The 72,089-nt window shown below is 40.1% G+C and overlaps 1 protein-coding gene across 4 annotated transcripts; it reads left to right on the plus strand.

Annotated features, from left to right (window-relative positions):
- Positions 1 to 6,292: 6,292 nt before the first annotated feature.
- On the plus strand, positions 6,293 to 33,828 carry LOC148027651 (uncharacterized). Of its 4 annotated transcripts, XM_087689346.1 has the most exons (5): positions 6,293 to 6,391; positions 6,648 to 6,763; positions 27,422 to 27,497; positions 27,634 to 28,087; positions 33,608 to 33,828. In XM_087689346.1, exons 3-5 carry the CDS (start codon positions 27,425 to 27,427, stop codon positions 33,627 to 33,629), a joined length of 549 nt encoding a protein of 182 aa, XP_087545472.1. In that variant the 5' UTR covers positions 6,293 to 6,391; positions 6,648 to 6,763; positions 27,422 to 27,424; the 3' UTR covers positions 33,630 to 33,828. The 4 variants fall into 4 exon arrangements, with proteins under 4 accessions (XP_087545472.1, XP_087545473.1, XP_087545471.1 ...); XM_087689347.1 differs by lacking the exon at positions 6,648 to 6,763 and having other exon boundaries at positions 6,307 to 6,391; positions 27,424 to 27,497; XM_087689345.1 differs by lacking the exons at positions 6,293 to 6,391; positions 6,648 to 6,763 and adding an exon at positions 6,984 to 7,314 and having other exon boundaries at positions 27,424 to 27,497.
- Positions 33,829 to 72,089: the final 38,261 nt, after the last annotated feature.

Below are 72,089 nucleotides of genomic sequence, written 5' to 3' on the forward strand. Positions count from 1 at the left end.
AACCTTGCCCCTTGTCCATTGTTGCATTCTAGAGGTGTAGCTAACTTTATATGCATTGAATCAGCACCACAAATCAAAATTATGTCATCATGGTTGTTGCGTTGTCGGAATCCAATCAGGTCGTCATTAGAGTCTAATCCCCAGAATCGGACTCAGACATCCAATTCTAGATAATCGAATGGTCCAATTTTGACAATCGGACGCTTGGACACTACTCAAATTGTCCAAAACTATGAATCATATTTGGACCCCTTGTGACCCGCCGTCTAATCAGACCCATAGCCCATACGATTCAAACTATCAGCCATTGGACACTTGGAGTCATGAAAATCGAACGCCTGAAATCAAACCCCTAGAAATCAGACTAAAATCGGACCACCCACACTCGGGACGTCCAATTCTAGGAATCAGACACTAAGAATCAAACCTTATCAAACCGGACCAAATGTTGATGGTGAAAATGGACTTATCTAGTGCATCTCAGGCAAAGAAAAGCACCTTCTGTAATAGGGAAACCTTCCAGTAGCCTTCCAGACACGTCGAACGGCTCGTGGAGCCTTCTGAGACTGTGTAGAGTGATGAGACCTACAGACCTAGAACCAATCTAAGCTGACTCGCTACCTGCTGAGAGCCACAAATCGACTTGTAGACACTGATTATGATTTGACCAAGCTGAAAGATGTAGTAAAGACCCTAGAGACCCCTAAGAATGGCCACCAACTGAGCCTGGAGGATACCTGGCTGAGAATGTACAAGGGAGTGAGAGAGCTACATCTGTCATCCTACATTCGCACCCCACGCTATTTTTGACACTTGAGGTGTAATGTTTTAAAAAAAGTGGAAAGCATGAATCCACACAATGCACAAAAAGAACACCACACACACTCGGAGTGTACATAAGTTGAGGGTTGTTTGTAATAAAGAAAGGAACACACCTAGATATAATAAGTAGAACAAACCCGCCAATAGGAGGTGACCCTCAAACTTAGACGGGCTACAAGAATCCCAATCTATAGGACCAAGAGAGAGACTGGACACAGAGAACCAAATGCATAGAAGGATTAACACCATTGGAGGTGCAACACTACCCACCTCAACCAACTATAGCAACAACTCGGTGGAGCAAGAGGCCGCAGACATGGCAGGAACCAGTGCAACTCACGAAAGCAAATGGTGAAATCCAGCAAATGGTGAGTAAATATGATCTCCAGACCCGGATGAACCACCATGGTAAGCCATCAAAGGATATCATCGCAAACCTCGAGGAGGAGAGGAAATTAGCACGCAAGGCGCTATAGGGCATCATAGCCTACAACGAGCAGCAAGGTAGAACATTGCGACAGGACATAGAAATGTGAGAAGTCCAGTGTGTGTTAGCTCCACCAAATAGGAATTGAATAGGACCTAACATAGAGAGTGCGTGTGTGTGTGATAGAGGCAGACTTAACGCTAGGCGAAGAGCTTCTTGTGAAGTGGCTCATTGACAATACGTTAGTAGAGCAGAGCACGGGAGCCTTAGCAACCTCATTGCTTGTAGGATTAGGAGTCACCTAGGGCTCCAAGAGCTAATCGAAGATCCCTATAGTTGCAAAGCAGCTACACAAATATCAACTAGGCAATGACTTGTATAGTTTCATAGAGCAATTCGAGTAGTTCTACTAGGCTAATAGCCTCACTGCAATCTTGCTCAGCACTCGCAAGATTTTGGCCTATGCCTACGCGATAAGGGTAGAACACGGTACACGAGCTTGGACGTCGCAGAACGCAACAACTTCAACAACCTCAAGAATCTCTTCATTAAGAGATTCTCTGAGGCTAGGTAGTTCGGCTTATGAATGTCAAGTAGAAGGACAAAGAGGACATTAGGGACTACATTACCCTCGTGCGAAGTCTCTACAAGAGAATCCCAACTAACAAACAACCCACTGAGAGAGTGGTCTCCAAGCCTTTATCACCGAAATATGCAGTGAGAACTCTACAAAGCCTTGGTAGGAAACTCGAGCTTGTAGAGAGACACACTAGCGAGGGTCTTTGAAGAGGCTATATGAGTGGACGGCCAACTCAAGGAGAGAAGCTCCTGGAGCTCTCATCAAGACGAAACTAATTCTAGATCCTCAAAATATGAAGATGGAGCTAGCTAGACTATAAGAGATGGTAAGGAGACCTACATGCCCACATGTCCAATGTGTGCATTGTGGCGGAATCCACCTCCTAGTAGAGTGTCAAGTCCCTCGGTCTCAACCTTGCGCCAATTGCGGTAGGTTCGGTCACGATGCCATGCATTGTAGACTTCCAAGGAGATTTTCGACCTTACAACCAACCGTACCTAGGGAGTAGGTCATCAAACTTCCTTGGGAGGGGAGCCCCATTAGCTCTTCCAACACCTACTAATGACGTGAAACCATCCGTCCCCAGGATGGAAATTAATCCCACATGCATACCTAGGTCGCTCGAACCTTTTGTAACCCACCCACTGAGTGATGCTCTGGTCCACTACATGGAAGAGCTACATGACGAAGAGGCATATGTGAAACCTCACGTTTTATATGATGATGAGAGAAATTAGATCCTTATGGACTATTGACCAGTTCCCGGTGATGGCGTTAGGTAGAGGTAGAGGTAGAGGTAGAGGCCTAGGAGGGCAAACCTAAGAGCTGATTACTTGTTGGACTTGTGGTCACCTAGGACACATTTCCTCGCGCTTCCCCGAGAGGGAGCAAGCCAACTGAGAAAAGGCTGACCTCAGATGCACAGAGTGTGGAATCACTCATCTATTTTTCGATTGGCCTAGTCGAAAACCATCCTCTAGTTTGGCAATCGTGCCATCAGTGCCATTGGGGTTGTTATCCAAATATGCAATAAAATTGACTAATTTCCATTGTGTAACAAACACTAGAAGTTTTTTATTTTGCCAAAGAGTCACCTCATGTCTAAGTCTTTAAGAACATTTGCCATCATATACATGCAAAACATAACCTTATGCACTCTTAATTTACCATAGCAAGAATGTGCACCCTCTTTCCAAAATCCCAAGATAGCTTGCATAAGTTTTGTCAATTGGACATAACACATCCTCTCGCTAACCACCTAATATCAAGGATTTGTAACGCTCTAGAACTTGTATATTCGTCTCACTTAAGAGGCTTTGAAAGTCCTCGTTCTTTAAACTTGAGGAAGAATTCCAGAAGTAGATGTTGTTTGCAATCTTATTAATGTATGATAGACATGGAAAACATTTTGACTCATCAAGTATCGTGAGTGCTCCCCAATGCGTAACACAATGAACACTTACAAGATAGGGAATCACTTATTTTAGCTTTGCAACTAAACCATCATCGCAACGTCCAAGTATTGAACTATCCCCATCCATACCAATACCAAAAAGATGGCCAAAAAAGAGATGTATAGAATGAGGTGTTTTTTGAGAGCTCTTTCTGTAGTTTCATTGACCATAATTGCATAGTAAGAACTCACTAAGAGTTCTTGTAACAACTAGTTTTCTTTTAAGTATACAAAGGTTGAAAATATAAACTCTTTATGAGACGTGGAATTTTTGTAAAAAGAATACATTCTCTCACTTGGCATGTTACTCCCTTCCCTATTAGAGCTTTCTATCCTCATAGGCATATCAACAAGCTCAAGTATGTATGCAATGTTTCACAAGCTCTCATAGTTTTGAATGGCTAAGTCATATTTGATTGTGAAATACATCAATTTCATGCATGTAAATACCCAATTTTTTCCCTTATCCTTTGTAACTATAGAATGTGCATTTTATGCTCATTTGAGTGTATATGTTTTTATATAGCACCAAGTTGTATGGTTGCACATCAGTTTTCCTTTTTCCATGGGCCTTTCATTTTAAATGTTTCACAACATTAACAGTTCATGCTTTGCGTCTCTACTTGAACAATTATATAGCACCATGTTGTATGGTTGCACATCCGTTTTCCTTTTTCCATGGGCCTTTCATTTTAAATGTTTCACAACATTTAGATTTCATGCTTTGCATCTCTGCTTGAACAATTGACTTGAGAAATGGAAATTTTATTTCCTAAGCAGTATCGTATTTTTGAACTATTGCCTTACTAGACTCTCATTATTACCAAATTAAGAAACTTGCTTGTTCTCCATGCATTTTCATATAATCATTCGATTCATTTTCAATAGCCTCTAATTTAGGATCTATGATTGGATCATCAAGCCCCAATGATTGCTCATGTATAGCACGCCTTTCTAATTCATCATGCATAACATATTTCATAGGTGCAATATTTGTTTGTGCTATATCAAACATTTGGAACAATGTGGGTTGTGCCATTTTCCTCTATAAAATCACAATAAAATCATTTAGATAATTAATATCCATGTAGAAATAACATTATAAAGCATTTTAAAAATTCAATAAGAAACCTACTTGATCGTGATTTTGATGTTGAGATGCCATTGGTTTTGTCCTTCTTGTATATTACTAGCAAGACTTATCTACTTAAGCAATCACCTTGATTTGTACAAAATAGAAAAAGAAACAAAATAAATGTTAATTGAGATGAGAAGCATATATATCTTATTTAAAACTTAATGACGATATATACTTTGAGAATATTCCCTTACCAAAATCAATAATTACAAGCTTTGAAAAGATACTTGGTAAGTTGTTGATGCTATCTTGAGAAGAATTTAATAGAATAGCAGCTTAGTATTTTGTAATTCAATGCATTGTAGAAAGAAGCATTAGTGTCTTGAAGAAAGTAGCATAAACACAAAGAAACATTATTACTTTGAGATAAATAAGAATCTCTAAATTGGTTTAAATAGAAATTAGGCTACTCTTTCTGAAGGATATGAGATAATGCTTCACACTCATACTCAAAAAGTCTGTGAATGTGGGACTGTGTTAATTAAGGTTAATCACGGCTGCCCCTAAGGCTTAACAACCTACTAAGTTAGGATTATGTAGACCTTAGCCTGATGCTGGATGGTTATGTCAATAGGGACAAGACCCCAACCTTTGGGTTGCTAATCACCAACGATTGGAACCCATTGAGCAGTGGTTTATAGCATGGTACAGATTGCAGTCCCTCGCTTGCTGCATGGGTTGCAGACAGTAGTCTCACGTGGTGTCGATTGGTGGATAGGTTGCACTCTGTGATCTCATTTGGTGGCATGGCATAGATCCATCACAGGTCCGTAAATCAAGCTACGATTAAGTCCCACAGAGGCAGATAAGCCTTCGTTGACGTGCTCTTATTAACGAGTCATTAGTACTATTATTAACGGGTCACGACTCATGAGCCCACATATTATTGCTAACTCCAAGACTCGAGGCTCGTTAGGATGCAAAGCATAGATGGATGGACTTGACTCTCCATAACAATATGAGCAATACCATAGCTACACAACCTACAACCATAACAATATTAGCAATATGGAGGTTGGTCTAGTTTGATCTGATGTGGTTATATCTTCCACTCGTTGCCACACACTCCAGAGTTGAGACTTGAGACTCGACTTAGCTAAGAACACATGCTTTGATGGCATTGATAGTTGGAGGCTGGTGTGTATCGTATTTGCTTGGAACTTCATAGCATATGCAAATGACTATTTGGTTGGGAAGTATGCCTTAGCTGCTATGGATGGAGTTTGGACTTTGGAGACGAACAAATGAGAGTAGTTTCACACACACACACACACACATGCATTGCGGCTAGAATCTAGATATGATTTGAATATTTAAAATAATATTTTAAATGTTTTGAGGAAGTTTTAATGTTGCTTGGATAAATCTAAACTAGCACAGCAACACTCACAAGCATGGTCCATGCATGTACAGAGACATACATAGGTATTGTGTACACAAATTTGTGTGTATAAATATGTTATACACATGTACACCTAGTGCTCAAATTAGAAGTCCATTTCGGGTTTTAGAGGCCACTTTGGGTGTCAAGTGATGCCCACGAATTTAGCATAAGTTGCAATAGTGAATTTACCCACGAGGTTGCAAAATGAAACCCTCCCACAAGGCCAGGGCTAAGATGGGAGGTTGAAATGCCATCAGCTTGCCTCCCTTTCCAACTACCAAGTTCCTTTTGTTCGCACCAGTGGACCACTGGGGCCCACAAACCCCACGCGTGACTGGGCCCATTGCCTGCGGGTGGCGGTGACGGCCCACGGCCCCTTGAATCATCAAAGAATCAAGATTTCAAGGGGAAGGGACGTCATCTCGTACGTCACCGGACAGTTCTTGTGACGTGGCAAGCACTCATCGTACAATAATGTGGCCGGGAACTTGAAAGGTACATCCTAGATATTCTTCTTTTGGAAACGTTTCATAGTCGAGGTGAGTGATCAGCTTCACCGCGAGAGCTAACGTAGAAGAGGAAGCCAGGCAAGCATCTCTCTCTCTCTCTCTGTCTCTCTCTCCATTCCCACTGTTTCATTATTCGAGATGTCTTCTCGTTGTACGCCTTCACTCGATCGCTGCATTAACTTACTGGCCACAGTTCTGTTGATCAAAACAGAAGTGAATGCATGCTTGAAACGCCATGTTCTTTTTAAATGTCTAATACATTCTAAGCATCGTGCTCCCTGTCTATCTGACTGATGCAAAGTTTGCTTTGGTATGAACTGGAAAACCTGCACAGTGTTTGACTGTAGTATAATGGTTTCGACGGAGACTGTGCTTTTGCTATTAAAAGTTGCCGGCATCTACATCGAGGGTGTGCTCCTGTGATCAAGTGTCTCAGTCACATAAATCTTAAGATACAGTACTTACTGCGCATTTGAAGTCATAGAGGGAATGAAGCATGACGCTTCAGAGGACATTTCTGACTCTTTATTGTAGTGCTTCTGTTCCAAATTCCTCTTTTTCGAGGAGGAGGAGGAGGAGGAGGAGGAGGGGTGCTAAAATGTAAAATGTTTTGTGATTAGAATGTCCGCTATTTAGGAAATGTCTTAATGCTACGTGCAAACGAATTGGGGGAGACAACCTTTTAGAGATCATTAAGTTGCAAAGTATTATTGGCATTCCAGATTTTACATTAGTTTAGAGGCCAGAAGTTCTCAGATAAGGGTGCAAGTTTTCTTGATGTTGGAGATAACCTTGACTACTAACACCCCATCTTGGATCTTGGGGTGCCAGAACTCCCACGGATCTCTAAGGAGGAAAAGCAAAGGTGATGGAAAAGTCTATGTGAAGTTGTCTGCCACATTGTCTATTGTAGGAGAATTCGGAAGTTGCAAGATATTCTCTCGACTGGACACATATCCGTTTTGTGGGAACATGGACCATGGGTTCCTTGTAATGGCTAGGTAACTTTGACTTTCACACAAATTAATTTTCATCTGTCTTTGTGGAGAGGTGATCTCAGCTAACGTCCATCTTTAACCAAACAAGATCCTAGGCTACTAAAACAAGCGATTCTGTACTCAGCCTCTAGAGTAGAAAGAGCAATGGTAGGCTGTTGCTTATTGCTCCAAACAACTTCCCAATCTGGATCTGTCCAACCTGTTTGATATACCCCTCTATCACATGATTGGGTTGAGAGAGCCTGGGCTAGAGGAATTTCAATGATCGGAGGGCATTTTCATCTCATAAGAATGTGACCTTCGAAAGCCATGGTGGAATGGACACTTGTGAGGGTTCTCACTTCCTACACTAGATCAGATTGAGGTTCCAACTTAAAGTGTGGATATCCTCCAATCTCAACTTTGCCTATTCTACCCTCCCTAATTGTGCTTTTATTTCCCCTGACCTTCGTTACGTAAAATAAAGTGGAGAGTGCTTCCCTATCACTTCAGCTTCCTTGGGTACTGAACAATGCTAGGTCAATTTAAAAACTTATGGGACTTTGAGGCCTTGTGATTAGGAATGGGAGAAAGGTAACCAAAATGCTTCTCAATCTAGTCTACCAATCCATTCTAGCCTACCTAGTACCTACAAGCATTAGATGGAAGATAGGGTGGGAGGGGTGGATTTGCAATGGTTTGTGCCTTCTCAGAAGCACCACTTGTAGATGACGAACCACCTAGTGGAGTAGTGTGCTGAATAACATACTCAAAGAAGACAAGGCTGCCTTCTATTAACAGCCTCAAAAAGGCTTTATTTTTAAGAAAGGCTTAATTTGTAATATTGGCATTTATTGCACATGGTAGGACAAATGGTCCAAAATGTTTGGACAAATGGTCCGAAATCCCGTTTAAACAGGTTATGTGTGTGCATTCTTGCAACCCTCAATTCATTCACCACGTTCAGTCAGTCTCCTTCACCAGTCGTTCTTCCAACGGCGATGCCTGGAGCTGTCTGGAGCCACCCACATCAACTAGAGCTGCAACCCAATCAGCTGGCTGTTACCCAGTCTGGAGGTCGTTGCCCATGTGTGTTTTCTGTACTAGCAGCTGACATCATTGTGTTTGCTGCCTATACTAGGTGCCCCACACTCTAATACCATCAGGAGACTGTTGCCACCATTCTCAGCTCTTGCATTTACTGCTAGTAGGTCGTCACAACCTGTCAACACTGCATTTTTCAGCTCAGCAAGCTGCGGTATCATTCATCAGTAATGAGGAGCATTCTCGAGCTGCTGGTCATCATTGCCTCTCAGCTAGATCTTCATTTAGCTGATTCTGGCCAGTAGCCATCTTCATTCAGAGCAGCTCTCATCTTCTTCATCAGTTACAACTCCTGAGGACTGCGGTTTTGCTCCCTCTACTGCTGTCCATTATCATTGGTCTCTTTTACACATACCCCTGCTCGGAGGACTGTGTTTTGCTTCCTCCATAGAGCATTTTTATCCATAGGTGCCTACCACCTCATTAGCCAAGTTCATGCAGGCATCTATGGGCTTTGATCTATGTCATCGACTTGACTCTGCTCACCTTAGTATTGGCTCTCGGGACATGGAATCCTAAGACTTTTCTCCATTGTATCAGCATTGAGCATGACTCATCATTTCATATGTTTTTTGCGTTTTGAGTTTTGTGTCATAGTGTTTGCTGTATACTTTGTATTTCTCCCTAGAAACCCTACCATTTCTTCATATGGTGTCAAAGCAAAGGTGCTCCAAGAGCTAAAGATCTTCATACTCTGTGAAGGCGAATAAAGGTTGTGAGGGGTGGCAACATGCTCTCAGACTCCAGATTCTTCTTCATTCTAGTGTATCATTTAGGAACATCATTATCTTCTTTTTGCTCCCTCACTCCCATTTCAGGCTGTGTAGATGAAAAACCATACCATATGCATACCAACTGTAGTGACTAGTACATTGAATAGTAATCCTATGGCAAACATATTGTCAGCAAACAGTACCTTGGATGCATGCTGAAGACATCTGAGATCCACTATATGTTAGAGCTATCCATCATTGGAGGAGTGGAAGTGCTACCACCCCCTTGAGCAATCCTTGCTTGGCGACAGTTTTTGATTGTAGGTGACATCATTTGGGTGCAGCGGACAACATTTATTGTGCAGGCCACACATTTGCACCTTGACAATAGCTGACTTTCTCCTATTATTATGTTGTTGCAGCAAAATGTAGCTTTTTTGGCTGCTTGTAGGATTCGAAGATGTCTCATCACCAGTTTATTGGCTTTGATGACTATAGGATGAGGTCTCTCATCATTTCTCTGGGAGATAGAGAGATTATTGTGCTAGTCTGTGTGAAGATCGAGAAGAAAGGATGTCACCAAGCTGGTTTGTATGGGAGCCTTCTCCTATTCCCTCCCTCCATGTTTCTCATAAGACCTGACATCATGGTCTTAAGTCTTGATTGTCATGTAAGGGGGAGTGTATCCTTGATACCTTTGATCTTTGGGAGTTTGTTTCTCATCTCCTACCTTGTCCTGTGGAGGATCCCGCTGTCCGATCAATGATGGATGGTACTACCTTGTGGGATAATCTCAACTCTCGTGCTAGATCCTTTCTGTTTATGAGCTTATCAAATTCTGTACTAGTGCATGTTCACAGATTGAAGCCTGCTACGAAGGTTTGGAAGAAGCTTACATCCCTCTACCATTAGAAGACGTCTTACTTCATATCCCTTGAGAAGAAACTTCAGATGCCCAGTGTTGATGATTCTCCTTCCATGAAGGACCACATCAACAAATTGGAGGACATGAGAGATGAGTTTGTATCTCTCAGATGAACTATATCTTCTGAGAACATGGCTATGATTCTACTAACTTAGCTGCCATCTCCAAAGTTCGATGTATTCTACATCAGTCTTCTTATTTCGAGGACCCGAGATATGCTTCTTTGGGAGGATCTTGCCCTGCTAGTATTGGAGCATGATGAGTGGCTTAGAGATAAATGTATCCATGGATCTAGCTCCATGAAGGCTTTGTTAAGAAGATTGCTAGGGTTTGCACTGAGGACACAGAGTGTACGTCCACGACAGAAACACAAAGACACAAACACAGACACAGAGGGCAAAACTCAAAACTTAAACCCTAAACGCAAAACTCAAAACTCAAACACAAACAGAAGAAGGGAGAGAGAGAACACAACTTTGAAGTGAATGAATGCTGTAAATGAATGTAAGAGTGTACTGTACAATGTGCTCAAGGGCAGAGCAATGTTAGAGTGTGACGCCCACCGAAGATGGATCCCAAGTCTGTGACCACCAGTCGGAGTGTAGGAGTGCTGAATAGTGAATGACAGCAGGCTGGTCACCAAAACGCAGGAGTTTGGAGGCCAAAAACGGGTAAACGCAGCAGTGTACCACCGATCGGGGGCTGGAAACTGTGCACAGTCTGCTGTAAACAACAGGCTGGAACAGTGTCTGAGAGTGTCAGGGCCTGCAATGCTGAAAATGCAGGCTGGCTAACCCTGGAGATGATGGACAACAGACTGAACAGCAGTCTGGGACAGTTTGGAGCAGTCGCTAGCAGTTGAGAGTTGTCGCCTACAGCAATGGACAGGCTGAAGATGATGTGGCTGCAGTCGATGATGGCTGGACAGCAGATGGAGGCGGGCTGCAAGCTGGAAACTGGGCACCAACAGCAGCAGAGGGTGTATGGGCTGGTGTAACCTGCAAAACAAGGATGATTGCTGAATGGGGGCAGCCTGTCTATTTATAGATGTGGAAGGGCGTCCCAAAAACTAGGGTTTCCACTAAACTTTCTCGAACCGCGTTCCGTTTTAGGGTTTCCACTGAACTCTCTCGAACCGCTCCCCGTTTTAGGGTTTTAATCTAAAAGAGCATTTTTAGTGTGTTTTGGGGTTGTTTAAGAGACTAATCAGCAAGTAATGCATATTTTAGCTCAACACTCCCTCTTAGGCCCAAAACTAAGTCGAAAGGTTAGGCCAGCCATTGTGATGGTGATGTATCCCAAGGCGTCCCATCCCAAAGCAGCCAAGGCATCGGACAAAGGGTGCATATCGGCTGCCGAGTGGCCTACCAAGACTACAGAGGCGATGGTTATCTTACCAAGGGAATCCAAGTAGTCACCCCAGAGAGGACAGGGCATCGGACAAAGGGTGCACGTCGGCTGCCCAGTGGCCTACTAAGCCCTACAAAGGCGGGTGGAACCACATGGAACTTTTGTGTGTGTGTGTTTTTTTTTTGAATAAGTGCGGTAAATATTATGGGATGCGGCCGATTGAGGAATAGTGACCCAGAAGACTGGAGTAGGGAGGGTACACCCAACACATCACAAAACAGTACAAGCTAACCCATCCACTCAAGGTGTCGATGACGAGGAAAAGTAGGTGATGAGGTATCCATGTGATGAAAAAGGATGGTGGTGTAGTAACAACAGTCGCCGGTGGAAACAGCTTGCCTTCGCATCTAGCGAGTTCTTGCCACTGGTGGTTTTCCCTCCCGAAGAAGAAGCAACCAACCCCCTCTGCTCGGAATAAGCATGTGATGAGGATTTCTTGTGGACTTGATCATGCAGCCTTGCATAACGCAATAACTGGCACTCAAACTCGTAGAAGGTTGGCAATCGAGATTGGGAGATGATGTGTTGAATGAAATTGAAGTATTTTGCGGGCAACTTATTCAAGAAGAATGTAACTTGATCGTCATCTGACTTTGGAGAGCCAGTAGTGGAGATTGATGCGCCAAGTACGATCACGAGCCGCATAACGGTCGAGAAGGTGACTCCAATGCTCTGACGCGAGCGGGAAGTGTTGCAACTGAGAGTGAAACTCAGGAAGCAATCCTTGCATCAACTCAACATTGGCTGTAGCATTGCGAACTCTTCATTGACGAATGTAGTCAGGGTGAGCTAGTTGAGGGTCCGGCATAGGCTCTAGACCAATGACGAGGTCCCAAAGACCCTGAGACTCAAGCACTTGTTGCATGAAATTCGACCAAGTAGTGAAATTTGACCCGTTAAAATGTGTCTTATCCGTGAAGGTATTCTTGGCCGTTGCAACAAGAGTGGTAGTGCTCGGAGATGGGATAGTGTGAAAAAGTGTAGTGGGGGTAGGATGGGGGAGTGGAGTACACTTGGGAATGGGCCCCAGAGTGCCCACTAGGCATGTGGGTAGTGTGCAAGGTGGATCCATAGGTAGGGATGGGCTGACTAGGCATGGGCATGGTAGCCACATGAGGAATCCAAGGAGGCGGGATAGGAATACGGGTAGCAAAAGATGGGAATTCCTGCGTAGATGTAACCCAAGGAGAGTGTGAAGACGCACCATAAGCTGAGGATTGAAACCCCTGTGTATGAGTGGTCATGGGAGATGTGAAGTTGGGGATAGTGAGGGGGATGCCCATCACAGTCGACCTAGGAGTGATGAGTGTGCTCATTTGCTGAAAGGTGAGAGGCACTGTGTTAAAGGGTGGCATTCCCCCTAACGAAGTACGATGGTGCAAAGAGGTAGAGAATGGGGTGGAGAAGGAAAAGGTGCTAGGAGCGGAGATGGTAGATCCAACCCCTACGGTGTGTGATGTAGATGTGGAGTATAATCCAAGATTTTGGAAAGATGATGAGAGATGATCAAGGTGTGATATAGAAGAGGGTGGGATGGGAGGGAAGTGAGAAGTGTGTGTAATATGCTCAAATGAAACAGAAGCTGTAGATGTACCTGAATTTCGTCTGCTTCGTGAGCCCCCTCTATTGAAGTTCACATACGCAAAGCCATCCGGATCCTATACCTCAAAAGAAGAAACAGGAAGGGTTTTGATTCATGCAACACAAAAGAATTGTACAAACCTGACATTGGACTTGGCGGAGATGATGAAGATGGATTGCCAGATGTTTCGAATGCCGTATGTCCTCCATGATCGGAGAGGTGGCCAGTCTCACCAACCGGTCCGGATGCGGTAGCAAAACTGGTAGGAGGGGTGTAAACATCACCGTACTTGTTGTGATAGTACTCCTCGAAGTCCTTCTCTGTCATGTTAGTGAAATTTGGTGAAGGTGGAGTGTTGTCCTCCTCACTGAGTCCATAATGCCGTCTCAGGGGCCTCCAATGATGGAGTAGCCTGATAAGACATCAAAGGAACTGGAGAAGAAGGTGTCTGGGACATTGTGATTCGGTTACGAGTCGTATTGTGTGCCTTGCACAAAGACTAGCTCTCAACAATATCCGCAAGATACTCTTTACAAGAGCACCGGCTCTGATACCATGCTAAGAAGACTGCTAGGGTTTGCATTGAGGACCCGCAGAGTGTACGATCACGACAGAAACACAAAGACACGGATAGAGACACAGAGGGCAAAACTCAAACCCTAAATGCAAAGCTCAAAACTCAAACCCTAAACACAAAACTCAAAACTCAAACACAAAAACTCAAACACAAACAGAAGAAGGGAGAGAGAGAACACAACTTGGAAGTGAATGAATGCTGTAAATGAATGTAAGAGTGTACAGTGTGCTCAAGGGCAGAGCAATGTCGGAGTGTGACGTCCACCGAAGACGGATCCCAAGTCTGTGACCACCAGTTGGAGTGTAGGAGTGCTGAATAGTGAATGGCAGCAGGCTGGTCACCAAAACGCAGGAGTTTGGAGGCCAAAAACTGGTAAACGCAGCAGTGTACCACCGATTGGGGGCTAGAAACTGTGCACAATCTGCTGTAAACAGAAGTCTGAAACAGTGTTTGAGAGTGTCAAGGCCTGCAATGCTGAAACGCAGGCTGGCTGACCCTGGAGATGATGGACAGCAGGCTGAACAGCAGTCTGGGACAGTTTGGAGCAGTCGCCAGCAGCTGAGAGCTGTCGCCTACAGCAATGGATAGGCTGAAGATGATGTAGCTGCAGTCGATGATGGCTGGACAGCAAATGGAGGCGGGCTGCAGGCTGGAAACTGGGCGCCAGCAGCAGCAGAGGGTGTGTAGGTTGGTGTAACCTGCAAAGCAAGGATGATTGCTGAATGGGGGCAGCCTGTCTATTTATAGATGTGGAAGGGCGCCCCAAAAATTAGGGTTTTCACTAAACTTTCTCGAACCGCTCCTTGTTTTAGGGTTTCTACTGAACTCTCTCGAACTGCTTCCCATTTTAGGGTTTTACTCTAAAAGAGTATTTTTAGCGTGTTTTGGGGCTGTATAAGAGGCTAATCAGCAAGTAATGCATATTTTAGCTCAACAAGCTTTTACTCAGCTACATACCGGAGTCTTCTTTATCTAGGATGCAGTCACAATGGAGGATGCATCTTTTTGAGCTGCTCTATTGATAGATACATAGGAGGGTGGAATTTACACACTCTCAGTCCTTGTTGTGCGGTCTTTCCATGAGCTTGGATTGTTTTGGCATGCTTGTTATAGGCATTTGAACCTTGATGCTATTCGGTGGGCTTCTTAGAAGAAAATGGTGGAGGGACTACTAAATTTTCCTCCCATTCACACCCTAGGCCCTAATTGCTTGAGGGGCAAGCAACATAGGCATTCTCATCCACAAGTTGCTACTTGGAGGGCTTCTACCCCGCTTGAGTTGGTTCACATCGATCTTTGCAGACATATAGGCACAACCTCCCTTGACGGCCTCCCTTGGGAAGGCTAAGTATCTTATGCTGATTGTTGATAACTTCAATGATTATGTGTGACCCTATTTCTTGGAGTAGAAGAGCAAGGCGTACTCTCACTTCTGTGATGAGTGGAAGGTGTTTGTGGAGAAGTAAACCTCCTTTAGAATTCAAGGTGTTCAAGCAGATCATGGTAGTGAGTTTTGTTTTGACCTATTTTTTGAGTTGTGCAGGAACCACGGTATTTAGATGGAGTATTCCCATCCAAACACATCATCAAAAAATGGTAAGATGGAGCATGCCAATCGGACCATGCTTGAAATGACTCAATTGATTTTGGAGCACGTGAGTCTTCCCCATTCCTTATGGGGTGAGGGAGTGGCTACTGCAAAATGTATTGATAGTAGGTCACCTACTTCGGCATTGAAGGATACGACTCCCTACAAGGCTTTCTTTAGGAAGAAGTCTTCAATTTTCCACTTTCACATCTTTGGGTGCGAGGCATATGTCCATATGGACAAAAAGAAAAGCAAGAGAAAACTTGACCCCAAGTTAAAGAAGCTTATCTTCATTGGTTATATTATGACCACGAAGGGCTATCGGCTCTATGACCCGAAGACTCGAAAGATCGAGTTGAGGAGGGATGTGATCTCCGATGAGGCTGTGGCCTACGAAGATCTGATTGATGGTTTTTTTGTTACAGGTGGTTCTTCGTCATCGACCGACCCCCCACACTCCACACCCCAAAATCATGAGCCTCTCCCCTTCCTTCCAGGTTACCTCTTGACACCCCTTCTTCGTTTGTGACTCCTCCCCCTCCACCTTCTCCCTCACCTTCTCCCCTTCCACCCTTGATGGCTCCTTCATCTACTACCTCTTCATTGAGTATTTCTACCTCTTCACCATCTCCTTAGGTTTCCTCTAGGGGGGATTGAGCCATTGGAGAGGGATCCTTGTTCATTGGAGGAGGAGGATCTACCTTCCGTTAGTAAGGGGGAGTCCCTTACTCAGACAAGTGCTTAACAGATACCGGAGGTCTCTTAGTCTCCCTCGCAACAGGCTGAGCCTGTTACCATTCCTTGGTGGTATGAGAGGCTCATGAAGGATTCAAGGATTACTCAGTTCCTTGAGATGTCCCTTAGACCCCGTCCATCAGCCAGGCTATGGGCCTAGCAAGATAGTTCACCTGCGTGAACTATACCCTTATTTCACAGATTCTTCAGGACCATGAGCCTACTATAGTTGTTGAGGTTCTTGCATAGGATGTTTGGCGTAGTGCTATGTAGGCCGAGCTTGATTTTATTGAGCGGAAGCAAACTTGGGAGTTGGTTCCTTGTTTGAAGAAGCAGAAGGTGATTGGTGTGAAGTGGGTCTATAAGACCAAATATCTTGTAGATGGCACCTTGGACAAGCATAAGGTATGGTTTGTTGCCAAGGGATTCTCTCAATGGGCACGTTTGGACTACTTTGACTTTTGCATTGACAGCTTCAATATCCACTATTCAAGCTATCATTGGTTGGTTTATTAGATGGATGTGAAGTTGGCCTTTTTGAATGGCATCTTGGAGGAGGAGATTTGTCTCATAGCTTCCTTGTTTTCTTGTGCAGGGGAAGGAGAACCATGTCTACAGGTTGCAGAAGGCCCTTATGGCCTGAAGCAAGGCTCCTAGGGCTTAGAATTGATAGATTTATCGATTTTTCTTGGATAGTGGTTTCCATCGATCAGCTCATGGCCCCAACCTTTATTACAAGGTTGAGGAGGACTAGTGTGTCTTGATCATCTTGTATGTTAATGACCTCATCATCAAGGGAGCAACACACAGGAGGTTGATCAGACTTGGGAGATATTGGGCTAGGAGTTCGACATGATAGATCTCAGGATCCTACACTTCTTCCTTGGTTTGGAGATTTACTAGATGGCATAGGACATTTTCATTTTCTAGCACAAGTACATTTTGAGTTACTCTTGGAGTTTGATATGGTTGAGTTTTGGCCTATTTCTTGCCCCATGGACCTAGAGTTTAAGCTTATGACAACAAGAGATCCCCTTAGTGATGCCACTTGTTACATGTGTCTTGTTGGCTCACTAATTTGCCTCATTCACAAAAGGCTAGATATTTCTTTTCTAGTGGCTCTGTTGTCTTCTTTCATGAAGACTCCTACTCAAGTGCACTAGAGAGCCGCCTTGCGTATTCTGTGCTATCTATAGGGGACTCGATCCTATAGGTTCATGTATGGAGAGGGGGCCACTCTTTTTGGATGACTCTGAGTGGGCAGGTGATGTGGATTTGAGACGGTCCACTACAGGATATGCCTCTCCCTTGGATTGCGAGCTATCTCTTGGAGTAGTAAGATGCAGCCTACTATGGGCCTTTCTTCTACAGAGGCTGTGTTCTGTGTCCTTTGTTCTATAGCTATGGAGGCAATTTCGTTCCGTCATTTGTTGGCAGAAATTGGTTTTCCCTAGAGAGGACCTATGGAGTTGCCTGTGGACAACTCGAGTGCCCTCGCTCTGGCGACGAACGCAGTGTTTCGTGCTCACGCGAAACACATCAAGGTTTAGTACTACTATGTTCAAGAGCGGAGAGTGGATTCTGAGTTGGCAGTGGCCTATTGTCCCACAGAGCAAAATGCTGCAGATCTCTTCACGAAGCCTTTGCCCAAGGCTTCTATGCTTCTTCACATGAGGTTGTTGGGTCTCTAGACACTCCCAGGATCTAAGAGGGGGTGTTAGCCCACCTATTTTAGTCATGTCAGTTTGCTATCTCCTGGTTGTGAGCTCCTATCAAAGTCTAACAGAGGCATGGGAACTCTGGCAATTTTACTGTGCATTTCTCCTGTTTTAGGCCCTTTTCATATGTTTGTCAGTCGTTTTACACCTCCCGACAATGCCTACTTGCTTTGGACTGTCTAGGAGGCCACTTTGTTATTTGTCGGATTTTACTATGCAGTTGGACTGCATTTATTGCAGCCCTCTGGTTATTTGCAGCTGGTTGGCCAGATTTAAGGCCTTTTTTGCAGGTCGGCCAGATTTGGTGGTCCTCAGCTGTTTATAGCTGGCCACTCTTAACTTTGGCTATCATCTTTTGTAGGTTGCTCCTCCGACTTTGGCATCCTCCTCCATCTTAGGTGGTGGTGGTGCTGCCATCATCATTTCCAGCCTGATCTGGTGCCCTCATTGGTGCCTTGGTTGCATGCAGGGACTGATTAGTCCTCCCTTTGTATCGAGCATTCATTTTCAGTCAGTACAGATTTCTTCTCTCTTATTCTTGATCTCTCTCTCTTTTCCTTCTCACTATGTTTGCGTTCCTTCTTCCGTTGTGCACTTTCACAGAAAATACATATCCAGGCCCAAGCTTTGGCCATGCCAAGCCCCAATTTTAAATTCTTAGCCTCTTTGAACTTGAAAGTGTTGAAACTTTCTAGAGACATTGAATCATTTGAATCCCTAGCCCCCATGACACCAAAGGTCTCTTCCAAGGGGCTCTTCAATGTCCCTTACCAAGATCTGTCCTAGGTACCCCATTAGCACCTATCCACAAAATTGTCAATGCCCCCTATTGCCCAAGCTAGGATTGTTTGTCACCACGACACACATTCAACTTAAATCTCACATGTGCATCTCATAAATGCACAACTTAAGTGTCAACCTTTAAAAAAAAAAGCGTCCAAAGAGAATTAAGTTACAAATTCGCGTCCTCATGATAGATTCTCTATATTGTCACTCATCTTGCAATGAGGGCACTAGATGTATGCAAAGGCTTGATTATTGTCCTAGATCCAATAGAGATCTTAGTATGCTTAGCTTCTTGCTCCAGCATCATAGGAACCAAGCCCTTCCATGTTAAATTCTCATTGACTGTGAGATGAGCAAATTGCAATAGAAGTCCTCCTTGGGGGAGGGAAGCAGCGTGACTACCTTATCCTAAGATGCAACCACCTTTCTATAGGTCATTGACTCACTCCAAAGGTGCTCCATCTTGTTGAGTGATCTCTTATGGTAGGAGACTTGGACCCTCTATTGAGAAACACTTCACCCTTCACCCGCAGTTTGCGTTTTTGCGTTTAGGGTTTGCAGTCCCAAAAAGGGGCGCCATCCTAGACTGATTGTGCCTATTTATAGGCCACTCTCTCACTCATTGGTATGCCATCTCTTGACATGGTATCAGAGTTGGATCTGTTGGGAATAAAGGCCCTCGTGCCTTTTAATGTGCTCGGGTGTGAACACACCCTTAGCACTTGTACTTACACATATATATCTATCTAAAAACCTAAAGGTACACTCTCGTCATTGTACTTATAAACGTGCTCACTCTCTACTCTGCTCTATCTCACTCTCTCTGTCTCTCACTGTGCGTAACGACTTTGACTGTCTCGATCTCCATGCCTAACCCGTCACTACAAACTGGTATTAGAGCTGCGGTTGAGGCGTTCGTACCTCTCAGAGTTGGAGTAGGACAGGTGAGCAAGTCGTGAGTTGCAGAAGGCTCCAACGTGGACCACAACAGGTCTAGGCAAGACCACGGTGATAGCAGGCATGAGGTAGGCGACTAGCGCAGAAGAGTGATGGGCGACCAGTAGCTGACGGCGACTGCAATTGACGAACGGCTTCAACGGGTGACCAGCAGACGAGACGACTTCAGCGGGTGGCAATTTGGCAGGCGCGATAGGTCATGGACCTGAACGGCCCGTGACCCGCAAATTTTCTCCTTTTTTTTTTTCAAAAATATTTGACATTACTTTTGCCTCCTCTCCTCTAAGTGTTCGCACGCGCAAGCACAGTGTGCAAATCTGTGCAGGTTTAGGCCCAGAGGGGCTTGTCACATTTTAGTGAAATTCTTTCAATTTCACTGAAATTAGTGCATGCAGGACTTGGAAAATTTGGGGATTTGTCCAGATTTGGTGCGAGCAAGATGTGATAGTGATATCTGTCTCAAAAATTACAGGAATTTGTGACATTTTGTCTCCGACATTTGGGTCTTTTCATGTACATGCACAAATTGGGCTGAAATTTATCCAATTTCTTGACATTGATGCACATTAGACCTCATGCAATTTGGGGCTTTTGTAGTTTGGGCAAAATATGTGAAGCATTTGGTCAGTTTATGTACATGCATGTTGAATTCCATGCAATTTGGACATCAGCACTTGGTAAAAAGTTGGGGGTTTTGTTGAAATTGCTCTATTTTGGCAAAATTGGCCCGTTCTATGCATGATATGTGTGGTTGATGCTTTGAGCACAAAAATTTTGGGGCTTTTGACTGTTTGAGTCAAATTTTATGCCTGTGGGTACATGCACAACAGAAATTGCAGCCAAAATTTGGGATTTCTCATGTAATGTCATGCACATGCCCTTGGAACAGCTGTAATCAGTTGGATAATGCTGTAGCACATGGTTTGGTGCTTCTGAAAATTTATTTACAGATCCGAAATCTGTGCTTCTATGTGGTCATTTATTGCTGGTTGGTACTTGTTTGTACCTTGGTCACTTGGGTGACAGTTTGGGCCTGCATTTGCTGGTTTTTTGGTCACATTTGGGCTGAAAATCATGGCTGGCAGCAATGATAGCAGTAATCTGATGCACATAAAGAAGCTTGAAGGCGCACATAACTTTGCAGTGTTTGGCAAAAGCAGTGCTACAATATCCTGTTGCAAAAGAAGCAGGCAAAGCCGATCAAAACCAAAAGGGCAAAGCCCGCGGATATAGAATAGGACGATTGGGATAAGTTAAATGAGCTTGCACGCTCAACCGTAGAGATATCGATTTCTGATGCTTTGCTGTTCAACATTAAGGTTTGGATTTTGCATATGCTATATGGACTAGACTGGAAGAATTGTATGCAGAGAAGAGTGCTGCAAGCAAAGTGTATTGACTGAAAAAGCTTATGGATTTGCGTATGAAAGAGGGTACAACAATGTGTACTCACTTGAGTGAGTTTAACTCCATTTTCAGCCAGCTGGTTGCCTTGAAGTTATTGATTGATGAGGAATTTAAGGCTACTTTATTGCTTTGCACTCTACCAGAGAGTTGGGATACATTCAGGACTGCTATGAGCAATTTTAATGTAATCCTTTTGTATGCTGATGTAGAGAGTGCTCTACTTATGGAAGAGATGAATCAACAGAACAATGCATCAGTAAGTCTTCTAGTACTTTGCATACTAGGGGCAGATCACAGCAAAAGTGCAAATATGATAGCAAGGGGCGCAGTAAATCACGTGGCAAAGATGTTGAATGTCATCATTGTGGCAAGAAGGGTCACTTTAAACGTGATTGCTACAAATGGAAGAAAGAGAAAGGAAAAGGCAAGAAGATAGATGATAGCAAGGAAGAGAAGAAAGGGCAGTCAACCTAAGAAGAGCAGTGTAAAAATTGAAGAGGTGAATGTAGTCACTCATGATAGTGACAGTGGGAGTGACGTACTCTTTGTCTCTTCACACTTTGGTGCACATGCTTTACTTGCAGATACAAATGATGACATGCATATCTGGATTCTCGATTCAGGTGCTTCCTTTCATGTCACCTCTCATCGTGAGTGGTTCTCCGCCTATACAGGGGGTCGACATGGTGTTGTCCATCTTGGGGACAACTATGCATGTGAGATTGCAGGTATTGGCAATGTGCAATTATAGTTCCAGTATGGCTTTGTCTTTACACTTCAGCATGTATGGCATGTACCTCAGCTCAAGAAGAGCTTGATTAGCACAGGGCAGCTAGATGATGATGGTTTTCATGCCACCTTTGGTGATGGAAAATGAAAGGTCTGTAAGGAATCTAGGGTTATTGCCAGAGGTTGCAAGAGTGATACTTTATATCCACTTCATGTATCCAGTGTGCGTAACTATGTTGTTGCCGTGACCGAGCAGCCAAGCGTTTCTTTGTGGCATGGCCGGTTGGGACACATGAGTTAAACATGAATGAAAGTGCTTTCTCGTTTGGGTTACTTGCCTTGTCTTCGTTAAGTTGATTTTGAGCATTGTGATCATTGTATTTATGGCAAACATGCACAGACATCTCATAAAAAGTCTCTTTCTTTGAAATCTTCTCCTCTAGAGTCAGTACATTCGGATGTATGTCAAATGCCAGGATTATCTTTAGAGGGAAAGAAATATTTTGTTACCTTTGTCGATGATGCTACACGGAAAGTATGGGTTTACCGTATTCGTAGCAAGAATGAAGTGCTTGACAAGTTTAAAAAATTCTTGGCATTGGCTGAAAATCAGACAGATAAGACACTTAAGTGTCTTCGTTCTGATAATGGTGGGAAATATGTGTTCAAGGCCTTTCAAGCATTTTGTGATAGCAAAGGGATAAAGAGGGAGCTCACTGCCTCTCATAATCCGCCCCAAAATGGAGTTGCAGAGCATATGAATCGGACCATATAGGATAAGGTCCGTACGATACTGTCTCATGCTGCATTACCCCATGGTTTTTAGGCAGAGGCTGTTATGACAGCCGTTCACTTAATTAATCAGTTACTAAACAGGTCTTTGGGAGGGGAGTTTTCCAAGAAGCGTGATCGGGCAATCCACCTTCATATGCTCATTTAAAAGTGTTTGGGTGCAATGTTTTTGTACACATTCATAAAAGAAAAACACAACAAACTTGAGTCAAAGTCCTGTAAATGCATTTTCCTAGGATATGGCGACAAGGGTGAAATGGGGTATAAATTGTGGGATCCCGAGAAAAGGAAAGTAGTACGTAGCAATGATGTTATCTTCCGAGAAGATCGCATGCATAAACAACCCGAAAAGACTGAGGAGGTCTATAGGGTTGTATTTCGAGAAGAAATGCCTTTTGGACAGCAAAATGTGCACGTTGTACAGCTGTAAATACCTGTTGTAAATGGACCTGTAAATGCAGGAAATGATGCTAGAAATGATCAGCCAGCTATTGCCCATGATAATGAGCCACTACATGTGTAGGAACAACCGGGACAACAAGCTGTTAATGCTGATTTGCAGGCTGAAATGCTAGGACAGCATGCTGAAAATGGAAATTTGCAAGAACAGCCAGCAAACAATGACCATTGGGTTAGGAGATCGTCTAGGGCTACTAGACAACCTATCAGATTTGTTCCTGGTGCAAACAATGTGGCTGATTATGTCATGTTGACAGACTGTGGTGAACTGTCTTGCTTCAAGGAAGCAATGGATAGATAGGGCAACAAGATATAGTATAAAGCCATGTTGTCAGAGATGGAATCTCTTGAGAAAAATGGCACTTGGGACTTGGTGCAGTTGCCTAAGTGGTAGAAAACACTTCCATGCAAATGGGTTTACAAGATGAAGGTCACTTCTGGTTCCTCACCAAAGTACAGAGCAAGATTGGTTGCAAAGGGGTACAAGCAAGAGCATGGAATCAACTTTGATGAGATTTTCTCTCTTGTAATCAAGATGACTACATTGAGAACCATTTTGGGCTTGGTTGCAGTCGAGGATATGGAGCTTATACAGATGGATGTAAAGACTGCATTTTTACATGGTGATTTGCATGAGGACATATATATGCAGCAACTTGAAGGGTTTGTTGAACAAGGGAAAGAAAAGATGGTATGTAAACTCAAAAGGAGTTTGTATGGGCTGAAACAAGCACCAAGAGAATGGTATCATATGTTTTATACATTCATGCAATCCCAAGGCTTTCATAGAAGTCAAGTGGATTACTGCTTGTACACCAAGAAGGCAGCAGATGGCAGCCTGATTATCTTGGTTTTGTATGTTGATGACATGCTGATTGCTGGCAGGGATACTCATGCCTTGGACTCACTAAAGCAAAGTCTTCATGGCAACTTTGACATGAAGGATCTTGGTGATGCAAATCACATTCTTGGCATGCGAATACTCAGAGATAGATCGAAAGGCTTACTCTGTCTATCTCAGCAGGATTATATCTCCAAGGTTTTGCAGCGTTTCAATATGGAGGGGGCGAAAACAATTGGGGTTCCATTGCCTCTATATGTGAAATTGGGTGTAGAGGACAACCCTACATTTGATGATGAGAAGGTTGAAATAGCCAAGATACCATATGCTTCAGCTGTTGGCAGTTTGATGTATGCTATGGTTGCTACATGTCCTGACATTGCCTTTGCAGTGGGAGTGGTTAGCAGATACATGGCAACCCCTGGCAAGAAGCATTAGGATGTCGTGAAAGATATTATGAGATACCTCAAAGACACAAAGGAGTTGTGCATCTGCTTTGGAAAGTAGAAGGCATCTGCTGTTGGCTTTACAGATGCAGACTATGCTGGTCATGTGGATTGCAGGAAGTCCACTTCTGGGTATGTGTTTACTTTCACAGGAGGAGCAATCTCTTGGATCTCCAGGCTACAAAAGTGTGTTGCATTGTTTACTACAGAGGCAGAGTATGTGGCTGCCACTGAGACATGCAAGGAGTCTTTATGGCTTTCGCGTCTGGTGGGAGAGCTTGGCATCTCAGAGTTACCTGTTCTCCATTGTGATAGTCAGAGTGCTATCATACTAGGACGGAATCTTGTCTATCATGCAAAGACAAAGCATATACATGTGAAGTACCACTTCATTAGAGATGTACTTGACAACAAGAGCATTGAGCTTGTCAAAGTGCATATAGATGATAATCTTGCAGACCTTATCACGAAGGGTCTTCCAGCAAAGCGGTTTGCTCATTGTCGACAGATGATGGGAGTTGGATAGATGTATACATTTTAGCTTTGTACATATCTAGACTTAGCTGATTCTTTTCTTCTCCTCAGGCACATTGCCTTTAGGTGGGAGGTTGTTGGGAATAAAGGCCCTCGTGCCTTTTAATGTGCTCGGGTGTGAACACACCCTTAGCACTTGTACTTACACGTATATATCTATCTAAAAACCTAAAGCTACACTCTCGTCATTGTACCTACAAACGTGCTCACTCTCTACTCTGCTCTATCTCACTCTCTCTGTCTCTCACTGCGCCTAACGACCGATTGTCTCGATCTCCGTGCCTAACCCGTCACTACAGGATCTGCTCAAACACAGCGGTAAAGATCCTCCACTCCAGTGACGGCAAAGACTGGTGGCGGGTTCAGCATCCGCTTCTCTTCTTCTTCCGCTGCATCAACATCTCGTTTTTGCAAGTTTTAGGTGTTTTCAGCTTGCTGCCCACACCCCTTTGGCGGAGGACATCGCAGTTTCAGTTGTCCCTTACTGTCATCTACAGTTTGGCACTTGTTTCCAACCTTCCACCTGTAGTTTGCAGCTATTTACAGTAGAGCGACTATTGCTGATCACTCTCCATTCAGAAAACAATCTCATTTTTGCAGATTAGGTATTTCAGCTTGTTGCCCACACCCCGGACACAGAGGACATCGCGGTCCAAGCTGGCCATTGCTGTCTACAATAGTTTGGCCCCTGTTTCCAGCCTACCACACACTGCTCGGAGCTGATTTCAGTATGCTGACTGTTGCTGCTGGTTTTTCCTGCGTTTTCAGTCTTTCTCTATCCTGCAACCTACGTTTTTAGTCTTTCTCTCTCCTCATCAGAGAAGACAAAGACCGGTGGCGGGTTCGGTATCAACATTTGATTTCTCTATCATTTCCACTGCGCATTGGGAGATATCCTTTTTCTCCCTTCCACCCTCCCTCATCTAGTTTACCACATTGGTACCATGGCGTCTCCCCTGACAGATTGCCCTTCTTCTGGGTGTTTCTACTGCGGCACGAACGGTCATCTCACCGAAGATTGTCGACATCAACCTTCGCTCCCTACCCCTCCGAGGTATATGCGTCTTCAACCAGGCACTCCTTGTGCCACTTGTCCTTTGTGAGCCACTGATCATTCTACATCGGCTGTCAAAGTATTATGCTCAAGGCAATAAGCCGCACCCAACACGCACTAAGTCCTTTCGAGCACATGGAGGCTCCAAGACCTTACAAGGCAATAAGCCCTCCTAGAGACCACCCCACTGTGTGGAGGTTTCCCCCATCCACTTTCGAGTACAGTGGCTTCCATGGCCCACATCTCCTCCATAGTCCCCTCTCCTGAGAGCCCACGACTGTTCCCCACCCTTGGCTCATCATGAGTCTCCTTCTTCCCCACTCTCTTTCACTCGGGTTCAAGAGGCCACTTTTGGGTGCTTTCCGGCTTTTTCTTCCGAGCCCCAGATACCTTCTTCGGTATGACCGGCGGCACTTCCCTCGTCATCAGATGCTTTGCAGTCCGTGAGCCATGAGTGGTTGGATTTCCTTTCTCTCAGACTGGGATTCAGAAGGGGACTTCCAGTTCTTCTTGGGCTTCAGAGGGGGCTCCTACTTCTACTCCTTGTGATCCAGAGAGGGACCTTATGTGCCATGAATTTCTTCACACACCACCACCTTTCACTTTCGAGGAGTGGCTCTCCTTTGAGTAGTCATTTCCTCTACTCATACCCAGGTTTTAGAGGATCTACCTAGATTGGGGCCCTTGGGTCTGTCACCTCTTCTCTCCAGCCTCTCCACTACCCTCACACCCCTTTAGGAGAACATTGCGGTTCATGGTTCGTGGCTGTCTTGATCATTTTCCTTGTGCTACGGCACCCTTGTTCCCTTGTATCACATTCACTCCATGATTCACAACTTCATCATTTCATTCATCAGAGTTTCTTCTCTCTTCTCTTTTCTTCTCCATGTTTGCCGAGTTCACTCCGTGTTCCTCCCCGCAAACCCTATTGTCTCGCTGGTACATCATCTTTTGACACCCTCAACCTCCAAGGTGAGCTGGTGGGAGAATTCCAAAATTTCACAGAGACCCAAAAACCCGGACTAAAACTGTCAATTAGTGGTAAGCTCCTTTACATGAATAAGGCTCACAAGAAGAAATGTCAAGGCTGTGACACCGACCCTGTTCTATGACTTGATTGGATTCATGATCATTGAATGAAGGTGTAGGCTGGGGAGTAGGCCTAGTAACAGAAGCCAACATCTCATAGGTGTCCTGCATAGACATAGGTGTCCAACATGTACCAGATCTTCAGCTGCTGAAAGGAATAGTTGGTGAATCCAATTATGGGCTGTGGGTAGGCAGGGGAGAAGCTGGACGCATTATTGCTCATCATATACAGCCACAAAGAAGAGGTAGAATAATCTTTATCAAAAGTAGGGGTCATGACTGAAAACTATCTTCTAATAAGCTGTACAAATAGAGATTTGGGAAGCTACATGTGACTGTCCATGTACAAAAGGACTGGGCTGCTATAGATGGCTATCCATCCACAACACAGAAATCTCCAGCTACTCATCTTACTGTTCTTGCAAATTTTTGTTATGTTGACACTTTCTTTGTTTGGGATCAGGCGTCTGCAAGTTCTTTCTTCTGCTTGTTGCAGTGTGGCTTTTTAGGCTGTTCTATTGGCACAGCAGGTATGGCTTTTGCATGCTGGCCATATATCCTCTCATACATCTGATAACTGATTAATCTTTGCCTAATCTTTGCAGACAGAGAGAGAGAGAGAGAGAGAGAGAGAGAGAGAGAGAGAGAGGTTTGCTTTGCAAATATATACTTGTTTTTGTCTTTTAGAATGGATCAGATATCCATAAGTGCGAGCCAATTTCATGCAGTCACAGCACCCACAGTCAACATTGTCAAAGCAGGTTATTTTTGTTTTGTCATCTAGTTCATGAGCTTCTTCTTGCTGATTTAGGATCTTGTTCTTGAATATAATGGATGAGGGATACACTACTGATGGCATAATTGACTGACACTTTGTATTGACTTCCGTTCTCTTAGGAGAGGGTATCAGTGTGTGGGCTTTAGGAGTACTAGTTACTCTGAAGGCTCTAGGGAATGAAACTGGAGGCTCATATTCCTTGTTTGAGGACATAGTCCCTCCTGGTATTGGGCCTCCTCTTCATATTCACACTCAAGAAGATGAGACGTGGTATATGCTTGAAGGTGAACTTGTATGGAAAGTTGGAGATCAGGAGTTCAATGCTACAAAAGGGTCTTTCATCCATTTACCACGTTTTGTTCCCCATGCATTTGCTAACAAGTCAGACAAACCTGCACACATGGTGCTTACATATGCGCCCGCTGGATTTGAGATGTGGTTTCTTGAGGTTGGTAAAGAAGTGACCGATGCATCAGACCAACCTCCTGAGTTGACCAAGGATGATGTGGACCGTGCAGTAAAGCTAGGCAAAGATTATGGTTTGGTTTTTGTGGGAGCTGACCATTCTTCTCGGTAAGGTTTGGTTCTCCAACTGTACATGCAGCCTCTAGTTATAATGAATTTCCTTATGTATGTATATTCTTGTTGTAAAGTGGGGGTGATAGAAATACCAGCCACATTCATTTTCTGCTAATTCTGGCCTTCTCTTAAGCAAAATGGAGTGGGGTTTGGAGGGTTATGTAGATGGATCCAATCATGCACTGACTGCTGCAGTGTTCTTGCCAAAAGGCTATGCAGATCATGGGTTTGTATGCTATGTCAATTCATCACTTTGAATTAAACGTCAAGTGTCTGCTCAGTCCCATAGTCACCAACTCAGCTAGCCATTCGTTCTATCACTCATATCGGTGGAGCACAATTATCTTCATTCAAACTTGCAGAAAACGATATACTAGAAATGTATGAAATCACATCGCCACTGGTGTCCCTCTTTTGTCACATTGGTTGTAGCATCAAATGATCCCCCTAGATGTGCGCCTATGGCAATCGCCAGTGGGAAATGGGGTGCCGTTAAACGTGAGAATGCAGAGAATATGGCAATCGCCAGTGGGAAATGGGGTGCTGGTAAACGTGAGAATGCACAAAGAATAGAATGCGAGACAAGAACGTCCGAGGCACAAGAACAAACAGCAAAGACAATAGACACAAGACCTCAATGACAGCCAATGAAATATCCATATTCTCTCTCTAAAAGCGATGAGATAAAATAAAACATTGAGAGATGTCTTTATATATTTGTGAGCGACCAATAGATTTGTCTAAACATGGCGTCCGCTAATTCATTAAATGACATCAAGATTTGCCTATAAATATACCTCTAGCTTGCCTATAACAGACTCCCTATGCATAGCAATTTTACCATGGGTGGGTTAGGTCTTTTGTTGGTTGATTTGTTTTGTTGGTTGATTGAGGATAGTGCATCTCAAGCTTGATTAGGGTGAGTCGTCAATCTTTTTCCCTTACAAAAAATAAGGCAAGCTTTTGAGCTTGAGGACTTGAGTTCAGTGTGTGTGGTTATATTTGGGTTTTTGGGTCATAAAAGTGACCATTTTATTTGTATATGCAATAGGAGCCATTCATTGAGGGATAGAATTGCCGGGAACCCACTAGTCGTAGAAGTTTGGATTGTACTCTAATTCAGAAAGAGCATCTAGATTTTCAGGGAGATATGATGTGAAGCCATCAAAGTGTGGATGTTTGTTGAAGCGATTGACAACATGGAGTTCTTTGTTGGATAATAGCTTGTTGAGGAGTGGATGGTGAAGGAAATCCTTAGGTGGAGTTAGTGCACAAGACTTAGTGATGGCGTGAAGAAATGTGGTCTTGTAGTATGTAGGATCATACTTTAAGAAGCTTATAATCTTTCTATATTCGGTAGTGTGGTGACAATCTTGTTTTTGAGCATTGTAGCTTTGTGTCAAAAGGAATACCATTTATTTAAGGAATGAGTGGTAGATCTACATAATTGTTCTAAACTATTGATAATGCAAGGGTGCTTAAGAATTGTATTTGTCACATAGGATGGAAGTATTCCGCACATTTCTAGTTGTTTTTGTGGGATCTCTTATTTAATTAATCCAGGATTGTTAGGATTTTGTGAAAGAGGTGCTTGTGTTCTTCTCATGTAGGATGCCACTGGGATGTTAGAAAGAGCACACCAGGGTCTGTTAATCCAAGGTCCATGAGAGCAAAGAGTTTTACCAAAGTGCCAAAGATGGAGTCTAGTTACACAAAGAAACCCATAATTGGCTTGTTGGAGAGTATTGACAAATGTTCAAACATTTTGTAGATTGATCGGCATTGGTGTGGTCTCTTGAGGGTGGTTGGTGGTGAGGGTCTATACTTGCTAATTCAACATGGAGTAGATGTATGAAGATTGAAAAGAAGAACCTCTTCTCAAGGTAATGTATTCTTTTCCGCGTGTATAGGTAGGGTGGATGCCAACAAGTTTGGGTTTGGTCCTTGTGAGGGGGTGGAGTAGGTGGAGAAGGAGAAGGAAAATGAGATGTTAAGGAGGATCCCTGTTCAGTGATAGGCATGTGGTGCTTGGGATCTACAAGAATTGGACTAGAAGAGGTAGTGGAAGGGGTCGATTTGGGTCTAGGCATGGGCACTTTAGGCAACTAGAGGCTTTGATAACCCTCATTGCAGCCTTGTGCTTCTAGGAGGATTTTAAGAACCCAATATGGTATGATCCACAGACTGAGAATGTTAGTGTGAGGGGGCCAGTGCTTGTGTTTCCATGATGTGTGGGTTGTGGAGGCTTGGAACGAGGTTTTAGGCTATCATTGCCACTGTGGGGGTGTGCTAATAGGACCTTTCTTGCATATGTGGTCTTTCAGGAGTTGGGGGTCAAGAAGGTAGTGGTTTGGGGTGATTGGCTAGATTGAAGAGTGTGTTTGGTCTACCTCCTTGGAGGAAAATGTGGTGATTACATGGGCATTGGTTTGGCTAATTGGAGATGAATGTGCTTGTCAACATAGTTGATATTACAATTGGCCAAGTACTTGAAGGTGTGCCCTAAGAGAATTTTAGTACCAACTCCTTCAGCGCTCGGAGAACAAAGAAAATGAGTGGGATACTTTCATACTTGATTGTGACCATTAATTTACAGCAACCCAACAATGTATAAGGTCATTCTCCATAGGAATTTAACTTTGCATTGGTTGGTTGTGACTATGGTTGGCCTAGTTCGCTCCAATAGTAATATGATAGAGTATTGTAGTTTGATCCTTCATTAATGAGAGTGTTAGCCATCAACTGGGCTAGTGGATGCAACATGAATGCAAAGGTATGCAGTTGGGATCAGAGGCTCATTAGCATGATCTATGTTGCTAATGGTGACAACCCTAACATTCACAATGGTGGATTGAGGAGTGGAAGGCTATAAGGTTAGGTGTTGGCATTGCTCAAAATATTCATAGAACATCTATTTTACACATTGTATGGGGCTATTTGTATTTTCCATGGGTGGTTCATGTGATGGATGTCTAGGTGGATAGTACTTCTTAATTTGGCTACCATTAAAATGACTGATGGGTTGGCCATCTAGGGTTTCTAGCTCAACATTTCCTATTTAGCTGATCACGTAGACATGGAAAGGTTTGAGGCCTTGTAATTTTATTTTTTTGCTTATGGCCTTTAATTGAATATGGAAAGACAAGATTATCCTTGTTGAAGGATCTTTGCTTTACGTGTTTTTCAAACCAAGCTTTGCGTCACCCCTTCTCGGCAAAGCAAGGCATGAGTTGCAAGGAGTTCGGTCTCTCTTAAATACTCAAGTTCTTCTTGGCACTCCTGCCAAGTCTTGGTGCCTTCCTATTGCTCTTGGGCAATTATGCGAAAGCTAGGAATCAAGAACTCTACTAGTGTAATGGCGTCAATGGTGTATGTAAGGTGAAAATGAGGCAGTCTTGTAGGCTATGTGATAGGCCCAAAGTGCTACCATGAGTTTGTGATCCCAATCAAATCGTGAAGTTGAGACTATTTTTGTCAAGACATTCATGAGAATTTTATTTGTAGTTTCTGTCTTCTTTGCCTATTGCCTGAGGGTAGTAGGGGATGGACTTCCAATGGAATGTGGACACAGGAGATGCTAAATCACCTCATTGAGGAAGTGCATCTCTTGATCTCACTAGCGATCTTGATGGGGCATTCAAAACGTGATATAATTTGCTTCTAGGGAAATCGAGGAGTGGTTCTTGCATCATTTTTATGAGTGGCCCTAGCATCTGTCTATTTGATCATATAATCCATGGCCACGATGATGTATTGAGCTTACAAGGTATTGAGTAGCTAGGTTGGTAGGTCCCATGAAATATATACCCCATTTCTCAAAGGATTAGTGTGTGATATTGGTGTAACTTCCATTCTATCCTTCCTAGTAGGCAATTGTGTCCGTTTTGGCACTCATCACATTGTTAAACAAATCAGGCATCATCTTTAAAAGGAGTGGGCCTTGGCCATTGTAACTATGATTGAAGTACTTTTCTAGTTGTGGAGGCTGTGTCAAAATGTCTTCTTGCATTGCCACCATGAGCTTTTTTCAACATGGTCTCTACCTCTTATTCATAGATGCATCTCTTAAGAAGACCATCTTACTCTAGGTGAGACAATTGACTTGTGATCAAGTGGTAATGTTGAGCTTTAATTAAGTGGTGTGCGAGTCACACTTTCTTGATCAGCCATTCTGGTAGACCAGTTTCATGGATTTGCACTATGTTGTCTGCCCACTGAGGTGTTGAATCGGCCTTCAAGAGTTGAGTTACTTGATGGAATAGGTGAGCATTAGGAAGTTGATCATCAACTCCTATGGCCTTTTCACCACCACTAGTCACTCATGATAAGTGGTCCTTTGGCCATGAAGCGTTATTTTCCTTTCTATACAACAACAAAAAATAACAATTGAAGTCAATGAGAAATGCGATTGGTAGCATAGGGTTTGTTCACAAGATAAAGCAATGCTTGATGGTCCATAGAGAAAGTGAAAGGTGTAGCGAGAAGATAATACAAAAAATTTTGTATAGCATAAACCATTGTTAATCCTTCACATTCTATGGTCAAATAATTTTTATCAATCTTGGTGAGCTATGGGTTGGCAAAGCTCATAGAGAAATCCATGTTGTGTTCACTGGTGGGCTTGCACAACACTGTGCCAATTGCAATCTTGGAGGTGTCAATGTATACATGAAATGTGATTGTCTAATCCAGGGCTCTTGAAATTGGATGCTGCCATTAGAGCCTTCTTCAATGGTTTGTAGGTGGCTTGGCATTCCTTGGTCCATGCCCAAGTGACTAGTAGCTTATGAAGTTGTTAAGTTTGTAGGATAATTGAGTACAAAACTACGATAGTAGCCGGAGGCCAAGAAAACAATGGACCCCCTTTTGGATTGGTTGGTGAAGAGAGATTCATAATAACTTTGATCTTCATGTATTAGTGGCAATTCCATTTCTAGATACAATATGCTTTACCCAAAATTGGCATTTTAGAGATTTCAAGGACAAGTGATATTACCGACATCTCTCAAAGACGAGTTGGAGCTCCTCAAGGTGCTCCTCCCAATGGAATGGACACAAAGATAATCCATGAACACCTTGAGCCATTCATGCAGTATGTTCTTAAACATAATGCACATGATGTATTGGAAGATGGTGGGGGCATTAGTCAACCCAAAAGGCATAACAATGTATGAAAACACTCCCCATTAAGTGGCAAAGGTAGTTGTTGGTCTATCTTTCGGGTAGACTTAGACCTAGTTATATCCTGAAGATCCAAGCTTCCTTTCTTACCACTTGCTCAATCATATGATTTGTGTAGGGAAGGGAATAATGGTCTTGTGATGTTGTGTTATTCAATTTCTTATAATTAATGCATATTGAGATTTATAATTTTCTTGAGTACCACAACAATCAGTAATACTGAGTCGATATGCTCAATTTTATAGATGAATCTTGCAATTTTTAGTTTTTCAATCTCTTCCTTGACATGGTGGGCATACCTAGGATTCATGGGATATGATTTTTACTCGACAGGCTTGGCATTGGACTTAAGTGAAATGGTGTGGTGAGCAAAGACTTGTGGAGGTACTCCTTTAAGGTCACAATAGCTCCATGTGAAAACATCATGATATCCTTTTAACAATTCTAAAAGCCATGCTTCATCCTTTTCATTAAGGCCTTCAATAATATATGCTCGTTTAGGGGATTGCCCAAATCATGATATATTAATCTCTTTTACTTTTCACTTGTATCTCAATGGATTTATTGGATGTTTCTTCATGCTTAGCTCCAAGCAATATGATTATTCGGTCACTTTTCTTAAATTTCGTGAAGCATGAAGGTAAATCACTAGGTTTTATTAGGGGAGTTTTGAGGTCTTAAAAATGTCCTATAAGTGATCCTAGAGAGAGAAAATATTTTAGCAAATAAATTTTTTAATTTTTTTAAAAAATTCTATATTTTGGTAAGTAAATATATCATAAATCATTAATAAGTCATTGTTGTGATATTCTCATGGTCACATTAAACCTAGAAATCTAGGCCGCTGTAAAGGTGACAAAGATTGTCATAATGAAGATCTTGCTCATCCTCATTAAAGTGAAAACTAATATTCAATTTGAATTTTGTTTGACATTTGATTACTTTCCTCCATTCTCACTCCTTTCTTTTACCTCTTTACTAGTTTCTTATTCATTTTCCTTCTTGTTTCTAATTTATATAGTTTTTCAATCCAATCTTCTAATCATATCATTAGCTATGGATCAACCATCCAATGATCTCTGTAGCTCTAGTAAAAGATATTTTAATAATCTTCATATTGAGTTGGATAGTGAGTATGAAAGGAAGAGAACAAAACCCATTACTATTATATAGAGTCTACTAAACATATACGTAGGTTTGAAGAAAAGAAGAATCTTGATCTTTAGTTAGATGCAAGCTATATCCCAAAGATCCTATAAAAAATAAAACTCCACCTTTCTATAATAACTTTTTATTTTGCTGAGGTTCATTGGTGATGGTTATAATGGGTTTCTAGGTTATACACTTAACTTGGTTGTTGTAGAAAAGGATGTCCTCAGATTGGAGAACCATCTTCTATCAAAATATAATAATGAGTTAGTACAGAAGGTAGATGGCTGTAGGATTAATTTGTTGGAGAAACACATCAAATCTTGTCAATGAAAGGAAATTATTTTAGGCCTTCGAAATCGACAAAGGGCTCTTAAAAATATTAAGTTTCAAATGAGGAGGAGATGGTTGTAGTAAAATAATCCAAGCAACAAGATAATTTTTTTAAATTTTAAAAATATTAAATATGGCTTTGTTTATAATTAATTGTATTGGTTTGTGATGTTGAATTTGTTTAGGTCTCTTCTTTAACCGAATGCAAGTAAAAGAGATTTTTTAAAAGCATCTCAATTTTATTATCATACTCTTTTTTCAATAGTTTTAAAAGATATTTTAGAGAAAAAGAAATTTAAAAAGACAAAGAAACAATGCTAGAGTCATTTTTAAAGTATCATTCTTTGCATATTGAGTTAGTGTAGAAGATATTAGATAGTATTGGTATCACTCGAGATGCTTATACTTAACTTTTTCAACTTTTACAATTAAATATGAAGCAAGAATAGGTACACAATTGCATACTTCTAAGGCTATCTATGGTTAAAACTATCAGATGATAGAGAGTGAATAACAAAGTGATGGAGATTTTGGGCGAGTCTTTCCATATCAAGGCTAGCTTCAAGGGCAGAGAAAATGAAGTTGTATTCAATAAATTTAACAATATTTTCCTAGACTTTCCTACTCTACAATGTTCAATGATCAGATTCTATAACTTATCGCTAGATGATGAATAAGGAGTGGCTAGATTTGTGGTTAAACTTGATGAAAGTGAGATTTTGAAATGCATACAATTAGAGAGAGTCTCAGTTACAATTGGTTTGCATGGTGGTAATGTTGTTATTCAACCAAATCTTCAAAAGTCTAAGGATGGAAATTGTGTCTCCAAAATGCCATCTATTGGTAGCGTGAAGGTTGGAAGGTTCCTAGACTTTCATGGGAGACTTGGTAAGATAAACTCTAGGAATGGTGGCTCAACTATTAGATAAAATAAGTGAAAATCCCTACATAATGCAATTAAGGATCATGCTGATAATGGACAAGCTTAGATTAGAAAATCCAATTTTTGGGAAACACTAGATAAAGTATTCTTTTATTATGATAAAATTAAATGGAATGATGAGGATCTTAAAAATTTCAAAAATTGATTGAATCTTTTTAAAAAGGTAATGATAGAAGCTTTGAGTGATCAACACTTTACTCACTATATGGCAAGAAGTTTGCATAAGCATGTTTCTTTATTGTTTGACTTATATAAGATTTTTAATTACATTTTTTAATTTGTTAACTATGCAGTACATTTTATATAACCATGCTCTATATTTTATCAAGAAACATAGATATCTATCTATTTGGTCAATCCAAGGTATGCAAAAATCACATTATCAAGTAAGAATAAAATACTTTAGACACACAAGACATGGAGGTGGAAGATACAAAGCAAACTGTTTATTAGAGGTCTTCCAATGATTTTATAGACAAATTTGGCACAAATTTAAGCTCAAAGACACAACCACATCATGTAATACATCATCTTTGGCAAGGACTATACAAACTGTCACCCAAAGAAAAAAAAAGGGATATTTAAACTCTTGTGGAAAGTAAACATTTTTAGGATAGTTACAAACTAGACAAAGAGATGGAAAAAGATGGGTCTCAAGAAACCCTTGACATCTTTTAGTGTGACTCTGTTGTGCAGAAGAGTCTCTAGTTTCAAGCAACTCACTAGGACCTCTAGAGGAACCTTTTGTTTCATCCCACTCAATAAGACCTCCATATTTCAAGAACTCTTGTTTCCTATAGCTTGGAAGGAGACTCAATTTCTTGGCATCTTCTACATGGGAGAGCAAATAAGAGCCAAGAACTCCAAAGTATCCTACCCTAGATCCACTATATCCAGGCATGAAGCAAAAGACTTACAACTTCTTCCTTCTCCACTAAAATTATATTATCTGATCCTCTATTGAAAACTTGGGATCCAATCACCTTGAAGATAGCTTTCAAATCCATCATTGGCAGGCTTGGAGAGCTTGACAACCTGTTATGATAAATTGCAATTGTTTGATTACTTAAGCTTCCAATATAATGACCAAGGCCTTGACTTTAGCCAAGCTTCAATGGCCTAGAGGCCTTGGCTCTTCCAAGAAATTTGTCTAGATCTTCAACTTCTATCTGCACAATAAACAACAATAGTGTAAGATGTCAATAGATAAATATCCAATAATATTTGTCTATAATGCATAACAAACTCTAATATAAACAGCAATGCATATCTTAAGATTATCTTCCATATTTTAGGGTTTTCATCTTCTTCAAGAAGACCATCATCATAAAGATTTATTAAACTTTTTGGTTTCTCCTCTTATGAAGGCTTCAATTTCTCTTCATAACCCATGTCATCAATATCGAGTCTTTGCTGAATTTGTGAGAACTCTTTCTCTATAGGTAGCCCCTCTTCATATTCCACGATTTGATTAATATATGAGTGCAAGGCTACAGAGTTGTCTTAAAAATTCTCTCCCTCAACATCAAGATTTACTAGTAGTTCTTGTTCATAACATATAAAATATTTATGATTTTGGTCCCATCTTGCAAGGATTGCTAAGCAATAATATTGTTTGAGATAAAAAAGGTGTTGAATATCATTTAGCAATGCAGATCTCTTTTTGTTGATGATATAAGTGGAAAATGTTGGGACATAATCAAGAGGACCTTCTTCAATCTTTGCACTCAACTCTATCTCATTTTCTTTTTCTTTTGTAATGTTCTTAGTTTTCAACAAAGTAACATCAAATCCCTGCACTAATTGGTTCTCAATATCATCCTAAAACATTTTTTCCTTCTCTTCAACCTCTTTATCTTTACTTGCAATATCCTGTCTTCTTCTCTTGTACTATATCTAAAGAACAAATGTCAATATACTAAAGATATATAAGAAATTCAATATCCTTGTAGATAAGAAGACATTGATGCTGATTTTGATGAAAATGGCAATTTGGTTTCCACTTCTTGAATTCCTCTCATCAATGAGGCTAAATCTTGTTTGCAAAGTTGTTCTAGCAACATTTGTAGCTTCCACTACATTATTGTGATGGAAAAATCCCTCAATCTCTAGGCCCTGCATGTGTCTATCATGACATTCCTTATAATCTTTTATTTTTCCTTTAAGATTCTTCAAGAGTTCTTGCAAATCAAAGGGAACATTGAGCATATCTCTGATGTAAATGAATCTAGATGAATTTCTAGTTGCATGGAGGAAATCAATGAGATTTTCATCACACGTATCCTCCAGATCCTCTTCCTCCATTCCCTCTAGAGAAATCTTCCTTTTAGTCATCCTAATTACTCACAGAACCAAATTCTGAAATGACAAGACAAGTTTAGGAATACAAAGTACCAATCCACATTTTCTTATATCCAAATAAGCAATTTAAATTTTTGTAAGTTAGTGCACATAGAACATTAGAACCACATCATTTTACATATGTACAAGATCAAAGCAAGGTTATTGGAAAAATCCCATCAATGCCTTCATGCTATTTTGGACATTTTGACATTTTTTGAAGCAGTCACTCTTGGCTTTGAAGTTTACCCTTTTGATGTGAAGCATGCTCACAAAGGAGACTTGAGCAAAGCTTGAATGTCCTCTTCCTCCTCTTGGACCACCAAACACAAAACTATGGGCCAAGATGACACTTTATTCTACTCATTTCTTATGTCTAAATCCATATATCATACTCCAATTTTACAAATGTTTGCATAACATATCATACATGTTTGAAAAGAACATAATTACAACTTGTAATTGGATGACCTTAGCTATGCTAAGGGTGAAATCAAAAGAGGATTGCCTTATGAAATGCGAGTTGAGTCTTCAAGTAGTAAACCATGTAGCATAATTCGTGTTTCATTGAACACAATATTAGTGAATTTGGGAATCTCCCAATTCCCATGTTTTGAATACTAAAAAGGTGGCACTCGGATAACATACCCATAAGTTTCTCAAAACCATATGATCTGACCTATCATTGGAAAGTGCTTGAAAAATAGAATGTACTAAGCTATAGAGTGCTCAAATTGGAGTTATAGTATTCAAGTTATGACAAATCCAAAGATTTGACCACACGTCCCAAACTTGTGGGAAATTCTCATATTCCCCAATGTGGTGTTATTGGGCATTTGTGATTTTGATTTGAAGACTTATGAAATGTGATAATGGAGATCAGAGGGGCTTTGTGGATCATTATCACATTTCATCTGAAAATTTTTGACATTGAATCGTTGTTGGGATAAAGGGCAGTGCCCGTGTTTGCCCATAAGGGCCATGTTGTACATAGGACATATATCTTGAGCCAGAAGTTGAAGAAGAGTTCATTGTGAAGAGTCTGTAGGAAGGGCAGCAAGGTTTGAAGCTTCTTCTTAAAGCTTGAAGCTTCCCTCTTCATTTGAGGTTGTTGGCAGCCATCGTTGGCCACTTGGAGACCCTCCCCATCATCTCCAACACTTGGACCAGCATTCCAATTTCTTCATGGCTGAAGGCGCCATCAGTGTGGGTATGCAGATCTAGTTTTTAGCATGCTCAGGACCTCATCGGCTACTCCTCTTCATTTGGCATCATGGTTATGCTCTAGACTTTGCATCTAATGGTTAGCATTAAGAATTGAATTGTAATATTACACTTGGGGACTGATATACATTCAGCTTCATATATGAAATACACATTATTCAAATATGTAATAAATAAGCCAGGATGTGCTCTCTTGATATTGATGCTCATATGATAGCTATTTGGATGTATCTTGATGTTGGATGATTTGGGAACCATGTGGCATTGTCTTAAGGCCATTTTGAGCTAATTTTGTCAAGGATTTGACTCATTTTGCAGATATAATTGACTGCTGGAATAACATGGATGAATGACATTTTAATTGTGTATGCATTATGTCTTGCTTCTAGACTTGGTCTCGGGCATTCTATACCATTTATTCATGCTTATGGTTGATGTAAAATGCTTGGATTTGATTTCGGAATGCATTTGAGGAGTGATTAAAGCTCATTTTTGGATCAACTTTACCTAAAGGTCTATTGCTATAATTCAGGATAGTTTTCTGCATATTTAGGACAACATACCTCACAGTCAGGAAATTTGATATATTTCTATGCAAGAACATTATGGTGATGCTTTGAGTAGCTTTTCATGATATTTGGAGCTCAATATCAGTCAGCTTGAGAGGTTATTTTAGTTTTGGATTTTCAAGGCATATATATTTTTTTAAATGACAAGAATGCACTCTGAATTGTAGGACAACCACATGTATTGTCAGGAATTTTAGGACTGCACTCCTGAATTGTAGGACAACCATGTGTATTGTCGGGAATTTCAGGAATGCACTCTGGTTTTGTCAGAAAACTAGTATGTTTACTGTCATTGAATGCTTTTGAGGCATTTTGGGCAATGAATTGATGTATGTTCTTGCTGCTACATACTTGCGGATACAATGCTTTGATAGCTGATATGGATGATGACATGCACAATTGGATTTGGATTCAAATGCCTCTTTTCATGTTACCCCTCATTGTGAGTGGTTTACAAACTATACAGGAGGTCGACATGGTGTTGTCCATCTTGGGGACAATTATGCATGTGACATTGCATGCATTGGTAGTGTGTAACTACAGTTTCAGCATGGATTTATCTTCACTCTTTAGAATGTAAGGCATGTACCGCAGCTCAAGAAGAGCTTGATTAAACCTAGTAAGCTAGATGAGGATGGTTTTCATACCACCTTTGGTGATAGGAATTGGAAGATCTATAAGGGATCTAGGTTCATTGCTAGAGGTTGCAAGAGTGATACTTTGTATCCACTTCATGTATCTAATGTACGTAACCATGTTGTTGCTGCGATCGAGTAGCCACATGTTTCCTTGTGGCATGGCAGGTTGGGACACATGAGTCAAACATGAATGAAAGTACTTTCTCATTTGGGTAACTTGCATTGTCTTCGTTATGCTGATTTTGAGCACTGTGATCATTGTCTTTATGGTAAGCATATGCATACATCTCATAAAAAGTCTCTTTCACTGGATCTTTGCCTCTAGAGTTAGTACATTCCGATGTATGTTGGATGCCAGGGTTATCTCTAGGAGGAAAGAAATACTTTGTTACATTTGTCGATGATGCCACTCGGAAGGTATGGGTTTACCCTATTCGTAGCAAGGAGGAAGTGCTTAACAAGTTTCTTCTTGGCATTGATTGAGAATCAAATTGATAAGACACTTACATGTCTTCACTCTCACAACGGTGGGGAGTATGTGTCCAAAACCTTTCAGGCATTTTGTGATAGCAAGGGGATAAAGAGGGAGCTCACTACCCCTCATAATCCACCCCAAAATGGAGTTGCAAAGTGTGTGAATCGGACCATACAGGATAAGGTCCCTATGATATTGTCTCATGCTGCATTACCCCATGGATTTTGGCTAGAGGCTGTTATGACAGCCATTCATTTGATTAACATGTCACCAAACAGGTCTTTGGGGGGAGAGTCCCTCAAGAAGAGTGGTTGAGCAAGCCACCTTCTTATGCTCATTTGCGAGTGTTTGGCTGCGAGGATTTTGTGCACATACGGAAAGAAGAACACAACAAACTGGAACCAAAGTCCTGTAATTGCATATTCCTAGGATATGGTGACGAGGGTGAGATAGGGTATAGACTTTGGGATCCTAAGAAAATAAAGATAGTATGCAGCAATGATGTCTTCTTTTATGAAGATCGCATGCATAAGCAGCCCGAGAAGATTGTGGAAGTCAAGAGGGCTGTTTTTAGGGAGGATATACCTTTTAGATATCCATTTGTGCCCAGTGGACAACAATGTATATTTGCTGTAAATACTTCTGAAAATGTAGAAAATGGTACTGAAAATGACCAGCAAGGTATCGCCCATGATACACCACAGTTTCAGTTTGAAAACATGCAGTTAGGACAACCTGAACTATCAGGATAGCATGCTGTAATTTCAGGATAGCAACCTGTACATGCAGAATTGCAAGCTCATATTTCAGAATAGCAATTTGTAAATGTAGATTTGTAGGCCCAGTAGCCATAGCAAATGTAGAACCTTCGATGTGTAGGTCAATCCGACCTTCAAGGCAACCAAATAGGTTTATTTATGGTATGTAGTATGCTACAGATTATGTCATGGTTACTGGCTGTGATGAGCCGTCATGCTTTAAGGAAGCAATGATTAGACTAGACAGCAAGAAGTTGTTCAAGGCCATGCTGTCGGAAATGGAATCACTTGATAAGAATGGTACTTGGGACTTGGTGTAGCTACCTAAAGGGTAGAAAACTCTTTCATGCAAGTGGGTTTACAAGATGAAGGTCACTTTTGGTTCTTTGCCAAAGTACAAAGCACGGTTAGTTGCAAAGGGGTACAAGCAGGAACATGGAATTGACTTTGATGAGATCTTCTCTCTTGTGGTCAAGATGATTACTCTAAGAACCATATTGGGCATGGTTGCAGCTAAAGTTATGGAGCTAATATAGATGGATGTAAAAACTGTATTTTTACATGGTGATCTACATGAAGACATATATATGCAGTAGCTAGCGGGTTTTGTTGCTAAAGGCAAAGAGACGACGGTCTATAAATTGAAACAGAGTTTGTATGGGCTGAAACAGGCACCGCGAGAATGGTATCATAAGTTTGATACTTTCATGCACTCTTAGGGCTTTCAGAGAAATCAAATTGATCACTGCTTGTACACCAAGAAGGTAACAGATGGCAGCTTGATTATCTTGGTTCTGTATGTTGATGACATGTTGATTTGCTGGTAGGGATACTCATGCCTTGGATTCATTGAGCAAAGTCTTTATGGAAGCTTTGACATGAAGGATCTTGGTGATGCCAATCACATTCTTGAGATGCGTATACTCAGAGATAGATCGAAGGGGTTGCTCTATCTATCTCATCAAGACTATGTGTCCAAGATTTTATCGTGTTTCAATATGGAGGGGGGAAAGCAATCGGAGTTTCATTGCCTCCATATGTGAAACTCAATGCAGAGGATACCTCTACATCTGATGATGAGAAGGATGAAATAACCAAGATTTTGTATACTTCAACTGTTGGCAGCTTGATGTATGTTATGGTTGGTACATGCCCAGACATTGCCTTTGCAGTGGGAGTGGTTAGCAGGTACATAGCAAACCCTGGCAAGAAGCATTGGGAAGCAGTGAAAGGTATTATGAGATACCTCAAGGGCACAAACGATTTGTGCATCTGCTTTGGTAAGTATAAGACATTTGTCATTGGCTTTACAAATGCAGACTATGCTGGACATGAGGACTATAGGATGTCCACTACAAGGTATGTGTTTAACTTCATAGGGGGATCTGTCTCTTAAATATCCAGGCTGTAGAAGTGTGTCACGCTATCTACTACGGACGCAGAGTATGTAGTTGCCATAGAGGCATGCAAAGAAGCCTTATGGTTGTCATGTTTGGTTGCTGAGCTTGGGATTACTGAGGTTCATGTTCTCCACTTTGATAGTCAAAGTGCTATCATGTTAGCATGGAACACTGTCTTTCATGTAAAGACAAAACACATACATGTGAAGTATCATTTCATCAGAGAGGTACTTGACAGCAAGAGCATTGAGCTGGTCAAGGTGCACACTGATGATAATCTTGCAAACCTTCTCACAAAAGGTCTTCCACTAGAGAGGTTTTCCCGTTGCCGGTAGATGATGGGTATTGGATAGGTATAGTCTCTTTAGCTTTGTACATACTTAGACTTAATTGATTCTTTTATTCTACCTTTGGGCACATTGCCTTTAGGGAGGAGGTTGTTGGGATAAAGGGCAGTGCCTATGTCTACCCATAATAAGGGCCAGGTTGTACATAGTACATATACATATCTAAAATCATTATTGAGGTATACTCTTCAGTACCACAAATCGTGTGTCTCTAGCTCTTCTCTATCTCAACCTGTATCTCTACGTAGAAGCTCCATTGCAGCTACCTCAACAATCGTTTCAGAAGAAAAATAATTGATTCAATCATTCTCAACACCTTAAAATAGTTGATTCAATCATTTTTCAATGCCTATGTATTAAAAAAATGAAAAATAGAAGTTTGTTACCTTAGAGAGATGTATTGCTTTTTGAGAATAAACAGGTTTTGTTAGGAGCACATGTACTCTTGGCTTGCAATGCACAAGGTATGTGGTTGTGGGAGAGAGAAAAAAATGCGTAGAAGAAAAGTTTGTGCAAACACTAGATTGACTTTGTGTATTTATTTATCAATAGTCACCATGTACTAATTCAAAAAGGCTATATTTAGACTAAAAAAGAAATGTCTAGAAATCTTCCCTTTCACTTGAAACATAATGCCTTTAAAAAGTCATAAAGACTAGAAACATCAGTGACACGTGGCACAAGTTTTGAGGTGGCAACGGTATACCTGCCACATGTGTGAAGTAAATTACGCATTATACTTTTAGGAAAGGTCATTTTAAAAGAGAATTTTTGAACCACAAACCAAATTTTCCAACCATTGAGCTCTTTTCTTATTGCTCCAATTCACCAACATGAGGCGAATTCAGTACAGCTCCAAAATTTTTAGCACCGAGCATATAAGATAAGATTTCATCACATAGGTTCCATAATGTATGCTATTTGCTAAAGTATTGGGCCTCTAATTTCCTTTGATAGATCTTGGCTCAATAATGATGTAATTTTCAAAATTGTTAATGAAATTTCTTCAAAAATCTCTTCGAATTCTATCCAAAAATTTGTTTACAAAGTTTCTCCGAAATTGTTTTCTTCGAATTCTATCCGAAATTGTTTTCTCTAAATTTTCTCCGAAAAGTTCTGACATATGAAACATGAAAAAAACATATCTTTCCGAAATTGTTTTCTTTGAATTTTCTCCAAAAAGTTTTGACATATGAAACACGAAAACAACATATCTCTCTCTCACGCAAAGTGTCCACTTTCTAATTTCATACATCAACTCGATGTCGAAGGGAGGGTAATTTTTTTTTCCAAATGTTCTCCAAAAAAGTTATGACGTATGAAATGCAAAAATAGCATATCTCTCATACACAGAGTGTTTAGTTCGTGTTTCATACTTCAGCTCAATGTCAAAGGGAGGGCTTCTTCTACATTATGCCTTTATTATTGCTCCTAGAGTTCTATCTTCTACTATGAAATTGAGTCTAGAGAGCCATATTCTCCTACTATACCTACTCCATTTTTTTCTAGAGCTTGAGAACTTGCTGCAAAGGTAGTGTGTGATGTTTGGTTTGGGGTTGGAAATATTTAGATGGTAGTCATAGTAAGAGTGGCAATAAAGTAATTAACCATCTACAAAGCTTTCTCTTGACTACATTTTTGGTCATGGGAGGCCTGCACTGGTAGAACATACTGTGATAAATGTGCAAGTAATATTTTATGCACTTTGAAGCAAACACTAGTGTCATTCAAGTACCTCGTGAGCAACTATGGCATACATCAAGCTAGCAACTATGGATGTATAAGATCCTTGGCTATGTCAATCTTTTGCTTGTTTGACTTGGGGCTATCTAATTTTGAATTTTTTTTGTTTCTTCTAGAGGTTTCAGATGGCTAGAACTAAGGCTACTGCAAGAAAGCAGAATGTTAATCTTAGAGGCCTTGCTTCAAATATCCATTAATCGTCCAAGGCTTCTAAACTTGCAAGGAAATCAAAGGTAAGGAGGAGAAAGTTTTCATAGCATGCTAGATACCTAAAGGAGATTAGAAGTGCAATGAAGGCTCTGGATAATGCAATTCTAATACTGACCTTTCAAAGGCATGTCAGAGAATTTTGTGACAAGCATAGTGTTGATAGTTTCAAATGGGAAATGACGACTCTCAATTGCATCTAGGAGATTGTAGAAGTTTTTTTGATTGAGTTTTTGGACGGCTCTCAATTGCATCTAGGAGGCTGTAGAAGATTCCTATATCTCTGTTGCTTATGCACATAGGCTTATTTGATCATTGGTTTAGTCCAATTAACTTTGAAACTTTGGAGGTTCTTCTAATTTCATACAATGAAAAGTAAGTAATTTGATATTCTGCTAGATTCTATGAGATTTTGTTTTGCTAAATTATTGAAGTATGGTTGTTTTCAATTCTCATTCGAGCCTAATTGGAATAGATTGTGTAGAGAGGTAATGTTTTCACATCAATTATTTGAAACAAAACCTTAGAAATGCTAAGTTATAAGTTATATAATCTAGGGTCTCCTTGATATTTTGATCTTTTTTTACAAGTACTCTAAATATTTTATTTTTTAACTACTCTAAATTGTATTTCCTTTTTGGTACATAGCCATAAAACGATTGATTGAAGTATTAGAGAAAAAACCTCCCATGCCTTCTGATTTACTTGCAACAATACAATATAGACAAGTTGTGGTAAGGTCTTGATTAGTATGGTTGGAACATAATAATAAAATATATTCTATAAACTACCATAAACAAGTTTCATAGTTTTACTTTATATTGTTGGTTTGCAGTGTCCTCATTAGGATGCTAGTTACTCTTGTGATTGGAGAGTAATTGCAAATGTCAGAAGATTGGTTAAGTTAATTTATCTCAATGATGATAAACTTGTAATGGTAATGTAAAAGATACTAAACTTTAAGATAGAGGTTCATTGAAAAATACTCTTGTGGCTCGAGAGTAATTGCAAATGTCAAAAGATTGGTTAAGTTAATTTATCTCAATGATGATAAACTTGAAACTTTAAGATAGAGGTTCATTGAAAAATAGTCCATTGATGATAATAATATAGTCAATTGTAAAAGATAAAAATGAACTAAAAAATCTTTTCTTACAAATGTATAACATTGAGGTTTTAACAATCTTACTATCCAACGGAATAGGGGGACTCATTGATGGTATGGGTACTCCAACACATTCATGACTAGCCTAGGACAAATGGATTGAGGTGGTATCAATTTGTGGGTTTGGTTGTTTGATTGATGTTGACTAGATTAGTAGGAAAAGAAAAATTTCACATAAGAACTCAAAAACTATTGTTAAAAAAACCCCAAAAAAATGCAACTCTCATTGTCTCTATATAAGTCACTATAAACATGTAGGCCTTAGCCACACAATTTTTGTTCATCCACATGCACTTGTTTCACTCACATGGGAATAGAGAGAAGAGTAGATACACAATTTTAGAGAGAAGACAATCCATCCACATGGATTTGTGATCTGAAGGCCATTGGAAGAGTGAGTGAGTACAATAGGAAACCAAATTTTAAATCATGTATCCTCTCAAGGTATACGAGATAATTGGTTAGCATTATCAAGACAAGAAACGAAGCTTCTAGATTTTTCTTTTCCAAATAACTCAGTATAAAGAAAGGAGGGCTTTATTGATTTTTCACTACAAGGATTTAAGGCTATAGCGACGGTGGGTAGCGACGCAGGTAGCCGCATCACTATTTGCGTCACATTTGCGACGCAAATAGCGACGATATTGTATAAAACTGGCAAGAACGGATAATAGTGGGAGCTTAGACAATGAAGGAGAGAAGGTGCAGGTAACTCAGGTGAAGCTATGCCTTCAATACCTAAGGCAGCCAAACCATCAAAGAAAGACAAAAGGACTCCTAGAAAGGATTTCCCTTCTTCTAAGAAAAGTCCTAAAAAAAAGTAGCTTTGTCTCATTGTTTGTAAGTCCTTGTGTATAAAACTCATGGAGATGGCTAACAAAAATTTACCACAAAATTTATACATGTATTTTATATTGATAATAAAGAGAAATTTTCTTACATATATTTGTATTCTATATTCTTCTCTCTCGTCATTGATATCTGCAAGAAATATGTTACAAATGTTTATTAATCAGAAAGTAGAATCAGATATACACCTAATTGGATATAATACGATATAAAAATTTACTCGTTTGTTATTAAGTTGGAACAAAAATGAGCACAGTAGTTCAATGTTTTCATTCTGTAAACCCATCCTCACTTGATGTAAATGATTATCTAACATTTAGGATTGCAATAATGTCCTCATTGAACCAAACATCAAGATCCACTATCATATAGGATCTTTGCTAAAATTATCAAGATTTTGGTCTAAAAGCAACCAGACTACCACCAATATAATGCCATCTACTATAATAAAAGCTAAGGATGAAATTTTAAGTAGCAATCATATATTTACAAGCTATAGAGTCTTGATCTATCTTACATATATATTAATAGGCATAAGCAAAGTAACTTTTCTTAGTCTACTTGAGATATTAGGTTTTAATGCTCTGTGTATCTTAAAAAATATTTTACATCTATAGCCCTCACTAGTAGTTGAACTTGGCAAAGGCCACTCAAAGCTTGAAAAATCTAGCAATAAAGGAAGGGGGGATATTGATTCCCATTGATTGTATTGTATGGGGACAATATAAGAATGATCATAAAAGAATATTTCATTCTCTGCAAGCTCTGTCTTCTTTCTACCTTTGTACATTTTTTCTCCAATCGAAAAATGCATAACATCAATAACATCAACAATAGACTCGACCGGTTGCCATTCTTCAATATTAGAGGGATATACATCTACAAGACAAACAAATGTTATAATTGAAAACCTTAAACCAAGTTCAAGAAAAGAAAGACTTTAAGAATCAAATTCTTACAATTTAGTTTATGTATTGAAAGATTTGAACTTCTAAGTTCCAAATATATCTCTCTATGCATATGCACATGTTGCACTAGTACCTATTTTATGCTATTTTTATTTACTCCAAGCTTGAAATCTCAGATTCTACTCTTCCAAGCAGAGATGAATGAGTTCTCATGTCTTCTCCCATGTTTTGCCTCTTGCATGGTGATCCAACTGCCTTTGCTAATGATAGTAGGAATCCATCTTCCATTTATTTGGAATGAGTTAAACATTGATATGGATGTGATTTGGAAGTTTGGATGCCTTGTTGAAGGTTGAATTTCTGTATCCATGGCACACAGAGAGAGAGAGAGAGAGGACTAGGCTACTACCACAAAGGAGGGAAAAACACGAGAGGGATAAAAGAAAGAAGGGAAAAAAAGGAGTGTCAAGTTTTTTACTAATTTGAATTTAGATTAAATTGATCATTATCATTAATCTAAATATATCATTAATTAAAAGTGGTCGAGACTGTATGTCATTAATGCAAAGGATGTCATAATCACGAATACAAGAGGCTAAAAATAGATATTGATAATACAAATTCGTAATATCATTATATATATATCTTTTTGTAAAATATTTTTTTACTTTTTTAAAAATAGAAGTTTTGTTATAGAGGCTTTGCTCCTATTGGTCTAGAGTACCCTTTTTCTATATCCTAAAAGGCATTTTTGAGACCTCAAAACTCCCCTAATGTTTGTGACTACAAGATTTTGATGCAAAGCCACATATCTCATTCTTCAAGTGATTTATTTGCAAATGGACTAGAAGTTTGGTTCTAGAATGCACAGATTGGGTAGGCTTCTAGGTAAGAATCCCTATCGGCCTTTTTGTCGGAGTCAGAGCTTGCTTTGGTGGTCTCCCGGACTTTATGATTGCCACTTTCTATAAGTAATATTTGAAGATTTGAACATGGATTATTGCTTTGATGTCCTATTTTTTCATAGTCTAAAACTTTAATATATTCAAGCCATTCTAATTTGAATGTTACCCTACAACCCTAGCATCGAAGAGCAAAGTCTTAGGTTAAGAGGGCTTGGATCAATCAGATTCTCTTAATGGTGTGGTCATTATAGTGTTGTAATCTTGTAAAATGAAGTGAACCTAATAGGACCTAAGAGAGAGAAGAAAGAATAAAAAAGAGAGAGACAAGGAGAGAGAAATACTAGAAAAAGAGAGAGAAAGAGGGAAAGAAGGGGAAGGAAGCCATGGAAGCTGTGAAAGTGAAGAGAGAGTTTCTTGATTAATGTATGATAATTGATCTAACCCTCTTACATATTAAAAACTATGAGGGTGATCGGTATTTTTACTTTATTTTTCATATATCCCACTCGTTACAATCCATCCCCACTTAGAGAGTTTTTGTCTCCAAAAACAAAACAAGAATTTGGGGGGGGGGGGGGGGGGGAGGGGCATCACAATACTACTATGCGTAGAAATACAAGGGAAATAAGCAGAGGAGGGAGAGCTGAGTACCATATGAAATGGGACATATAGAGGCATAGGTAGTATGGGCATCATAAAGGGGGCCTACACAAGAGGTGTTCCACCATTTCATGAAAATCAGGGCCCTGGATGAAGGAGACAACATGCTGTTCAAAACAAGACTGCAGTTTGTATAAAAATGGTCATAACTTTGGATCGAAAGCTCCAAATAGGATGATTGAGGTGTCAATGTGAAGCTCATGAAGAGTAAATTTAGCCTGTAAGTATGGGGTGGGGTTGAAAATTTTTCAGGACCAAAACTAGTTCAAAACAACTTGCTATCCGACGACCCAAACAGTGCCCAAATGGGTGAGTTGCCTCCCACCTTGTGACATCTTGACTACCCATAGTACCCACCAAAATAAAAGGGAATGCCATCATAAAAGTCATCATGAGGGCCATCCTCATCTGGATCAAAAGGCATCCCGGCATAATGGTTGTCAAGGATGGGCAAACTATCATCAACCATATACTCCCAGCCACCGGATCAAATGGTTAATCATTTTCATGGTCAATTCCATAATCTCTTGGGTCATAAGGAAGTACGATGTCATCATCATCATCTTCATTTGCATTCACATCAAGGGTGGTAGAACCATTGATTTTTCAAGCCTCTCCACCCTCAAGTGATTTGTTTGATTGACCACTCGCTGACTCACCTAATTGAGCCTTCGCACCCACTCAAATAGAGTATAGAGGATTTGTACAAGCATTATTGTGTGGTTTGAGGGAATCCATATGAGTGACTACTCCTAGAGTAATATGGAGATCTTGTTTTATGATTCTTGCATCTAATCCCACACATATTCTGATTGCCCAAAACATTTAGACTAACAAACCCTTGATTTGAGTCTACACAATCCCATCCAATTGCTAATCAAATCTACCTTCATGATCAACTGCATGAGTTGACCATGCTTCCATCATTTTCAAGACTCAACTAGTTGATTTGGACATTGTTATGAATACAGTGTTGAGGGTAAAGTACTTGTGCCAAGAGTTGCATCAATAGATCCATATGCCTTCTACTTATAGATAAGTATTCGAATAATCCTCTTACTTGCCTTATGCAAAGCATTTGTCACATACAATAGGATACATTCATTAGGTTCAGACTAGAAAATTGACATATATGACCACCTTGCAGAAAATACTTGTATCTTCCAAGCCATAACTCGGATTGCCAAGATTTCTTCTGCAAAACTGTGGCTCCACTTTTGATCTACAAGTTGAAGATACCAAAACCAAAATTTGAAGGATTCTACCCCAAAAAGTTTAACATAGCCTACAACTCTCTTTTCCTACATGTAGTCTTGGCCAGACACCGGCTTTCCAAAGCCTATAACTTTCGCTTGTTGAGTCGGATGAAAACCAAATTTGGTAGGCATCTTCCTTAGGTATAATAGCCCATCATGGAAGTGTCAAAGCCACTATTGGGATCTCTCTGATTAGCCCAAAATTTTAAAACACTAATTCTACCCCCCTAAGTAGTGAATTGTAACAAATAGATTAGGGAGGAAATACAGGAACAATAGACCAACCATTGAAAATTACCTTAAGAAGTCAACCTAGCCATGAGTGTGCCTTAATAGGTAACAAAAGTTACAAAGGAGAAAGTCGGTGACCAATGCGTGGATTATTAGATCAACTCTAAGAGTAGAAAGTGTCTTCCTTAGGAGCCACTGCCTCCTTATTGGACTTGATCAGCCTCATTGAAACTCTAGTCCTATAAGAAGAGTCAAAGGCCATGTCTGCCTCAGGATCTAACATGGATAACTTTGGATTTGACCCTAGTGAATTCCTAGAAGAAATCCAATTTCTTTTAGAGTAATATGATCAAAAGACAAGGGTAGTATATGGGGGGAGGTTGACAAATGAAATGTTGATTGAACTGGAAGAGGAGAGAAGGCTAGGAAAGGACTTGTTATAGCAAGTTGCTAGGTTCTCACAAGCACAAAGGAAAAGAAGAGAGGAAAAATTAAACAATGTCCAGTGCATACAAGCATTCATAAGAAGAATTGGACTAGGAGCAAATGGCAATAGAGGAAGAGCACTTGAGGCAGATCTCATGCTAGTTGAAATTTAACTAAGAGATTGTTGGATAATTCAACCAATGAATGGAGTAGTGTAGCATTAGCCACTTCAATCTCAAAAAGGTTAGGAATTGTGCCCAATATCAAGAGCTAAATAAAAATCTCGGTAGTCACAAAATAAGTCAAGAAGTAAAAAGCAGGTAATGACCCTCACAATTATGTTGAGAAGTTTGAGTAGGTTTGCAACAAGATCAATGAACTCTCGAGTGTGAGTCTACTTAGTTCTCCTACATATGTGGGAGAAAAGGATAATATGACACCGCAAAGGTAGAACAAGGCTGCCATGAAAAGGTAGCCTACTCACGGCCATTAATGATAGTAACCCTATGAGGAGTTTGAACTAGGAGGACTTGTGGGTAGCTTACTTGCCACACACCTCAACCCCACTATCCCTACCACTAGGGCAGTTGCTTAAGCAAAGCCCAACACTGTGGGAAGCTCTGAAAAGATGGATAGAAGAACCTAATCAATTAGAGATAGCCACCTTGCTGAGTCAGGACATATATACACACATACCAAGCCTAACTCTAAACTTGGTGTCAAGGATCCTACAAGAATGCCTTCAGGAGGGAATAGAAATGCATGTAGTTCTATGTGTCATTGCACTAGGCGATGCAACACAAAAGGGAATCGTTGACATTGGAGTAGGGTTTAGTGTTCTAAGTCATGCAATATTGTAGACCTGGGGCAACCCAACACTAGAAACGGCATGATGAAGGCGAGGAACGGATGCGAGGAACGGAGGATGGAAAAACTAGTGAGGCATAGTGCGTTGCAAAGGAAGGGCTGGAGTCAATCAGAGGACGATGAAAGTTAGCTTGAAGTTTTCGGCAAAGGCCGCTGTGTCTGAGAGAAGGTGATGAAGGAGATCATCATGTCAATGGGAGGACTTGTCGACCTGCATACAATATGGTGGAAAAAAGCTGGCGAGAGAGATCTTCTGGATTGAGAGAGAACCCTAGTGGTTAATGGCTTGACACAAACCCCCTCGACATCGCATCCTAAATAAGCCCAAGAATAAGCACTTTTGTACTAAAACTTTGAACAAATGTGTGCTAGGTAGGTCATCACTGATGCCTCCTTCTACAAGCTCTCCATTGGATACGCATGACAGGTGGTCAGTTGTGTAGTGCTACTTCCCTTTTCATACTACGACTAAAAAACCAAATTCCAGAAGTAAGAATAGCTATCGGGCTATATGTCCTATAGTGCATGGTTTATTGACAAGGTACATCAAAGCTTGATTGTCCACAAAGAAAGTGAACGGAGTCGCTAGTAGATAATGGCTAAATTTTTTAATTGTAAATACCATTGCTAGCCCTTCCCTCTCTATCATGGTGAGCCGACTGTTAGTGAAGTTCACTAGATAATCTAAATTGTGTTCCCCAAGTTGGTACAACACCACTTCCATGGTGAAATTTGAGGCATCAATGTGCACATAGAAGGTTATGTTCCAATCTGGGGCTCAAAGGATAGGTGTTCATGTTAGGGCCTTCTTAAGTTCCTCATAGCCACGTTGGCATTCTTCAATTTAGTGGAAAATGATCAACAACTTGTACAAGGGTTAGGTGATTAGCACTTAAATTAGGACAAACTGTTGATAATATCATGTGTGCTTGAGGAATCATTGAACTCCCTTGTAGTTTGTTTTGGGGGTGGAAAATCCACAATAATCTTGACCTTTGAGAAGTCTATTGCAATGCCGTTCTTTGATACCACATGTTCTAACATGCATTTCTATTTTACCCAAAATTAGAGTTTCAAGGGGTTAAGAGACAAACCATACTACTTGCAACATTCAAAGACCACTTTCAATTTTTTAAGATGTTGAATCCAATTGGTGTGGACACAAAGGTCATCTACGAGCACTTCCAACCACTTACCAAGCACATCCTTGATATCATGCACATCAATTTGTTAAAGGTAGCAAGGATGTTTGTCAACCCAAATGGCATTACCATATATGCAAATACTCCCCACTCAGTGGGTGGAAAATGCCTTTTTGTGCATGTTGTCAAGGTGGACTTGGACTTGATTATAGTGAGAGAACCCATCTAGGAAACTATAGACCTCTTTTTGTGCAACTCTCTCTAGCATATGCTTTATATATGGCATGGGATAGTTGTCTCATTTTGTGGTTACATTGACTTTTTTATAGTTGATGTAGACTCTGATCTTGCCATTTTTCTTTAGCACTATCACTATTAGTGACACTCAATCCATGTGCTCAATCTCATAAATGAATTCAGAATTTAATAATTTATCAATTTCTTCATTGACTACATGTGCATGCTTGGGATTCATGGCACATGGTCTTTGTTTAATTAGCATTACTTCTAGCTCCAAGGGAATATTGGGAGTGATGATGTTGGCATCTATTCCCTTGAGCTCCTCGAGTGACCAAGTAAACACATCCCTAAACTCTTGTAAGAGGGTTATGAGATTAGTCTCCTCATCATCGATCAAGTCAATGGCAATGAAAACAAGTCAGGGTTTCTCATCTCTCGTGGCTAAGTCAATTTCCTTGACCTTTGCTAGATTTTCTATCGGTTCACTGGTCTACCCTTGCTATTTAGGTCCAAACAACACCACGATTCTGTCTCCCTTTTCAAATTTGGTGAATCATTTCAAGAGACCGTGTAGCTTCTTTTGCTTCTCGGCATCAAAATCTTTCCCATTGTTTCTCCTCACTTCTTTTAACCATTTGTACCAAAGGTGGACTAGAAAATCCCCCTTGGTGCATCCAATTTTAGGGGGTGAGGGAATTTCTAGATTGCTATCAAAGCTAATTTTTAACTCAAAGTTAAACCCATAGCCTTTGCTCGACTAGGATATTTCCCTAGGTGGCCATAGCTCTGAAGTGGTTCCAACCTTGTATATAGTGCCACCGGATCACCTCGATTGATCCCTACTTGCTCATAGTCCAATACTCCTAGATATTCCAACCAAGTATGATCACAATCCATTTTGAATATTCCATCAACAAGAAACACTAGGGGTTCCATAAGTTTAGAGTTGATGATAATCTACTCAATTTTATGTCCATCAATACCGTAGTCAATTGTTTAAAGGTCTAGGTATGTGGTTTCATCCCTCGATTATTAAGCTATGTAGATGCTCTCTGTATCTTTTGCATTAGAGAATTCATCATCAATGGTTTCTTCTTTATCAATGCTTTTGATCTTCTCAAGGAGAACCCAATCATATAGTAGAGTCGTGCACCTTCTTTCAATTCCATAGTTGATGAGCTTCCAAAAGGTCCTCAAGTAGTTTGAGATTTGTATTGGGATTACACATGCCACCTTTCTTTGAGACACTCTAGGATTTTCATTGACTCCAATTTGTTTACAAACACATGATAGATCATGTGAGCTCCTAGTTCAACTCTTCTAGACATCATGTAGATTGGGATTGTGATCCCTTGCAACATTGGTGGTTCCTTTCTGCCTAGCCCATTTGATCAATTTAATTGTGGCATGCTTATACTCATCTTCATTGTCTAAGAAGGGAAAATCAATCGTAGCTAATAATACATCGAGTCTCACTCATCGTTAGGGCAAGGGACGTACTTTGTGAGAGGTCAATATCTGGGCATAGTCTTTGCATCCCCTCTAAGCAGTGCAGAGATGGCGTCCAAGTTGACAAGTGAAGTCTTCTAGGAGTCCATCTCTATTCTAATTGCTTCTGAGTGGTTGCCAAAGAACATCAACCCATTGCCCTAATCCTTGATCATTGGGCATTTTGTATCCATGGATGTCCCAATAGGATATCATAGTCTACCCCTTTCATGACTATAAAGTTCACAAAGAATTGGATTTGTGGGGGCTGAAATTAGCATCATCTTTAATTTATGCATACTGAGAGTATGCTCATTACCCCAAGAGAATCTTTGGCCTTTTCTTAATAATTGATAAATATTTTCGGCTACATGAGAAAAATGTGGTATCCATATGAGATAGAATACGCATGCGCCAAGAAATCTTCTTACTTTTGAAACATTTGTGCATTTTTCTTGCATTTTGCTGATGGCATCTATCTTGATTAGCGAAGGTTTGCATCCATAGGGGCCACATAGATTTTTGACCACTAGGACTTCTTCTACTCCAAAAATCAACTTAGCTCTAGAAAGGGTTAGATATACCTCTTCTAGCCTTGTTAAAATCCTGTCACAATTATGAATATGGTTAACTACAAATGTTCTACAACCACCTTCGTCAAGCTCCTCATTCTTTTCATTGACTTCACATCCCTTGATAAGTACATCATCAAGAAATGGAAGAGTAAGTTGTGGAATAAAGTCCCTTAAGACTTTGTGCATAGCATTCATCATATGGGCTACGGAGTTTGTTGCACCTTGTGGTAGAGTATACATACAGACCAATCCAAGAGGTGTCTTCATTGTGGTATTGTCTCGGCTTTCTAATGAAAGCTGAAATTAGTCATATCTTGAATAAAGGTCACCCATAGAATAAATTTCTTTACCTGCAAAAGCTTCAACAAATTCATCAACAATTGGACCCGAACCAACATTTCAGATTGTGACACGATTAACAAGCTGTAAATCTTGAATGAATCGTAAAGATCCATTTTTCTTGGGCACAGTAAACCATCGGTTTGAGTAAGGTGCTGAAGAAAGTTCTAAAATCTTCATTTTGATCTTCTCATTTAGAAGTTCCAATAATTTGGGCAAATGCGCCTTTGGAACAGGAAAAGAATTGAGGTTTGAAGGCACATGTGGGATCGTAAAAATGACCATAGGAGCCACAATGTTTGGATCCACACAACCTATTTCACTTGGCTGAAATGCAAAATATTTTCCATGTTTCATTAGCATTTGCATAAAATAGTGTTTTTTAGCCGACGAAAGGAAAGAATTTTCACCTATATTGAGCTCTTGTATACTTTTAGATGTGAACTTGTGACCAATGTTGGAAGGATCACAAAGACTTGGATGATTTGCTGCTCTATGAGCTAGCCCTTCACTTTCAAGAGAGCCAGTGGGACTACCGCAAGCTTAACTTTCTTATCCACCATCTTGTATTTTGTCTCCACTTGCGCTTCAACCTTGTTGAGTAAACCAATGTCTTCCTGCTAAACAAATTCTTGAATTGTTTGATAAAAATCCAATGTTGATGCCATGAGGCATATTCCACGGTGGATTATGTGAGGTTTTGCGATGGATTCCGTAAAATTATATTTATTGTTGGGGTTCATACACAAGGTGGATTCCTTGTGCGAAAAGTCAATGGGGACGCGTGTCCTTTTCGGGCGTCTCGTTAATTTAATGTAGAAGTGGGTGATTCCATAGCAGGTGATTCTGCAAAATACATATTTAAATTAATGGACGTTTATGAGTTTAAAGTGTGCACTTGTAATAAATTAAGGTTAAGATTGAGTTCTAACCAATTTATTTATTTTGTAGCTGAAGATTGCTAGGTATACACTTTTGTCAGTTTAATTTTATTATTTTTCTAACAATTGTGAATGCTTTAGTCGATGTGTAGAGCAGGCAGTAGTGGCGTTGGGAAGCACTGGGCGATAGCGTGTATTCAAGCTATTTAGAAGAAATTATCATTTTGATAGACACGTATCTTAGGCGTGGCGCCAATATTTATTTTGACGCACTTATTTATTGAAGCGCTTGACATATATTTATTATTTTGTATGCGCATGGATATACGATTTAAATATTTATTATTGGACATTGTATTTGGGCACAGCCCGATTCTTTGGACGCCCAACCACTTTATTCTTTAGTTGGACAAAAGCAAATACAAAAGCTAAAGCGTGCTAATTGTAAATTTGGACTATTTTTTAGCTTAGAGATGAATAATATATTAAATACATGCTTTGTGGAGTGCTCACACAAGGCATGGGGAGAGATTGTACCCAATTAGTATTTTTCTTCATGTCATGCAAGTCTTCTCTCTTGTTTTTTGTGTAAAAGTAGAGTTCTTTTGTTCTTCGGGACCTTCCGGCGCTCGCTAGGTATGCATACAGCATCCGATATGTGCACCACTGGTATCAGAGCGAAGCTGAGTTCGAGGACTTCCAATCGCTTACCATCTCGTGCGAAGGCGAAGCTCTTGGAACGATCGAGCTTTACAGTTAGTCTCGCGGCAATCCGTCAATACCAGTGTGTTCGTGGTAGTGAAGAACCCCCTGCTACGATGTTGGATCGCGAAGGACCAGCCTCTACAGGTGGAGGACCACGCGGGAAGCTTCTTCATCAAGTCATTTGTTCTCAGAAGAAAGAGATAAGAATTTTTAATTAATGTGATTATAAAGCTTAATAAGCTTTATAAAAGGCTTAATCTTCAAAGTTGAATCGTTTGTGGTGAAAGGACGTTCTGAACAACGCCGAATCAGTCCACGACGTCCTCTTATACTGCATGATGCCAACGATTCTTTTAAATTGTTAATTACTAAAGTCTAAAGCTTCTAAGCTTTACACAAAGGCTTTAATTCAATTTTCAGCCTCTCCCATAGTGGTTGTTCATACATAGCTAGTCTCGAACGGGTTTTCGACTTTCATGTAAGCCCCCATACGCACTTGCAGTCTGACAGAGTTCAGTTCTAGCAAGCAGATTGCCATACAGAGTCTACACGGACGAAGTATCCTCTTGGAAGAAGACCGTGACATCAACTTCAGCATGCGCAAAGAAGAAATATTGCAAAAAGCCATTTAAAAAAAAGAGAAATAAGCCTTGTAAACCCGAATTTGAGCTGCGCTCATCCCGCTAACAAGATTTCGAGTGTGTGAGGTTGTTTGAAATTTTGCAGGATGTCCAATCAAACCATGGAAGATTTTATGGCCGAAGGTGATTTACCGAAACCAACGATGGAGCAAAAGTTGGACCTAATTATGATGTAGCTTCAAGAGCAATGAAGAGCACGTCAAACTTTGCAAGGTTAATTGGCCAGTCTGTAACAATCTACCGCCAACCAAGATGGACCGCAATCTGAAGATATTATATGACGTATGATCGATGCGACACTTGAAGAGCAATCTATTCGGAAAGAAACAAAGATAAGTAAAAGAAATTTCAAATTTCATACTTTCAATGGGTCATGTGATGGAAAGACTGTACTTGCTTTTATAAATCAATTTGATGATTATTTCCATGAAGAACAGTATGCTGAGAAAGACAAAATTAAGTGCGTCACTAATCATTTAGTGGACAGAGCATCCCTATGGTGGACTATTGTCCGCAAAAGCATTGATTGTCCTACTACTTGGGAGACTTTCCAAAAGAAATTTTTGCAGAATTTTCTTCTACCCCAATTCCACAAAAAAGTAATCAAACAGTGGGATCTTCTGCAACAGAGGGATCATGAGCCTATTTCACAATATACCGAGTGTTTTTGGAATGCTTTATTGCAACTTCGAATGCTCAAAGATATACGTGACGCAACCCATAAATGCAAGTTTATGTCTAGCTTACTTGGTTATTTTTATGCGGAGGTGAACATGTTCAAGCTAGTGACTCTCGAAGATGCAATTTCCTTGGCTCATGATGCTGAAGACAAAATTCAAGGATGAGAGAAGCGACCACAACAATTCCCAACTAATGGTAACTTCGGTTCAAAACAATTCAATTCAAATTTTCGAAGATTCAATCAAAATCGTTTCCTTCCAACTTCATTTCGTAAATCTTGGACATGACCCCTTGCTTTACCATCAAACACAAATCCAAATCCTAAGCTATCTTTTCATCCAAATCCCAACATTCCTAAACTTTTCGCTATTACCAATAATGTGTCTAAGGCCAAACCCATAGTCTATTACAAATGTCATCAACCTGGATATCTAGCGGCGAATTGTCAATCCAAAAAGCCGACTGTTCACATCAATTATTTGGGAGCGACTCAAGATGAGGACCATGAAGAAATGCTAGATTTTACGAAAGACGATGACGATATCGGTACTATTTCAGATACTTTACTAGGTGTGTCAAATCCCCATTCTTTATTAATGATGAAATGTCTTGTGTATGGTAGAGAAAAGACTGTTTTGCATGATGATGGGAGTACATATGACTTTATTTCTGCAAAAGTGGTCAAAGAATTGAATTTACGTGCTGTTTCCACTCATTATCGCATCAAGGTTACATTCTTAGGCACTAGATACAATGGAACACAAGAAGTGCATGACTTAGAAATTAAAATTGGTGACTATCTTGAACGTAGAAATTTCTTAGTTGTGCCTTTACAATCTAGTGACATTATCTTAGGAATACCTTGGCGTCATCAGTATAATCCCAATATAGATTATTCCATGCATTCAATGAAGATTCATTCTAATGGGAAACACATCACATTGCATGGTATGCACACTTTTGATAATTTTCCATTGGTTAGTCATATACAGACTAAACGTGCATTACGAAAAGGTAGCAAATCCTAATTAATATGGGTGAATAAAATTGAAGTTAAAGAAAATCAGATGAATCCTAGGTACGCACAATTTCTTTTACAATTTCAAGACTATTTTACTGCTGACTTACCACCTATACGTCCAAAAGATCACAAAATAGACCTAATTCCTGGATCACAACTACCATGTAAAGCACCATATAGACATAACCAAATTGAACAAAAAGAAATTCAAGTCCAAGTTGAAGAATTGTTAACCCAAGGAGTCATTAGGCCCAATAGTTCTCCATTTGGTGCACCTGCCCTATTAGTGAAGAAGAAAAATAATACCTATAGGATGTGCATTGATTATCGTGCCCTAAATAAGATCACTATCAAGAATAGATATCCGATCCCTAGGGTAAACGATCTTATGGACAAACTACAAGGGTCTACAATATTTAGTAAGATAGATCTTAAATTTGGATACCATCAAGTACGATTGGACACATCTGATATTTTCAAAACTGCATTTAGAACATAATTTGGACACTATGAATTCCTTGTTACGCCTTTTGGTTTAACTAATGCACCAGCCACATTCAGTCGTATGATGAATCACATATTTTTGAAGTATCAACATTGTGTCATTGTTTTCTTTGATGACATATTGGTTTTCAGTAAGAATGAAAACGAACATTATAAATTTATTGAAAGAGAATCAATTATATGCTAATCTTGAAAAGAGTGAATTTTTTTAAACACAAATTGAATACCTAGGACATATTGTTTCATCTGAAGGTATTAAAGTTGACCCTAAAAAGATAGAAACAATTTTGAATTGGTCGATACCTAAAAATGTGCATGAATTACGTTCTTTCTTAGGTCTTGCTAGCTTTTACAGAAAATTTGTGAGAAATTTTTCATTGCTTGCATTTCATTTGAAAAATTTATTAAAGAAAGACATTGTGTATCATTGGTCCAACAATCAACAAAAGTCCTTTGATTTAGTGAAACATGCTTTAACTCATGCTTCTCTATTGCAATTACCTGACTTCAATAGACCATTTTTCCTAGTAGTCATTGACGCTAGTGGATCTGGAATAAGAGCAATCCTTATGCAAGATTCCCATCCCATAGCCTACTCTAGCTGCAAACTTAAACCATCTGAACTTAAGTATTCTACCTATGATAAGAAATTGCTAGCTGTAGTACAAGCTTTACGTCAATGGAAACACTATTTAATGGGATCTGAATTCATGATCAAAACTAACCAAAAAAGTGTTAAGCATCTCCTTAGTCAACCACAAATATCTGACAGACACATTAAATGGGCTGCTTTTATTCAAAGTTTTCATCCACTTATACAATATCAACCCAGAAAAGAAGATGTTGTTGCCAATGCTTTAAGTAGAAGACTGACTATTCATAATATCTTTGTGATATCTTTTGATTCTCTTCTCCCTATGAAAGGTACCTATGACCAAGACCCTAGTTTTCAAGCTGATTGGAATAAATTGATTGCAAATAACTGGATTCTAATTGATTCATTGTCTTACACTGATGGATTTATGCTTTATGAAAAAAGATTATGTATAATTGTTCCATTTCGATCATTTGTCTTGCACGAAATTCATTGTCTCCCATATCAAGGCCATAGAGAAATTATTTCTACTTTTCGTACACTGATTGAAGATTTTTATTGGCCATACATGGAATTTGATGTATCTAACTTTGTATCTGAATGTTTAATTCGTCAAAGAGTTAAACGATACCATGGTAAACAATATGGTTTATTAATGCCTTTATCAATTCCAGAACGACCATGGGAATAGATTTCAATGGATTTTATCACTGGTTTGCCTAATACTAAAGCTAATCATGATATGATTTGGACTATTGTAGATAGGTTTAGCAAACAAGCATATTTCATTCCATGCAAGAAAACGTTAACTACATCTCAAGCTGCTCAATTGTTTTTTAAAACTGTTTTCACTAATCATGGTTTGCTAAAAGTTATTATTTCTGACCGTGATTCTAGATTCTGCAATAATTTTTGGATTACTTTGTTTGATAATTTAGGAACAAAGATTGATTTTTCATCTGCATTTCATCTTGAAACAAATGGGCAAATAGAAGCTATAAATAGTACAATTTTAGATCTTTTGCGTGCATACACAATTTCAAAACCACAAACATGGGATACACATTTACATTTACTTTAGTTTGTATACAATAACGCACCACATACAGCTACACACAAAGCACCATTTAAAATTATTTATGGATATAGATTGCCTACACCAGTTACATCATTGTCAAACAAAGTTCAAGCTGCTGATGATATTGCTAACATGCATGCTACTATTTTTGATGAAGTTAAAGATATGATTGCGAAAGCCCAGCAATCATATACAAAAAAAGCTAACAAGAAAAGAAAAGCTATGAGTTTCAAAGTTGATGATTTTGTTTGGTTACACATTGAAAAGAGAAGATTACAAAGTGTTGACAAACACCCTGTTGTAAAGTTAGCTCCTAGATTTTATAGACCTTTCAAGATCATTCACAAAATCAATGACAATGCATTTAAACTAGAATTACCACAACACTGGAAAATCCACAATACTTTTCATATCAGTTTGTTACGACATTTTAGAGACCAATTACTTGTACACCCTGTCTATGAAAACCCTCCTTTGTGAGAAGAAGAAATTGAAATTCTTGAATTTGAAACTATTCTAGATACTGACTTTATGACTATCTTAACTGGATGTAGATATTCTAGATATTTGGTTAAGTTTAAAAATCATCATATTGAAGAGGCCGAATGGATGCACACTCGAGACCTAAATGCTTACCCCTTACTATTGGCTCCACATTGAGCTAATAGCAATTGAGGACAATTGCTATCCCACCTCGGGGGTATGATGCCAAGAGGCATATTCCATGGTGGATTCCGTAAAATTATATTTATTGCTAGGGCTCATACATAACGTGGATTCCTTGTGCGAAAAGTCGATGGGGACGTCTGTCCTTTTTGGGAGTCTCATTAATTTAATGTGCAAGTGGGTGATTCCAGCGGGTGATTTCACAAAATACATATTTAAATTAATGAACGTTTATGATTTTAGAGTGCGCACTCGTAATAAATTAAGGTTAAGATTGAGTTCTAACCAATTTATTTATTTTGTAGTTGAAGAAAACTAGGTATTCACTTTTGTTAGTTTAATTTTATTATTTTTCTAACAATTGTGAATGCTTCAATTGATGTGTAGAGCAGGCAGTGGTGGTGTTGGGAAGCACTGGGCGATAGCGTGTATTCAAGTTATTTAGAAGAAATTATCATTTTGATACGCGCGCATCTTAGGCGTGGCACTGATATTTATTTTGACGTGCTTATTTATTGAAGTGCTTGACATATATTTATTATTTTATATGCATATGGGCGCATGATTTTATTGGATATTGTATTTGGGCACAACTCGGCTCTTTGGGCACCCAACCGCTTTATTCTTTAGTTGGACAAAAGCAAACAAAAAAGCTAAAGCGTGCTAATTGTAAATTTGGGCTATTTTTGAGCTTGGAGATGAATAATATATTAAATACATGCTTTGTGGAGCACTCACACAAGGCATGGGGGGAGATTATACCCAATTAGTCTTTTGCTTCATATCATGCAAGTCTTCTCTTTTGTTTTTTGTGCAAAAGTAGAGTTCTTTTGTTCTCCGGTGCTCGCTACGTACGCATATATCATCCGATCTGTGCATCAGTCATACTTCTATAGACTGATTTTCAACTTGATTTTCTATACGAGCAGCTGCATATATTTCAACCAATGTTTCAGTAGTAATCAATCCAAAAAAAATGCCCGATATCTTCATTTTCAGCCATCATGTCATAAGTTTTTAGCTCCCTTTTTACATGACATAAATATTTTCTTTCAGCTTTATTCATGGCTAGAAGAGACTTATAACAGCCCATACTATTGGATGTGCATACATACAGATTTGTTAGAGACACAGTTTCTGTAGCATAAGGAAGTTCAATCTTTTTACATGACGCACTGCCATAGCCTTATTTTATAGCAATGCAGTCCGAAAACCCTTGAATTCTCGACCCCATTAAGTGATGCACTAGGAATATTGGTCTCCAAATGGTCTCATGGCCATGCTAGATCATCATCAACACTCAAAGAAAAGTGAGTCATTAATTTATTGACATAAATTTATTAAATAGAGAATGCATAATAAGCAACAATTTAGTAACATCCCTCTGGCTTCTAAACAGTTGACCTCAACTGTAGAGAGGATACATAGTCCTTAAGAAGATCTGGAAAGTCTTGTAGTTCTCTCTCAGTCATAAAATGAGCATCCAATGGGGGATAATTCTTAAACTTAACCAGATACTTCTGTAATACCTTACCTGACCTTAGAGTATTGTCCTGATGGTATAAAATTATTTCAGACACAAGAACTCTTCTGTTTCTTCTATGTCAAGTAAATCTTCCTTGATTGGTTCCATTGGAGGTTCTCCAATATAGGGACGTAACAAACTTATATGGAAAGCATTATGAGTGTTCCAATGACTTGGTAGATCCAAACAAAAAGTCACATCATTTATCTTATCTGTGATCTTGAAAGGGACATAATAGCGATTAGAAAGCTTAACCACTTTACCCTTTTGACATTTCTGCTTCTTCAAGCGAGCCTTCTCAAACTTAAGAAGAACATATTGTCCCAACTTGAAAACTAACTTACGACGATGCTTATCAGCTTCGCATTTATGCTTCTCTTGTGTCCTTTGGATAACAACTTTTACTTGAGTGAAAGTTGTATCAATGTCTCTAACAAACTCATATGTTGCAAAGATCTTATCCTTCGTAAGAAGAATGGGTGGTAAATGAGGCTTACCATAGATGATCTCAAAGGGTGCCTTACCAATACTAGAGTGCACTGTATTATTGTATGCAAACTCTACTAAAGCAAATACTTTTCCTATTCTCTTTGATTATCAAAAACATAGGATTTCAAAAGGTCAAGAACAGTAGAATTAGCACTTTCACTCTGCCCATCCATTTTAGGATGATAAGAGGATAAAAACGTTAACTGAGTCCGAAGGTTCTCGAAGAGAGCTTGACAAAAGAGGCTGGTCATGAGGGGAACTCGATCACTTATAATGGACTTAGGCATGCCATGATGCTTGAAAATATAAGCAATGAATAGCTTAGCCATATGATCGGCTTTGATTGTCTTTTGCACAGGTATAAAGTGAGCTTGCTTACTGAATCTATCAATGATAGCCTAGATTGCATCGTTGCCTGCTTGTGTGCGAGGAAGCTCCATGATAAAGTCCATGGCTATACTTTCCCAAGGCTCATTGGGAATAGGTAATGGCTTCAGTAGACCAGGTGGTTTATGCCTGCCATACTTTTTTTTTTGCCATATCTTGCACTTGCGGACATATCTTTCAATGTCAGCTCTAAGAGTGGGCCAAAAGAAATATCTTTCCAATGCTTGAGTAGTGGGTAGGATACCACTATGTCCAGCATATGGAGATGCATGTGCTTCATCCATTACCTTGTGTTGCAATGGTAATGCTATAGAAATTGCTTGATGATGATACAAATAACCATCTTGAATTGAGTAGGGTGTAATTTACTGACCTAAGTTAAGCTAATCCCATATGGTTGAGAAGTCGGAATCAGTTGCATACATTTTGGGTAAATCTATGAACTCATTATGGTAAATAGTGGTGATTGCATTCACTAGAGGTCACCATGATAGAGCATCCGCTACCACATTCTTAGTTCCAGATGTATGAAGGATTTGAAAATGAAACATAGATAAGAAATTTTCCCAGCACATCTATTTCTCTGAGAGCTTCTTCTGAGTGAGGAAGTATCTTAGACTTCGGTGATCTATTTTAATAACAAAATCTGCACCAAGTAAATAGTTTTTCCATACTTGAAGAGCATGTACCACTACCATAAGCTCTTTCTTATATACTAGAGCATGTAGCTCATGTCCTTGAGGCGTCGGCTCTCAAATGCTACTGCATGATGCTCTTGGTTAAGCACAGCTCCAATGCAATCCCTAGAAGCATCGCAACGAACTTCAAAAGGTTTTTGAAGATCCAGAACTATGAGAACTAGTTCTTGAGTCACAAGAAACTTAATTCTTTCAAAGGCTTGTAGTTGCCTTGATCCCCAACGGGGCGAAAAGGCATTCGCTTCTTAGTAAGGTCATGTAGAGGAGATGTAACACAAAACCTTGTATGAACCTCCTATAGTATGAACATAGGTCCAAGAAACTTCTAACTTCATGTACAGAAGTAGGTGTAGGCCAATCAACAATGGCTTGAATCTTCTCAAGATCCATTCTCACCAGATTGTGAGAAACAATATGGCCCAAGTAATGAATTTCCAAAAGGAAAAATTCACTCTTCTTAGCATTGACCTGTATTCTATGCTTTCGAAGCTCTTGAAAAACAATAGATAGATGTTTTCTATGCTCCTCTTCAAACCGTGAAAATATTAGAATGTCATCAAAGAAGACATCTGTGAACTTCAAGTGAGGTCTAAAAATTCTCTCCATCATTCGATTGAATGTGGTGGGTGCTGTTAAGATGAAGTTGTGGATAAGGATTAAAGTTTGGATAAGATAAGGACAAGTTAGTATGTGGACAAAAGGATCTCATAGATATCCACTTTGTAAATATCTAAGATATTTAGAGATAGAGCTCACCTACCTCATTTAATGTATCAGGTATATATACAACTACTAGCAATGAAATGTTCAATTGCAGTTCACTCCTTTCTCTATATTGTCTCTATCTCTATCTCTTATTGTGCACATTATCCTCTTATCTTCAAGTTTCTAGTTTTCACTACAATGTATCAAAGCACGAGGTCCTATCCTTCTAGCTTATTGTATTCTCCTCAAATTCACAAACTACTTGTCCTCCTTTACTCTCATTCTTCCAATGGCTCTCATCAATGCAGTACCTCCTACAACTGACACATCAAGATCGAAAAACTCAATGGCAGCAACTATGAAGTGTAGAAGCTAAGGATGGAACTTTGCCTATCATTAATTCCCTTTGATTGAGTACAAAAATTTGAGATCACCTTTCTCAAAAGATCACTACTAAACATGTTTATAGAACCAAGTCTTTTATCAAGCTTTCTCTGTTCAAAGATGAGAGAGAGAGACAGGAAAAACACCATATCCATGAGCCTTCAGGCTCTCAAAGTCTTTTCTTCATACTTCAGAATAACACACCACCACGCAATACAATGTAAAGTAAACTAGAGACTAACTAACTCTAGTCAAGTCACAGACTAACTACTAACCCGACTTATTTAATGTAGTCACATGGAGACAGCACACACCTAGCTGTCACAGATGTCGGTTACACACCAAGACTAACTGACGGGTGGAGCTTGATTTCTAACACTCCCCCTTAAGCTCAAACCAAAAACTCAAATCATCTGCATCACTCCAAGTAGCTGTCTAAAGTGAATGAACTTATCTTTACCAAGTTGCTACCTAGTCACATGCTCCAAGTCAATGTGATCTGCTAAAACCATTTCCCTGATGAAATGGTAGTGGACCTCAATGTGTTTCGATCTTGCATGATAAACAGGATTGCTTGCTAACATGACACTGCTCAAATTGTCATAGTACAGCCTGACTTTGCTATCCAAGTGTACTCCCAAGTCATTCAACAATTTCTGTAACCACATAGCTTCACAGGCCGCTAAGGCTGCACCACGATACTCCCTTCTATACTGGACAGTGCAACTGTAGGCTGTTTCTTACTCTGCCAACTGATCATGCTACTACCCAATCCAAATGCATAGCCGTTGGCTGACCTCCTATCATAAGTGCAACCAGCCCAATCAGCATCAGTATACCCCATCAAGTCAAGGGGTTTCCCATATGCATAAAATAGCCCATGATCTGTGGTACTCTTTACATATCTCAAAATTCTCTTGACTGCATCCAAGTGTGGTTTGCGAGGCTTCTGCATGAACTGACTGATCAGCCCCATAGCATAACTCAAGTCAGGTCTAGTGATTGTGAGATAGATCAAGCTACCTACCATCTGTCTATACATGGTAACATTCTCAATCTCTGTTCCAACATCTATCTGTAGCTTGACATTCTGCTCTAAAGGCGTATCCATAGGCTTGCAATTAGCCATACCATATTTTTGTAACATGTCCTGAGCATACTGCTTCTGTAGCAGCCATACGCCTTGAGGTGTAGAGACAACCTCAATCCCCAAAAAATATTTCAGCTCTCCTAGGTCCTTGACCTTAAACTCAGCCTGTAAACATATCTTTACCTCAGCAATTCTGCTTTCATCATCTCCTGTAATGATCAAGTCATCAACATAGACAATTAGGAATACACAGCCACAATCTGTCTTCTTCACAAACAAACTATGATCAACATCACCCAATCGGAAACCATGTTGCTGCAAATAATTGCTGATGCGAGCATTCCATGCTATGGGTGCGTGTTTCAGCCCATATAATGCCTTTTTCAGCTGACATACATGTGCTAGAAATTCTGGATGCACATAGCCTTCAGGCTGTTCCATGTAAACTTCTTCCTGTAACTCTCCATTCAGAAAGGCATTCTTTATGTCCATCTGCCATAGTTTCCATCCTCTAGCTGCTGCAAAAGCAATCACAGTTCTAATTGTAGCCATCTTTGCTACAGGGCTGAAAGTCTCCTCATAATCAAGACCATACTGCTGCGCATATCCTTTTGCAACCAGCCTGGCCTTGTATCTTTCCAATGATCCATCTAATTTACATTTTACCTTATACACCCACTTGTAGCCAATAGGTGTTTTGCCCTCAGGCAACTGTACTAAATCCCATGTGCCATTTTCAGCCAAAGTTGAATATTCCTCATCCATAGTAGCACGCCAATCCTCATCTGCAACTGCCTCATCAAACTTACTTGGTTCTCTAAAACGTGTTACTTTCGTCATACAAGCATAATGACGGGCTGAATATCCAGTGTAAGTGTATCTATCAACAGGTCATTTGACCCTCTCTGATCTCTTAAACTGTGGCTCACTGTGAGCTTGCCTCTCATGAGGCAGCACATAACGACTCTGCCTAGCACCTGGTGTCATAACAGACAGAATCCCCAATTCAATGTCTAAGCTGTCACTGCTAGATGACTCATAACCTGCAGTGAGTGGACCTGTTACATCTTCAAAAACCTTTTCTTTTCCCTTATCTGTTATCCCCCTCACTGACATATCCCTGTTAGTGGATGCAGTAGTGTGACTACGCAACCGTCCTGTCCAAGGACTCACTATAGATGATACATCACCTGTTTGACCACTCATGGAAGTACTCTCTGCAGAAGTATTCTCAGCACGACTCATACTAGGTGAGCCATCAGTAGGCACTGCAACAAGATTCCCATACCAGGATGCTAACTCATCAAATACCACATCTCTGCTTATGAGTGTCTCATGCGTAGAAGGTACATAACACTTATAAGCTTTCCGTTCCTGTGCATATCCCAGAAACACACTCTTCACTGCCTTAGGATCCAATTTCTTCCTCATTTCATCTAGTATATGCACATATGCAATGCTACCAAATACCTTCAAGTGCGAAATATCAGGTTTATGACCATACAACCTCTCATATGGAGTGACATCATGAATCCCTGATGTAGGGGTTTGATTCAGCACATAGACAACAATCATCACTGCTTCAGCCCAATAACCATTTGGCAGACATTTCTCATTCAACATAGCTCTAGCTGATTCCATCAGGACACTGTTTTTTCTCTCTACAAAACTGTTTTGCTGCGGTGTATAGCTGCAAGTAAGCTGTCTTCTAATCCCATATTTAGCAAGATACCTGTCAAAGTAATTAGAGACATATTCACCTCCTCCATCTAATCTCAAACATGATATGTAGCAGCCCAACTCATTCTCTGCATGCTTCTTGAAATCTTTGAATGCATCAAACACATCATCTTTATGCTTCAAAATATAAAGCCAAGTGTACCTGCTGAAATCATCGATAAATGAGACATAATACCGTGCACCTCCAAATGAAGCATTATGTGAAGGACTCCAGACATCAGAGTGCACCAACTGTAAAGGCCTAGTGCTGTTTTTTACATGTCTCGTGAACAGAAACCGTGCCTGCTTCCCAAACTGACATGCAGGGCATACACGACCAAAGTCATTATACTTGAATTTAGGTAATCCAAGTACTACTTCCTTCTGTTGCATAGATTTCAGCTTTTGTACATTGACATGTCCAATCCGCTTGTGCCAAATCTCTACATCTCGAATGGCACTCTCATCATGAGCAAACATGGCTGCCTTAAGTCCCGGAATGGTCGCATCAAAAGTAAACATCCTGCCATCCCTTTTTCCCTTGGCAATTAGCTTGTAGCCATTTCCATACTCCTCAATGAAACACACATCTTTGTTAAATCTCACTTGTAAATTTTGTTCTGCCATTTGATCCACAGACAAGAGATTCTTTGTTATGGTTGGTAGATGTAATACATCATGCAGGCCTTTCTTCTTGCCATCAGGCATCATAAGAGGAACAATCCCTTTATGCTTTATGTCATGTTGGGTGTCATCCCCAGTACATACATGACCATGTGCACCTGCAACCATCTCATCAAACCACTCTCCATGCGGTGTCATGTGGTTCGACGCTCCAGAGTCAATGTACCATCTATCATCTCTATTATGTCTCAATGCATTTTTGGATACATGATGCATGACAAATAGTCTATCAACTTGCTCATCATGAGCACCACTGGAAGATGCATAGTGCCCATGCTGTCTGCCTTTTGCTTTCATATCTCCCCGCTTCTTGTAGCAATCCTTTGCAATGTGCCCATACTTGCCACAATAATGGCAATCCTTGTCCCTGTTGAGCTGATCAGATGACTGCCATGAACCAGATCCATCACCTCTACCTCGGAGTGATCTCCCCCTGCCTCTAAACCTGCCAGATCCACGCTGGCCTTGTGTATTTGCACCATGCCAATTACCCTACTGCTGCTGCTGTGCTTAAGCATTACGAGTGTCACCACGACCTTGAAATGAACCACGACCTCTAAATCCTCTGCCACGCTGGCTAGAGTATAACACCATGTCTCTACTCCGAGATACACTGAAGCCTGTATTCAAACCAAGCTTGACCTCCTCCTACAGCAACAAAGCAACTAGCTCCTCCCAGGTAGGGGGCTCTTCTCTAACAAAAATGGATGTGCCAAAAGCTTTGTACTCTTTCCCTAATCCATTCAAGGCAATAGCAATCATATCATCTTTTGATACACTTGAGCCAATGGTAGCAAGTTGATCAGCTATGGTTTTAATCTCCGTGGTATACACCTGGATGCTCCTGCCATTCCTAGACATGTTATTGAATTGCTGTTTCAACTGGATCTTCCGTGCATGTGTCATGGTTCCATAATTTTTCATCAGTATGTCCCAAGCATCCTTCGGAGTCTCACATCTAGTGATTTGAATTACCATAGCATCCGATATACATAGAGAAAACCAATGCAACACCTTGCATGCTCTCTCATTCCATAGCCTATGAGCTCTTTTCTGTTCATTAGTTGGATTCATTGTAGGCAATTTAGGAGCAGCCTCATCTCCTGTACATAGATCCCAATAACCTCTGCCAACTAGAAAGTTTTTCATCCTGAATTTCCATAATGCAAAGTTCTTGTTGTCTAA

Source organism: Lygodium microphyllum, chromosome 12 (genome assembly GCF_053477565.2).
Source record: "Lygodium microphyllum isolate KBCC chromosome 12, Lygodium_microphyllum_v1.1.10, whole genome shotgun sequence".
NCBI classification, from domain to species: domain Eukaryota; kingdom Viridiplantae; phylum Streptophyta; class Polypodiopsida; order Schizaeales; family Lygodiaceae; genus Lygodium; species Lygodium microphyllum.

Bases quoted from the DNA above. Each gene is read 5' to 3' on its own strand.
- LOC148027651 (XM_087689345.1), top strand. From the start codon at position 7,091: ATGTTGGAGATAACCTTGACTACTAACACCCCATCTTGGATCTTGGGG. The intron at 27,498-27,633 runs GTTATTTTTGTT...CCGTTCTCTTAG, and splicing joins AGTCAACATTGTCAAAGCAG to GAGAGGGTATCAGTGTGTGG. The intron at 28,088-33,607 runs GTAAGGTTTGGT...TTTACTCGACAG, and splicing joins GGAGCTGACCATTCTTCTCG to GCTTGGCATTGGACTTAAGT.